The 52,845-nt window shown below is 36.7% G+C and overlaps 3 protein-coding genes across 3 annotated transcripts; 1 reads left to right on the top strand and 2 right to left on the bottom strand.

The window, feature by feature from the left end:
- Nucleotides 1–287: 287 nt before the first annotated feature.
- Nucleotides 288–9,349, top strand: LOC146729944 (uncharacterized). The gene is made up of 5 exons (XM_085494714.1): nucleotides 288–354; nucleotides 3,566–3,721; nucleotides 7,808–8,132; nucleotides 8,233–8,377; nucleotides 9,205–9,349. Exons 2-5 carry the CDS (start codon nucleotides 3,581–3,583, stop codon nucleotides 9,347–9,349), a joined length of 756 nt encoding a protein of 251 aa, XP_085350840.1. The 5' UTR covers nucleotides 288–354; nucleotides 3,566–3,580.
- Nucleotides 9,350–18,805: 9,456 nt separating this feature from the next.
- Nucleotides 18,806–25,972, bottom strand: LOC146729943 (uncharacterized). The gene is made up of 5 exons (XM_085494496.1): nucleotides 25,896–25,972; nucleotides 24,768–24,824; nucleotides 23,503–23,645; nucleotides 22,023–22,364; nucleotides 18,806–21,255 (listed from the first exon to the last, which is right to left on the bottom strand). Exons 2-4 carry the CDS (start codon nucleotides 24,786–24,788, stop codon nucleotides 22,067–22,069), a joined length of 462 nt encoding a protein of 153 aa, XP_085350622.1. The 5' UTR covers nucleotides 24,789–24,824; nucleotides 25,896–25,972; the 3' UTR covers nucleotides 18,806–21,255; nucleotides 22,023–22,066.
- Nucleotides 25,973–26,078: 106 nt separating this feature from the next.
- On the bottom strand, nucleotides 26,079–43,797 carry LOC144359654 (uncharacterized). The gene is made up of 9 exons (XM_085494713.1): nucleotides 43,780–43,797; nucleotides 43,537–43,608; nucleotides 42,628–42,756; nucleotides 39,665–39,861; nucleotides 38,807–38,892; nucleotides 37,707–37,807; nucleotides 36,000–36,066; nucleotides 26,998–27,052; nucleotides 26,079–26,215 (listed from the first exon to the last, which is right to left on the bottom strand). Exons 1-8 carry the CDS (start codon nucleotides 43,795–43,797, stop codon nucleotides 27,006–27,008), a joined length of 717 nt encoding a protein of 238 aa, XP_085350839.1. The 3' UTR covers nucleotides 26,079–26,215; nucleotides 26,998–27,005.
- Nucleotides 43,798–52,845: the final 9,048 nt, after the last annotated feature.

Raw genomic sequence — 52,845 nt, 5'->3', positions numbered from 1 at the left:
TTTCATCTGAAATCCATACCAACACATCGTGCTACAACATCGCTTTACTTCCGCACTGTAATTATTATGATCACTACCATTCGGAAAACTTCGGGTTCTGCCGGCATTACCATGCGGTATTCTGATTGGTTAATGGAGTTTTTGACCCATCGGGTCAAAAGACACATGCCGGTCAATTAATACGTTATTAATTAATTATCATGGCGGTCTTTGTTTTTCAGCCAAGCGATCGATTGATCAAAAATAATCGCTCAAATTTTACGTCTATTTCGTATAAAAAAAATAAGTAACATTTTTTCATGGCATGACTGAGTATGAGGAATTATTGGTATAACCGGTGTATAACATCGCGAAGTAAGTTAAGTCACGTCGTAACTTTGATGATCGTTTGGAAGTTTTATTTGTTCGTTCATTACTGTAAATGTAAACGTTGTAGAAGCTGACGGTACGAATAATGAACAATGTTTTGAAGGAGAATGTTTTTGTAGTAAATAAGATCATGGAAGTCGAGAACATATTCCTGGCTGAAACGTTTCAATCGCGTTTCATTTATCCTTTTACAATTTATTTGTTTGTTTGTTCTTAATAGTCTGCAGCATTTCCATTTCGATTTGACAATTTTTGACTCCCATGTGCGAAGCACATAATGGGAGTCTTTGCAGTTAGTGTGTCTGTATATGTGTGTGTGTGTGTGTGTATGTGTGTCCGTCTGTTCCACTGATATCTCAAGAACCATACATCAGTTTTTGATGAAACTTGGTGCATAGATGCTCTGGACCAATGCGCAGATTTGAGTAGGTTTTGGTAAAAATCCCATGCTTATTAATTACCTAATTTGCATGATAATTAGCTGATTTTTGGCTGTTTCATGACTGTTCCACTGATATCTAAAGAACCACTCATTGGATTTTGATGAAACTTGGCACACAGATGCTCCAAACTAATGCGCAGATTTGATTAGTTTTGGGTAAAAATCTGTGCAATATTAATTACCTAATTTGCATAATGATTAATCAATTTTCGGCTTTTCCACTGATATCTCAAGTACTAATCATCACATTTCAATAAAACTTGGTACATAGATGTCATAGGACACTGCACAAACCTGAAAGTTTTTAGGGTAATATCAGTAGATATTAATTACCTAATTAGCATAATTAATTAATTTTCAGCTTTTGATATTTCAAGTATTAATTGCCACATTTCAATGAAACTTGGTACATAGATGTCATAGGACACTGCACAGACCTGATAGTTTTTAGGGTAATATGAGTACATATTAATTACCTAATTTGCATAATTAATTAATTTTCAGCTTTTGATATTTCAAGTAGTAATCATCACATTTCAATGACACTTGGTACATAGATGTCATAGGACACTGCACAGACCTGATAGTTTTTAGGGTAATACGAGTACATCTTAATTACCTAATTAGCATAATTAATTATATTTCAGCTTTTGATATTTCAAGTAGTAATCATCACATTTCAATAAAATTTGGTACATAGATGTCATAGGTCATTGCACAGACCTGATAGTTTTTTGGGTAATATCAGTAGATATTAATTACCTAATTAGCATAATTAATTAATTTTCAGCTTTTGATATTTCAAATAGTAATTGTCACATTTCAATGAAACTTGGTACATAGATGTCATAGGACACTGCACAGACCTGATAGTTTTTAGGGTAATATGAGTACATATTAATTACCTAATTTGCATAATTAATTAATTTTCAGCTTTTGATATTTCAAGTAGTAATCATCACATTTCAATGACACTTGGTACATAGATGTCATAGGACACTGCACAGACCTGATAGTTTTTAGGGTAATACGAGTACATATTAATTACCTAATTTGCATAATTAATTATATCTCAGCTTTTGATATTTCAAGTAGTAATCATCACATTTCAATAAAATTTGGTACATAGATGTCATAGGACACTGCACAGACCTGATAGTTTTTAAGGTAATACGAGTACATATTAATTACCTAATTTGCATAATTAATTAATTTTCAGCTTCTGATATTTCAAGTAGTAATCATCACATTTCAATGAAATTTGGTACATAGACATCATAGGACACTGCACAGACCTGATAGTTTTAGGCTAATATCAGTATATATTAATTACTAGTAGCTAATTTGCATAATTAATTAATTTTCAGCTTTTGATATTTCAACTAGTAATCATTACATTTCAATGACACTTGGTACATAGATGTCATAGGACACTGCACAAACCTGATAGTTTTTAGGGTAATACGAGTACATATTAATTATCTAATTTGCATAATTAATTAATTTTCAGCTTTTGATATATCAAGTAGTAATCATCATATTTCAATGAGACTTGCTACATAGATCTTCTCGGATTATGCAGAGACCTAATTAGTTTTAATTGGATATTAATTACCTAATTTGCATAATGTTCCACTGATATATAAAGAACCACAAATTGGATTTTAATGAAACTTTTAAAGAGAACTATGCAGAAACCCAATTAGTTTTTGGTAAATATTTATGCTTATTAATCTCCTAATTAACATAATTAATTAACACTGATATCTCAATTACTGATCATCACATTTGAATAAAATTTGGTACATAAATGCTCTAGGACAATAGACAGGCCTGATTAATTTTGGGTTAAAATTTGTTCATATTAATTCTCTAATGAGCATAATAATTCATAATTTTTTTGTTCTGTTCTGTTCATATTAGTTACCTGATGTACATAATTAGTTTTCAGCTTTTCTATCAATATCTCATGTACAAGTAATTTTTAGTTAATTTTTAATGTGTCTTCAATACTCTCAGCACATGGGAGTTCTTTCTAAGCTTTCTTTGATTTATCATTAAAGCCAGGGAGTCGTCACCTCCTCATGCGTCAGATGGCCATAGCGTGTCATTGTTTACAAACAAGCGTCTACCATGAGCCTTTGCGTTTTTAGCGTGTGTTGTTATCATTGCTTGCGACTCAATTCTTGCGTGTGCGCAGGTGATGACCCTCTCGGTTTATGAATTTCAGGTTTGCGTTGTGATAACTTTAACTTGGTTATATTATCAAGCAATGTACAATTGTGGTGCAGTTTAATGCTAGTGCATCTTCACCAGCCAAGGTTCATTTATTCGGCCATTGCCACATGGAGAGCATGTTTTCATTTACCAAACCTAACCGCACGATTCGGATGATGATGCTAGTGTGTCCGCTATATACATCCAAAACTCGTCTCATTTGCACATGTTAATGTGTGTCCTCATGGTAATGCTACGTCACTACTATATTTTCCCAATATTACAAAAAAACAAAAAAACCAATATATATACAAAAAGAAAATACAACTCGTTGGATAAAAGTACCAAAAACAAATTACAGTAACATCATAAAAAAAAATCCAGTTCAAAACAAAGTGAAAGAAACACATTTTGCATAGTAAATCTACCTACTCCCTCCTCTTCATCCTCAATGTTTCTGATGGGCAACTTCTGACTCCAAAAAGTACTATGAAAGAAGAATGTGCACGATTTTACATGGAATAATTTTATTTTCAGAGTGAGAAGACAAATATGGAAAAAACAGAAATGAAAGTCTTGGAATTGGATGGAAAATACCAAGATTCGGTGAAGCGATTTGCAGATGCTGAGAAGGAATTGAATGAACTGAAAAAGAAAATTAAGGAGGCTAAGAGACAAAATGAAGCACAGGAGGTAAGACACAAGTATTCAACCGGGTTGGGGTTCTTATAGTGCATTCTCTATAGGACTGATTTTGTTAGGACATTGGTCAAAATGGAATCCCCAAAGTCAAGTTGGGTTACCTCGGTGACTGCTGAAGGGAGAAGTACTGTAAAATACTTTATTTTCGCTTGGAATTTTTTTGCAATTTTCAGCGAAAGTAAATTCCAGCGAATATACCTCTTTTCCATTCAGCTCATCAAAAATCAGTGAAAATAAATTCCATACAAAACACCCAAAAAGTCTTTTCAGCGAAAAATAATTCCAGCTAAAATAAAGTATTATCCAGTATTCAAGACAAATTCAAGATTCTATGTGGCTGTGACCTCTGAAATCACAAACTGAACTGTTGTAGCACCTGATTTCTTATTTTGAGGCTTTCTTTGTTTATAAAGTGAATTTCATTTTATCAAATTTCATTTTCAAAACCTTTAGTAAGATCACCTGTTGCATCATGGAAATTAGCATAATTAGTTGCATCGCACACCACTCTGGACGCAGAGGACACACCACTCTGGACCCAGAGGACACACCACTCTGGACCCAGAGGACACACCACTCTGGACGCAGAGGACACACCACTCTGGACGCAGAGGACACACCACTCTGGACCCAGAGGACACACCACTCTGGACCCAGAGGACACACCACTCTGGACCCAGAGGACACACCACTCTGGACCCAGAGGACACACCACTCTGGACCCAGACGACACACCACTCTGGACCCAGAGGACACACCACTCTGGACCCAGAGGACACACCACTCTGGACCCATAGGACACACCACTCTGGACCCAGAGGACACACCACTCTGGACCCAGAGGACACACCACTCTGGACCCAGAGGACACACCACTCTGGACCCATAGGACACACCACTCTGGACCCAGAGGACACACCACTCTGGACCCAGAGGACACACCACTCTGGACCCAGAGGACACACCACTCTGGACCCAGAGGACACACCACTCTGGACCCATAGGACACACCACTCTGGACCCAGAGGACACACCACTCTGGACCCAGAGGACACACCACTCTGGACCCAGAGGACACACCACTCTGGATCCAGAGGACACACCACTCTGGACCCAGAGGACACACCACTCTGGACCCAGAGGACACACCACTCTGGACCCAGAGGACACACCACTCTGGACCCAGAGGACACACCACTCTGGACCCAGAGGACACACCACTCTGCACCCAGAGGACACACCACTCTGCACCCAGAGGACACACTACTCTGGACCCAGAGGACACACCACTCTGGACCCAGAGGACACAACACTCTGGACCCAGAGGACACACCACTCTGGACCCAGAGGACACACCACTCTGGACTCAGAGGACACACCACTCTGGACCCAGAGGACACACCACTCTGGACCCAGAGGACACGCCACTCTGGACCCAGAGGACACGCCACTCTGGACCCAGAGGACACACCACTCTGGACCCAGAGGACACACCACTCTGGACACAGAGGACACACCACTCTGGACCCAGAGGACACACCACTCTGGACCCAGAGGACACACCACTCTGGACCCAGAGGACACACCACTCTGGACCCAGAGGACACACCACTCTGGACCCAGAGGACACACCACTCTGGACCCAGAGGACACACCACTCTGGACCCAGAGGACACACCACTCTGGACCCAGAGGACACACCACCCTGCACCAGAGGACACACCACTCTGCACCCAGAAGACACACCACTCTGGACCCAGAGGACACACCACTCTGGACCCAGAGGACACACCACTCTGGACCCAGAGGACACACCACTGCACCCAGAGGACACACCACTCTGGACCCAGAGGACACACCACTCTGGACCCAGAGATCACACCACTCTGGACCCAGAGGACACACCACTCTGGACCCAGAGGACACACCACTCTGGACCCAGAGGACACACCACTCTGGACCCAGAGGACACACCACTCTGGACCCAGAAGACACCACTCTGGACCCAGAGGACACACCACTCTGGACCCAGAGGACACACCACTCTGGACCCAGAGGACACACCACTCTGGACCCAGAGGACACACCACTCTGGACCCAGATGACACACCACTCTGGACCCATAGGACACACCACTCTGGACCCAGAGGACACACCACTCTGGACCCAGAGAACACACCACTCTGCACCCAGAGGACACACAACTCTGCACCCATAGGACACACCACTCTGGACCCAGAGGACACACCACTCTGGACCCAGAGGACACACCACTCTGGACCCAGAGGACACACCACTCTGGACCCAGAGGACACACCACTCTGGACCCAGAGGACACACCACTCTGGACCCAGAGGACACACCACTCTGGACCCAGAGGACACACCACTCTGGACCCAGAGAACACACCACTCTGGACCCAGAGGACACACCACTCTGGACCCATAGGACACACCACTCTGGACCCAGAGGACACACCACTCTGGACCCAGAGGACACACCACTCTGCACCCAGAGGACACACAACTCTGCACCCATAGGACACACCACTCTGGACCCAGAGGACACACCACTCTGGACCCAGAGGACACACCACTCTGGACCCAGAGGACACACCACTCTGGACCCAGAGGACACACCACTCTGGACCCAGAGGACACACCACTCTGGACCAGAGGACACACCACTCTGGACCCAGAGGACACACCACTCTGGACCCAGAGGACACACCACTCTGGACCCAGAGGACACACCACTCTGGACCCAGAGGACACACCACTCTGGACCCAGAGGACACACCACTCTGGACCCAGAGGACACACCACTCTGGACCCAGAAGACACACCACTCTGGACCCAGAGGACACACCACTCTGGACCCATAGGACACACCACTCTGGACCCAGAGGACACACCACTCTGGACCCAGAGGACACACCACTCTGCACCCAGAGGACACACAACTCTGCACCCATAGGACACACCACTCTGGACCCAGAGGACACACCACTCTGGACCCAGAGGACACATCACTCTGGACCCAGAGGACACACCACTCCGCACCCATAGGACACACCACTCTGGACCCAGAGGACACACCACTCTGGACCCAGAGGACACACCACTCTGGACCCAGAGGACACACCACTCCGGACCCAGAGGACACACAACTCTGGACCCATAGGACACACCACTCTGGACCCAGAGGACACACCACTCTGGACCCAGAGGACACACAACTCTGCACCCATAGGACACACCACTCTGGACCCAGAGGACACACCACTCTAGACCCAGAGGACACACCACTCTGGACCCAGAGGACACACCACTCTGGACCCAGAGGACACACAACTCTGCACCCATAGGACACACCACTCTGGACCCAGAGGACACACCACTCTGGACCCAGAGGACACACAACTCTGCACCCATAGGACACACCACTCTGGACCCAGAGGACACACCACTCTGGACCCAGAGGACACACCACTCTGGACCCAGAGGACATATACCACTCTGGACCCAGAGGACACACCAATCTGGACCCAGAAGACACACCAATCTGGACCAAAAAGCAATATACATCTTGGGCTTCTCTATTTAAGCCTAAGCTCACACCAAATTTGCTTTCTGGATTAAAATTACAATGGATAACAAAAGATAGATTAACATAGTAAACAACATAAACAATAGTGTCCCATAATTCATTGGTACAATCCGTGGGTTTTCCAGGTTCCCCTTGAAATATCACCAGACAGCAATGTGTGGCATTAGTTAATGACATCATCTATATGGAAGGGTTAATACTATGTGACTCCAACCGATGCTCATATACAGCACCTAATCACCTAGCTTCACGTCACAGCATGTCTCCCCCTCGGCCACCTGACATGTATGCTTAATAACCAAACTTATTATGTACAGAGAGCATAAAGCCTGTTCAAGCTGATCCACACCACACAGCTAAGTCATAAGGGCAATGACCCCTCAGATCTGACTGGTGAGACTGAATGGTGCAGCTTAATTATTTTGTTGTTAATTAATACATTTTTGTTAATTTCTTATATTTCATCAGGAAGAGACAATGCTTCTGAGAGAAGAATTGAAGAGAGAAATTAAAGAAAAACAAGACAAAGATGAAGCATATGTGAGTCTGCTAAAACAGGTTGAGAATTCTAACATGTCACTGAGAATGCCAGAAAGCATCAATAACAACAACGCCCCAGCAGCCAATCCTTTTGAAAACATGTTTATAAACCCGTATGTTGACGAAGCAAGAGAGTTAGGTAGACAACACGAAGTAGTAACTAGGGGAATCCACTACAATATGCACAGTCCCCGATCGATCCCACCACCAATCCCACCAACCGCGCCCACGCCCTGGTTACGTGATGCCAATGGTGCCACCAACAACATCAGACCTGCTACCAGAGTGCTTTGGAGCTGCAGCGACATCCGCTCCCTTACTGCCACCAATGCGTCCGACTGTATTACCACAAGCCAAACTAGCTGCTGTCAAGAACGAAACACGTACCGCTGCTGATGCAGCTGATCAGAGTGACAGTGATGTGTATGATGAACCCGACGCTGTGACTCCACATGAAACGGTCACAATACAAGTTGACGGGCACGTTCCAGAAGAAAGGTACAAATTTCTAACTCATCAGTAAGATGCATTAGTAATCCTTGGAGATTTAAAACTTACTTGTAACTTACTTCGTAAATAAGAAAAGTGGTTATCAAACTTTTACATATTACTGCCATAGACCCAAACACAAAAGTGGTGGAGTCAAAAAATTGGTAAATCTGAAACAGTTCTAAACTTCTAATTTTATAAAAAAGTATTTCTGACCTCTTTTATTTTGTTTGGCTTCAGTTTATAATGAGGATATCCGAGAATTCACAGTCAATTTTTCCCAATTTATATTCATCCAAACACATTCGTCCCAATTTATTTTCATCCTAATTCTCATTCGTTTTAAAAAGGTTTCGTCCCATTGCCCTTGTACAGCCTTAACATGTGCAAGGGGTTGTCGATTTCTACGTTAGCGTGCAATGAGTTGTCAATTTCAACGTACATGTACATGTGTGCTTTTACCATGTTTACCATTGTTTGGCACATTAATTATACTATAATCATGAAATTATATTGACAGGTTTCTATTTTTGTCATGCTCTGTAGTGCTTCTGCAGCCAAGAAAAACATTGAAAAGTTTTCACATGTAACGTCCAAACCTTGAACATGGCAATGTTGGTGACATAGCTTACCACGTTTAGGGGAAAATTTGGCTTTTGAACATTTGAATGAGTGTTGATAAGTTTCGGCAAATTTTATTGTTGTTAGTGCTATTTGTATAATATTGTGAAGTTTCAAATTTCAAAAAAATCAGATGAACTTGAGAAATCTAGTTGCCAACAAGATGTCTTGAAAACCTGACTGATCCATTAATTATTGTCTTTATTATCTTTTAGAGATGACGTTGCTACTGAATTCCACGATGCGCAAGAATTTTCCGCTGACAGGGCTGCTAGATGGTGCCCAAAATGCAATCTTCTCTTTCCTCCTTCGTGTCCTTCTGATACATTTGAGCAGCACGTACAGGGTCACTTTGGATGAGTATGTCCGATGTGTCGCAAACAGTTCCCAAAAGACTCGTGTGATCAGAACGCGTTTGAAGACCACGTGCAGACTCATTTTGAACGAGAATAAATCAAAGTGAAGAAAATTTAAATTTAATTTTTTTTAAATTTAAGTTTTCTTCACTTTGGAAACGTTTCCAACTCGTATATAATTTGATGACTCGTGAAAAAAAATTTCGTTTTCGCAGCTTACTCTAGATTTTTGCTTTTTTTTTATTTTTTTTTTTTCGTGCAGACTTTAAAAAAATGTGATTTCTAGTGAAATGTTCACCTCAACATAAATTATTTCTTTTGCTATTCTCCTTCACAGTCTGTTATCACTAAGCTAGTTAGTCACCATGCTTTTGCCGTTCTCCTTCACAGTCTTTTATCACTAAGCTAGGTAGTCGCCATGGAGCGCCCCCACTAGTTTGACCAGGGAGAGTGTGCTTTTGCCTGCCAATTGTTATTTTCCACTAAATTTATCTCATTATTGATGGGACAACCAATGGAATTGAATTGTAATCCAAAACATGTCTGAATTCTATTATATCTTTATTTGAATTTGCTTTTATTCATGACTTAACATTTGCGAATCAGTTAATCATTTCAACATCCAGAAAAATTATTATAATCAATTTTAATCAATTTTGTGCCTATATCAAGAAAATATAGCAACTGAATTTATGGTTTTTTGTTTTTCTTTTAATTCAGCATTGAACTAAATTCATATTTTCTTTCTTTTGGTGGCCATATACAGTTATAAACCTACAATAAATGTCAAAAATTATGAAAAAGTAATATTCAGTCAATGTTTATCTTCAGCTTTTGCATGTTCCAATATCTATTTTCAATTTATCACTTTTTTGAAAATGGTGAAACATTAATTACAGTTTTTCAGAAGTAAAAATTAAAATTTGATAAGGCTCTTTAAACCATTTAATCAAAGGAATGGATTACGAATATATTATCCACAGTTTCCTCCTGTTATGGGTCTTCTAAAAATTGTTACAAATTAAAATGATTTGGTTTTTACAAAATTTACAAATAGTAAAACTAACCACATATATGAAGAAATCAACTTTATTAATCAAAACGTTTTGTTTTTATTGGTTTATTCTTTAGTTGTTTTGCTTATGTCATATTACTTCATATTTACATATTTTATTAATTTTGCCAATATTGACTGTTAATTAAGTGTTATATTTGAGTGAATAGAGTTTGGTTTGATTATAGTTTAACATTTAGCAAGCTTGGCTTGAACTAACTTAGATTGCTGTGCAGAGTAATCGTCTAAATCTATCCTATATTAATAACATTGGTAAATACTACTAAAAATAAGTTGACAATTATACCTGCTTTAAGACTGCTTTAAGTTTTTATGCAAAGGCAATGTCAGCTTGGATGTTAATTAATTTACGCATAAATTGTAATGTACTGACCTTTAATATCAGGCTTATCCCCTAATCGTTTGATAATGCCTCATGGTGTGGTAGTGCTGTATTCTCGAACAGAGAAGCATCAAATGCTACATAATATGTATAATAATTTACATAGTGTTTATGATATTCAATAACCTACAAAATATCAGGTTTCAGATATTGACAACTGTCAACAAATGTCACAAGTGGTAATATGTATAATTTATATGCATAACAATATTTTTCAAAAACTTTCGTTGTATTCTCGGGAGCGAACATCCGGGCATTTTCACCGTCTGGCAACCATCTTGAGAGGCCGAAAAACTCAGAAAACTGGATTTGAGATAACCCCTATGTGTGCAACATATATCTATATATTTTGTTGTTCGCGTTTAAATTGAACTTCAGTTTGTTCTGTTTTTACCGGCTCTTTGACCGGCGTTCCACAGCAGCTCGTGCAGAGCCCATAGAAATACATGTACATGGTACAGTGGTGCATGTGATAGCAACGTAGAACATTCTATGATGTAGCTCCGCCCCCGAGAATACGTTGTTGTCTACATACTTTGTTTTATGCATAATTTTTGGGAATGCGTTGAATCGCAAAATTTGCATATCCTTTTAGATTTTTATTAAATTATCTATAACTAATAAATATTATTTTTTCTGTTTTCCAGTAATGTTCATAAATACTTGGATTATGGTTTTACAATTATGTTTATTTTTCTTGCACCTCACCTCACCCCACTCCACCTCACCTCTCCCCAAATGAATTGACCAGTTATTTCTTCAGACATGATTATACTATTTACAAGTGAGTAGTGGAGTAACATCGTCAGGGTGAGTTATTTTATATATTTTAATTTTAGTGATTTGAAGTGAGAATTGATGTTTGGATCCAATGGCACATGACTCAGTGTTTCCCTGTAAAATGTTATTCCTTTTCGTTATTGATGACGTTCTGTGGCATTCTGGGAAGACCTGTGTCGAATAATATTGTAAACTATTTTGCTGATATAAATTTACCTATATGAGTTTTGGGCTTTCATAAGAATGAAATTAGATCAAAGTCATTTTGACTTTGTTGTTTTAAAGTTGCACTTATTGGGTTCTTTGGACTATTATGTGAAGTATGGGATAGTCTGAATTTGTGAGCATTGCCAGAGAAAAGAAAAGAAGGATTTGAATTACTGCTGGTGAAAGTAATTCAAATCAGAATCAAATCTTTGTGAACTCGTATGTAGAAAAGAGAAAACAAATATCTGAATTACTGTTGATGGCAGTAATTCAAATCAGAATCAAATCTTTGTGAATTCACATGTAGAAAAAAACAAGGATTTGACTTACTGTTGATGGCAGTAATTCAAATCAAATCTTTGTAAATTCACATGTAGAAAAAAACAAGGATTTGAATTACTGTTGATGGCAGTAAATCAAATCTTTGTAAATTCACATGTAGAAAAAAAACAAGGATTTGAATTACTGTTGATAGTAATTCAGATCAGAATCAAATCTTTGTGAATTCACATGTAGAAAAAAACAAGGATTTGAATTACTGTTGATGGTAGTAATTCAGATCAGAATCAAATCTTTGTGAATTCACATGTAGAAAAAAACAAGGATTTGAATTACTGTTGATGGTAGTAATTCAAATCAGAATCAAATCTTTGTGAATTCACATGTAGAAAAAACAAATATCTGAATTACTGTTGATGGTAGTAATTCAGATCAGAATCAAATCTTTGTGAATTCACATGTAGAAAAAAACAAGGATTTGAATTACTGTTGATGGTAGTAATTCAGATCAGAATCAAATCTTTGTGAATTCACATGTATTGTGTCTCTTAGAATACAAAAATGGGTAGCCTAATTGATGGCTAGCATTTAGACATGCTGACAATTGAGGGCGATATTTCTTAGGATTTATACAAATTCAGACCGAATATAGTGATACTTAAATAGTGCCAAGACCCTAATAGCACTTTATGAATAATTACAGTGTGTAACTTTGAATACACAGTCAGCTGGCGTACAAGTGATAATAAAATAAATGCAATCAATTTACCAATATTACTATATGGGGCAGCCATCTTGAGTATGTCTTGAAACTAAAGAAAGCACAACAAGGTTTTTCAGATTCCTACAAATCAGGGAAAAAAATACCAAGCATTCACAATCAAATGATCTGTTGGGGTAATTAATATTAAGCCAACAAATTCATCTGAATTCATTGTTTTTGTTTGAAAAATTCTTTTGTATATGAACACAAAATGACATAAAAACCTGGAACACTTTCCTGGGTTATTTGAAACCAAAATTATCTGTCAATGGTAAGAAGCTAATTAGTGACAAAATAATTAGTCTTAAATGATAATTTTGGTTTCAAATACCCCAGGAAAGTGTTCTTCGTGTAATCTGGTGTTCATATGCATGGGATTTTACACGCCAAAAAAACAAAAATATGGGCTTAAAATTATATATGATCATTTGGGTGTGAAAGTTTTGTATTTTTTCTCTGTAGGAATCTGACAAATCTGTTATTTGACTTAATTGGTTTTTAAACCATATTCAAGATGGCTGCCCCCATATAGTAAATATCTACCGAGGGATTAGTCACATTTATTTGATTATCACTTGCATGCCAGCTGACTGTGTTTGAATTGACTTGCTTTATAAAAAATTATTCTTGTGCGAAAAATAGTTTCGTATGAGTTTGCATTTCTTTGAAGTGTCCGAAAGTCATATGGGTATAATTTGTTAAAGAGACGCAAGTAACACTTTTAACATATTTTTCTTTAGTGCGTGTAATATCAAGCCAAACTGACCTTTGTTTTAATACCAGATGAGTAAACCTTTCCGCCATTTTGGTATGTTCGTGAGTCATAACACAACTTTCGCAAATGACGAAACGTTTGGTCAAAAATTGTATGAAGCGCTCACAAAATGTGTCTTCATTGAACGCACATTTGGTATCAGGTCACATAGATTATAGTTGTAATAATGGCATGCCAATAACTTGAAATGTTTTTGTTTTTTTTGAATTCATTTTCATGCTTTTAAACTATGTTCACAATGTATGTACTTGATAACACAAAGGTCATTTTACCTCGTAATTACATGGATTGAAAAAAATGATGAAAAATACACTTTTAAGTCACTGTAAAGCCATTGGTTCCAACACTGTGTACTGTAAACTGCTTATGTTTCACTGCTTGTAATTTTGACCCTTACCAGATATTTTGTCTTTTGTGACAACGAAATGATGCGAAAGTCATAGCACTCAGGTCACAGGACCCAAAAGAAATTGTCATTGCTACAAATTTCATGATTTTCACGTACTCTGAATTCATGAAAATTTTTCGCTCGTGAAAATAAAGCAGTTTACAGTAGGATGATATATATTCATTTGCGTTTATTTTTTTTTTCTTCGATACTAGTATTTTATTTTATCCTAATGTTATGTAAACTTATATGATTGTTCTGACTTCCAAATCTATTTGGTTTGAGATTTCCAGATTATTAGTGAGTGTATTATCTGTAACGTGTGAAGTACGATTTGTAAATAAACAGAATATATAAACGGGATTATATTGTCTGTGTATTGATTTAACATTTTCACCACTAGACTTTCTTGCCCAAATTATTCTGCACTTTTTTCTAAAATTCTGTAATACTTCTGGAAATGAGCCCTAATTCTGGAGCCAGGAGACAAAATTTGAATCAATTTTTATTTTTTTCTCAAAAGATTTGGTATTTTTGTCCAAATCTTTTGAAAGATAGTGCAGACAAACGGGACTATTTTGTCAATTTGTGAGATAAAGAGAGAACTGGTGGTGAAAAGGTTGTAGCATGTAAGGCTGTACAGTGATCTGTGTTAAGGAGTTTATTCCATAATTGGAACCTGCTCTGATCAATGGCGTCACACACAACTTGTAAAAGTTTGATTGGGTAAACATAAACGCACTCGCACAGTACGCCACTGTATCGACCTCTGCTGCGCGTCGGTGGATACTCTCACTGTACTGTCTTCGTGCATAATTTTCGGTATCCTCGTAATAACCTTATATTCATATAAGATAATACGTGAAAATTATCCTATTTATTTCATTTTTATAGTCCACTTTCATGACCCCCTAAAGGTCACACATCCTGGTGCTTTTGTTAGTATGACATCATCACAAACTTGGACAATTACTGTAAAATACTTTATTTTCGCTTGGAATTAATTTTCGCTGAAGGAATGATTCAGTGAAAATAAAATCCAGCCATTATACCTTTTTTCCTATACTTTATATTCAACTTGTCAAAAATCAGTGAAAATAAATTCCATACAAAACACCCATAAAGTCTTTACAGGGAAAATTAATTCCAGCCAAAATAAAGTATTTCACAGTAGGTCATTTTAATGTTTTTTTTTGCTCCTAACAGAAGTATTTTACTCAAGTAGACAAAAAAGAAATCAAGTCCATGAAATTTTGCTGAAATATCAATAAAAAAAATCATTTTTGATTTTGATACTAATGAATGTACTAGGGTGTGACATTCAAAGGTCAAGAAAGTGACCTGAGGTACTGTGAAATACATTATTTTAGCTGGAATTAATTTTCGCTGAAAAGTGTTTTGGGGTGTTTTGTATGGAATTTATTTTCACTGATTTTCAATGAGTGGAATGTAAAATATATAAGTTATACTTGCTGGATTTTATTTTCACTGAATCATTCCTTCAGAGAAAATAGCGAAAATTAATTCAAAGAGAAAATAAAGTATTTTACAGTATTACAATTTATATTCATAAAAAGTTTGCACATTCCAGGATGTACTCTAAACTAATCAATCAGTTTCTACTGTAATCTCGTTAAATTGTTCATTTAATAGTCAAAATGGTTTCTCCTGTTTATCAATTAAGGGCTGGTGTAGGACATTCGTTGATTTTACTTTTACAAGACCTGGACTCCACCTCCCACCACCACCAAAACCTGACACTACCCTAAAGTCACTTCTTACTTCTCTGTGTCCAAATAACATGAATCCACTGAGCATCGATGTCAACTGTTGTCTTCATTCACAAAACAAAACCTGCATAAATTGTTTTCACATTTATTCTAAAATATATATCAAGAGCTGTAGCCAAGAGGAAAGTATGTCAAAAAAATGTCCAAAATTTTACAAAAAAATACCATATTTGAACCATTAGCATAAACTTATGGAAATGACAGAAGTATATCTTTGGTCAAAATAAGTCATACTTTAATCTTTTCGCCACCAGTTTCTTTTTTTCATCACAAATTCACAAAAATAATCCTGTTTGTAGTCTGCACTTTCCTTCAGAAGATTGGGACAAAAAATAGCCAAATTTGTTTTAGTAAAAACTGAAAATTTACTCAAATTTTGTCTGTTGGATCCAAAATTAGGATTCATTTCGAGGAAAATTTAAAGAATATAAAAAAAAAGGCAGAATAATTGGGACGAGAAAGTCTGGTGGTGAAAAGGTTATTTATCCAAGTGCAAAATGCGCTTCTAATGGAACAAATACGGTATAGGCAAAATGTTGGGCCGTCATTTCGTTTGAAAGAAATATGACACAAAACTTTTAAATTGAAAGATGCAACAACCGCATTCTCCTAACATAGGTCAGTGACCAGGAAATGAACTGACATTTTAAATTTTATTATCTAATTATGCGTGCTCAATTAAAAGAATTGAAATGTAGGTATTTGTTAAGCAGAAAGCACTGCATTCCACCGTCGTCTCCTAGGGCTGTGTCTACTTACTATGAATCACCCATTGTCAACAATCCCTCCCCCCCACTGGAAAAATAGCAAAACACTGGAAAAGGTAGAAGCCAACTCTTAATTTTTGAGAAAGTTGGTCATAAATCACATGACAATGTGAATTGGTTTATTATGTAATATTATGCACTCGAGTTATTGTTCCTTGCTCCTATGAAATAGCATTATTTGTGTGTTACTGTTATGTATTTTGAGAAACTTTTCCTAATATTTTATAATAATTGCTATTTTAGAACGACTCCATAAAACTCAATGTTGAAGGAAACATGCTTTTTTTGACACCCAGATTTAAAACCCAGATTTTCGAAATAATTTAGGTCAACAAAATGGCCCATCATTCACAATATATGATTTCTACTGGCCTACAATTTGAGATATGGCATAACATCTCTGCCATAGGAACCTTTGGTAAAAGGCAAAATACTGACAACATGGCCAGCACTAAAATACAACCATCATTTTCTTGTAAATTAGGCTTGTCACGAACATTAATATTGTTATTAATTTTGGGTTTTTATCGCTATATTCAACATTACAGTAATACAGCTGTTATCCAAATGTAATGCATAAATTATGTTAATTAGGGTCGATCTACGTTCGCACATGGTTGTTATTGACCAATCAGTGTTTTTTTAACTTCTGCTCGTGTGCAATTAAATTTCTGTTTTTTACCGCTGTATTTTTACTGGAGTAGTTTTTGAAATAAATGGTATACAGGTTGTGATTGTATTATCAGAAACCTAACCTGTATTTCTGTGATGCTATAAGGCTGATGACTTCTCAATGTTGAAGAAAACAGGTTTTTTTGACACCTAGATTTAATTTAGATCAACAAAGTGGCCAATCATTAACAATATATGATTTCTACTGGCCTACAATCTGAGATATGGCATAATATCTCTGCCATAGGAAACCATAGCAAAAACATTATACATTGTAATACAAATGTACTGACAATATGGCCGCAATATTTTCTGGTAGGAACACTATATTGCAAAAAGAATAAATTATGGGTATTTGCGTTTATAAGTTTATAGGCTTCTACTTTAAACTGATTTAAGTGTTCAACCTTAATGTGACTGTTTCAAGCACAGAATGAGAGTTTACTCAGTGACTTGAGTGCAGTCACATGAGTGTATAAGTGTACATTCTATGTTTGTTCAACTGAAATGTCAACAAAATGCATCATGTGTTTAAAGTCATGCCATGGTAATTACACCCATAAGGTACCCCGGTATATAATAAAATTTTTATTGACTGGATACAGCTTTTGCTGTCCTCAGCCTTGGTTGTATTGCTTACACGACCTTGCAAGCTTGGGCGCCTCCAGCCCCCCCATTAAACCATTAAAAATCATGGGGGGGGGGGGGTATTTAAAATCAATTCAAGCTAGACACCAAGGAAAAAATATGCTTGCACGGTGTTGTAGGGAACACAATTTGGCACATTCCAATATCACATATTAAGTTAGTTTGATCAGAGTGAACTCAACCCACATTTTCAATTTTGCGATCGAACTAACCGTTTCTAATTCTATCTAACTGTGGCAAATTTGCAACCAGCATTTTCAACTTTCCAATTAACTTTTGCAACTTTCCAAGACAATTTTCTGTCCTATTTTCTACTTTCAGCAAACCTTTGTAATTTGACATTCAATTTTTGTTGACTTTTTACCTTACTTCTGTAACTTTGTAAACCAACATTTTCAACATCCCAGCTTTCAAGCTGACTTTCTTGTTGGATTTTGCAAATTTTTTGACTTTCCACTTTCTTGATTTCCTGGCTTATATTTTCAACTTTGCAACCAACTGTTCTGAATTTTCGCAATTCAACCAACATCTCTGACTCTCTAGCAAATTTTTGCAACTTTGGAAACGAACGTTTTCGATCCTTCACCAAAATTTTGTCGCCAGCTAAATTTCTTTGCCTATGCATGCAGCAAATACAGAGTTCAACTGAAAGGACTCTCCCACATGAAACTGTGAGGGCGCCAGACTTATGAAAAAAGGTCTGCAGTCTACTGCACTCATTTATATCTCGCACCCAAAGATAATTTAAGAGAGTTGAATACATTACCCGGTTAATATTACAACTTGTTTTCAACGTTGTAACTGCGGATTGCAAGTTAGCGATGATTACTGAGTGTCATTTTTTTCAGACACATCAGGAGTGAGAGTATATAATAAATTACATTTTAAAAAACATTTTTTTTTTCCATTGAAAAAGAAAATGCAACAATGAAGATTGATAGAAAGGATTTTTATTTATAGAGTGCCATGATATTAAAATTAATTAAAAAAAAACAATACAAAAAGTTTCACATGACAAAGTTTCAATAATACCATTAAATAACACTTAAAAACAAAAGGTAAATAAATTCCACTACTAGGTGGTGCTGCGACATTGGACGGACTTAAAAATGATCAAATTTACATTCAAAACTATACAAATTAAAATCTATTTTTATTCTGTAGGTTTTTGCAGAGGAAATTGGTTATTCAAAATCAAAATTGTTAAAAGCATAATTAATTATCCTAGCTTCCTCTGTCTGTTTCTCCGCTTGGCTCTCCGAAGTGGAGTGACAGACTGATGAAGAACGCGATATAGTGAAAGTATAATTCATGTTAAAAAGAAATCGGCATATTTTCGAAGCGCAACTAATAATTTAGCGAGTAAAAAAAATGACAATATTATTATATAAACAATATATACATTACTGTTTCCACCTTTAGTGTATATTTTAACTTTAATAGCATTGTTTGAACGGAATGAACAGAATTTGCTACAATTTACATGATTTGTGCAAAATTTTAGAGAAAACTGCAATAACAGGTTTAGCAAAAAATTATGAGTGTCACTATTGAGGTCAAAGGTTATCAGAGTAATGATTTTTGTTGAGTTGAGAATATATACAAGGCTGAATTTGATACAATAAAAAAAAAACCTGTCGAAAAACAAGCTGCTCTCTGATTGATCTGACTGTAAGGTGTTGGGGCTGGGTAGCCAATCAGACACAGTCTTGTAAGTAGCATATAGATAAGGCAGAATTTTGATACATTGATAAAAACATGTAGAAAAACAAGCAGCTCTATGATTGGTCTGAATGTTAGGTGCCAGAGTGGTAGGCAGCCAATTATATTGACACACTTTAGTGGTGAGAAGGCTGGAACCATACTACTATCACTGCCATCACAGGCAACAATTGGAAAACTTGTTTGCACACTGTCATCAGACTCACCAGAAGGTGAAGTCAAAATTGGTTAGAATTCTCCAGAAATCCAATGCCAAATATATCAATCTTTGCAGTATTCAGTGTCACAACCTTGATTGGTCCCCCCCTGGTTTATCCATAGGACTGCTTCATTTGTATCTATAGAAACAAACCAACTTTTAGCAAGGGACGAACCAACTAATTAATTGGAGGTTAATGAAAAACAAGAAAATACTTACTTAAAAAAAAAGAAATTGTCACTGTAATTCACACATTTCTTACACAATGAAACAAAAATAAAGCAACTCAAGAAGAGGGAAGAAAAATACTTTGACTTTCGATGATTTGACTTTCGATGGTAATTCCAATACCAACAGATGCACGCAAATGTTTATATTTCCTTCATTGTTTTGCTTGGATGGCCCAATAGTGATATTCTCTGTTAACACTCATGGCAGTCACTAACTTTCTTTAAGATTTAAACTGAATTTACTTGCTAGAAACAAAATTTAATGAGAAAGTGAATATTTTATGGAGGGGAATTAAGACTCCCTAACCCACAGTGAACATTTTACTGAAGGGCTTTAGACCCCTTAAGTTGCCATCAAAAAAGTGAGAAACTTAAGACCCCCTAATTCACAATGAATATTTGACTGTAGGGACTTAAGACCCCCTAAGTCATAGTGACTTTCAGTAATTTTTTTTCTCACAATCATCCAGGGATCATCGATGCAAACAATTTCTAGAGGTAAAAAATTATCTAGTTTAACCTTCCCTGGTTTTATTTCAGCACATTCAGATTTTTGCAAAAAAGAAATTGAAATGCTGGAAATAAAAATTAAGCATTTTAGGTCAAAAATCTGTGATCTCGTTTTAATTAAAGTGTCTGTTCTGGTGAACACTGAAAAAGTTAACAAAATGTTCGCACGTTAATAAAATAAAGTGCTACATACATAACTCAAGTTTGAATGTTGTATAAAACAAACCACATATTTGTCATGTGACCCATTCCAGACATGACACAGTATGGCACTTCAACTGCATTGTTAACAGCTTAAAGCGAGAGGATCGTCACCTGCGCTTGTGCGGGAATCGAGTTCCAAGCAACGATGGGAAAATGCAAAGGCTCATGGGAAGATGCTTGTTGTAAACAACAACACGCTATGGCCGTTTGCCGCATGCGCAGGTGACAACTCCACGGCTTTAATTTTCACATCTACGAAATTTGTAAATTTTCAGTAATTCTCGAAATTTTTCTTGTGTGAAATTAAAGCAGTTCACAGTATTTAAGAGAAATTGCTGACGTTTTATGATTCGGCTTCCACCACTGTAAAACTGTGAGTAGTTGACTGCGATGGTGACCTTGCAACGACCTTTGTGATGTGACCTATTGGTGTATCCGTTGGCAACGGTGTCGGTTCTACGGAAGATCCAGGAGGAGTGTTCGGTGACGATGCTTGATGTACCGGTGTAATTGGGGTTTCTGATGAGAAAGAACAAAGATGAGAAAATTTATCCATTGACCGTCAAAATTGATTGCAACATTTTGCATTTTATGTACTTTTTCACATTAATTTGGGACCAAACGGACATTAGTCCCCATTGATGACAGGTATTGATTTAAATTTTTGAAAAAATATGCAGGTTTTATTTTGTGAATGATAACGAAATTGACACTGCATGAAAGGCATATTCACCATTTTGACATCACAGAACAGAACACTAGAGGGCGCAATTTGCAGGAACTGTATTTTCATGTATTTTAACAAAAATTTCTTAATGAGCATAATTTCCAATCATCCACTGATCCTGATCAAAATATTTTTTTTCTTTTCAATTATGATAAATTATTATAAATTATGATAAACATTATGCGGGTTATTTTTATGAATTGTGACTTTGGTAAATTCAACATTTTATTTAGGTCTTCGTCTTAACACACACTTGAGGTGTTAAATTATGAACATTTCTAGCAACGAATTTTTTAATAACTGTTTATAGTATAATTCATTCTTTGAAGAACAACAATGTCAGCCTCCTTCTCATTTCACAAAATCAAAATGCATAATTTTATTCAGAATTTTTCAAAATTTTTGAATCAAGATGTACTTTTTTTGAAAATTCTGACCGAGAACTATAGCCAATTAAATAAAATTTGTAGAGTCACAACACCAGCGGAGGAAAGGAGGAAGAATTATGATGTTAAAAATTATTCTGAGTATTCAAATAGTTATTATTCATTGTACTTACCGATAAGGGAAGGAGCAATGGAGACTGACTTACTCCGTCCGCTGCTAGCACTTGACTTGGCATGGGGCCGTCGAAGACCGCCCTCTTGTGATGGAACTTTTATCGTTTTTTAAAAAATAATTTACCATAATATCATAAAAGTTTGCAAAAATTAAAGAAAAACATCTTCGTACCTGAGTGGATGGTCTCTGAGTAGACTTGCTAGCATGGATGGACGCTGGCGTTGGTGCTGGTACCGTATTCATAGGTGTGCCCTCACGTAGTGGGGTCATTGTCCTACTAATCATTTTAGGGGGTCTGTAATTGTTACTTATTTTACCAGTATACTTGGAAAGATAACCCCTGAAAATAAAACAAAAATGAAAATTACGTAAGTCTTTCAAATTTTAACTTGCAGTGACAACGATCAAAGCGAGCACTGTAAATATTGAACGACAGAATATATCAATTCAAAACAGTGACGATAGATCTGATTCTTTTTTTCCACTCATTAAATTTTCAACAAGGCATCTAGATATGTCATTTTTTGCTGTTCTTTTAAATTTGTGGAAAAAAATCAGTGAAAACAAACTCCATACATAACACCCAAAAAGTCTTTTCAGCAAAAATTGAATTGAAATTGAATCTTTCATACGCTAAACAGCCCTTTATGATTACTATAAAATATTTTAGCTGGAATTAATTTTTGCTAAAATATTTTTATGGGTGTTTTGTATGAAAATTAATTTCACTGATTTTTGATGAGTTGAATGTAAAATATAGAAAAAAGGTATATTCTCTGATTTTATTTTTACTGAATAACTCATTCACCAAAAAGAGCGAAAATAAAGTATTTTACAGTTTATCCAAGAATATTGTGAAACAGCAAATTATGTAACTCTAGAGGGCACTAGACACAGCAATACGACAAATGCTCCTAAACGCTATGATCACTGTTTACATAATAATAACAAGCAGCCAGTCAGCTGAGATAGCTCTGCTGTTAGCAATGCACATTTCAATTAAAGAACATTAGAAAATGAACAATATGTATAGTATCAAAGCAACCAGCTTGCTGTTTTCAACAAGAATTCAAAAATATCACTTTTTACCAAAAATTACAAAAATAATAATTGAAGATATCACCACAAAATTAACAAATCTGAAAGAAGCCCACATGTAGTACTTATATATGTAATATACATGTAAAATCAATCAGACTTGTGTTTTTTTAAAAGAAGTTGAAAATATCACTTTTTACCAAAAATATTCACCAAAATTAGAAAATTGAAGATATCATCATGAAACGAACAAATCTGAGAGAGGTCTACCCAAGGTACATATACACCAAGTATCAAAGCATTCAGGCTTGTAGTTTTCAATAAGAAGTTGAAAAAGTAAAACATTGTCATGGACAACGAGGGACAATCACTCATATGATAAGCTCCGCTCGACAAAGTCAACAGTGGAGCTAAAATAAAGTGAGGAAAAGTCAACTTACTTTCCTTTCCATGAATAAATAGGTTTGATTAGAAATATTCCGGATTCTTCCTCTATCATTGAGAGCGTATCCATAAGTATGTGCGCTAGTCGTAATCTTTCTTCTCCCATTTCATCCATTCTGTCGTTCCATCGCTGTGCTCTCTGGTGAAAACAAAATGGCGGTCAGATTAAGAAAAGGCAATATTTATGCAACAAAAATTTTTATCATATTTTCAGGGACATATAATTTTGTTATTGTTATTTCATTTTCATTTTTTAAATCAACAATATATCTAGCAGTGAGAATAATGGACATTGAAAGGCCTGTGTAAAAAAATATTGTTTCTTTTCAAGTGTTGCTGTCAACGGCTCTCAACAAGTTCTGGTACAGTTGTTTTTATTGGTTTTTACGTTCCAAATTAGATAGCAGGACTACAAATATTACAGCAGATATTGCATGCCACAGTTACAAATATACGTTGTATATGTGTAGATTTTAACAACAAAAAGTTAAATAGACAAATCGAAAATATGTAATGCAGTACCAATAGATAGGGATTAAAGACATTTTCAATTATTTTTGTATTTTTTTGTAAGGTTGAGAAAAAAAAAATATCTCTGTTTCTCGTTTCCGTGCACATCATTTTGAACTATGCGCCTCAGACGTTTTTTTTCCTTCTAAAACATTCCAAAATGCGCTTGTACTCGCACTTGACACAAATTTCCCCATTTTAGCTCAGTAATCAAAAAGAAAAAAGAAAACGTCTTGCCACCTCATTTTAAAATTTCCATGAAACAAGAAACAGAGGATTTTTTTTCCCTGCCTTAATTTATGTTTTAATTTTGAGCTATTTGCACATATTATTTCCCATCGTCTGCCGATTTTGATCCATTCTATGACAAAAGTTGACCAATGCTTTTAAAAGGTTAAAGCGCGGTGGTCGTCGCCCAGCGCACGTTCGAATTTCATGTAAACATACAATGTATTTTACACGCGTTGTATACGTCGCTTTGAGTCCCATATCGAACAGGACGTGGCACGACGACCACCGGCTTTTTCGACATTCAGCAAAACATGTCGCCCTTTAAATGTGTTGTTGTTCAATTCAGATTACGATAGTTTTCAGTAACAGTGAATAAATTTAAACTGTAATGACCTTCATTTCATAGTAAATACATCTAATGAATTAATGAACTTTGAACTTGGATTCCCATAATTCCATGCTGCAATCCCAGGGATTGAGGAATGTCAGTTTAATATGTTTTACAACTTTTACCACTTACTGTGTTTTGTAATGCCTCCATTTTGTCCAATAAATTAAACACATCGTCATCTAAGTTCTGACTCTGACGTACGCCCTCTGGAAGAAAAAAAAAACAGAACAAAAATATTGACGATTACTGATGTTACAAAGTTAAAACAAGCATGACATCTTGGGAATGACATTCCTGGGAAATATGACATACCAGGGCAAGGTGTCCATGAGGTATATGGCATCATAGAGTATGCCGTCCGAGGGCCATGGTGTTTTGTTTCTAGGACATGGTGTTCGGGGGGTAAGGTGTCATAAAGGAATGACACTCAATTCACATTTCCAATGACTTATGATTGATAAATTTCTACTGTACCATCAAAATGACGTAGATTGGATGAAATAAGTTGTTTATCATTTAGAATTTAGAAAATGTCTAAAAAGTAAATATTTTTATTTATCACTGATTGAAACAATATTGATGCACAGTGAACGGTGTTTGTAAATACACCAATAAGTTACAGAAGCCCTCTGTTGCTAAACGGTGTGGTGTGTTGGATACATTAGTGATATATGCTAATACACAACATGGTAGGCCACAAGCTAACTTTTTCAACACCAATTCCCTCTTTTCATCAAAATTCATAAAATAGTTGTATTTATAAGTCTGCACTTTCCTTCAGAAGATTGGGACAAAAATAGAAAATTTTTTGAGTAAGAACTGAAAATTGAATCAAATTTTGTCTGTCGGCTCCAAAATCCAAGTTCATTTCAAGAAATGTTGAAGAATATAAGAAAAAGTGCCGAAAAATTCGGGCGAGAAAGTCTGGAGGTGAAATAGGCAATTTTTTTGAGTAATAACTGAAAATTTAAAAAAAAATTTGTCTGTCGGCTCCAAAATTCAAGTTCATTTCAAGAAATGTTGAAGAATATAAGAAAAAGTCCAGAAAAATTCGAGCGAGAAAGTCTGGAGGTAAAAAGGTTAAGGACAACGTCACACATGATACCCTACGGCCGTTTAACTTCTCCGGTATGATAAGCAAAAATTAAACATGTTATAATATTTTTACGACATGTATTGGTCAAATGAATCCTAAACTAGATTTGTGATGTCACTGAAAGCCCAAATATGGGCAATAATAATCTCATTTATGCATACCTTCTATTTGTTTCATCTGTACATGGTGCGTATATTTTTTAACGAGATGAACTAATCGTTGTGACGGCAAATCAACATACTGCTCCATCGCATCCACTGCATTGTTGTAAACCTCACTCTGTACCTTCTCAGATGCCACGCCTTTCTTAAGAGCACGCTGGTTACGTTCCCAGTCCAACCGTGTGAACATAATGGCCGAATCCTGCTCATGACTTGGTAAGTTTGAACCATAACGTCCGGAGGTTGCGGCAGCTGCATTCAATTCACGTTGCAGTTCAGTTATCATATCCTGCATCTCCATCATAACAACAGCATTATGACTAAAAAAAAACAATTAAAAAACATTTCAAACATGGCTATAATTATAATATTATTATACATCTGTCACCGTAACGCCATAAGTTACAGCGTGCCGTAATTTTGCGATATTTTACGGGGTATTTTCATCCTATCATATTAGGAAATGCGAATTCCAAATATGGAATGATTATGCGTGTAAGTGTCCTCTAATAATAAAAACAAACATGGCTGCCACCAGGGTTTGACTGGACTCCATACAAAGAAGTTCGCTGATTCTGTTCTAAACTTTTTAGATTTCAGCATTCCCATGATGTATCCTTGATAGGAAAAGATGTATAATAATAAGGTTATTATGAAGATACCTCAAAGTATGCACTCAGACAGTACTCTGCCGCATCAACCTCTGTCTTCGTGCATACTTTGAGGTAACCTCGTAATAACCTTATATTATTTTTATATTGTGCATATATTCATAGCATATTTACACATGTAACTTTCAAAAGTATTTTTATGGAGGGTTTGAAAGATTGCAGGATGACATTTTGAGTTTTTCAGAGCATGATTTTTCCAGTTTTTTTTATATCAGATCAGTTCTTTCCTAGATTCACTAATTTGCAATCAAATTTCTAGAAATGTGGGTTTCTCTTGGGATTTCGTGATCATCTCACAATTCATGTGATTTCATCAATTCTCGCGAGATCTTCATCTTATATCACACCCCTTGCTTACCCTTATCTCATAAACCCTTGGTTTACAATATGTTAATTAGTGTCAATTATTCAAGATTTGGAGAAACACTTACCCGGTACTTCAACTGTTCTTCATATTTCTTTTTGTCTCGTTTCTTCTCATCTTTACTGTAATGACAAACATAAACACAAGATGCATTAATATAAATACAAAATACTTTTCTAAAAAAAAGGTAAATGTATTTTACATGAATAATCATAATATGGAATCCTTAACCAACTCCACACAAGAGGGCGCCATTTTTCTAAGAAAAAAATGACGGAATTTATTTTGATCAAAATTTGAAAGGGAAAACTGATTCGCTAATTCAAGATGTCGCTAATGACTTTATTATAAATTCAAAATGGCCGCCAAACGTCTTCTTTTCTCCACCGTACTGACATGATGGATACACATTATTGAAAAGTAAATTAACACAAAAAAATAAACGTACTCATTGTGGTCATTATTTCAATGAAAATAAATAAATAAAAGTGATACTAATATATTATTACGGAAATTAGTAGTAATTAGTAATTTTTGAGTCCCAATATAAAAGGTCAATATTCTGGATGTAACGCAGCAACGATACCGGCTTTTTAAATCGCTGTTGAATCAGTTTTTTTATGATTGCAAACAAAATCAAATTACACTTGACAGTTTTTCTTTGTTTTTATGGAGATGAGAGGAGATTACCATTAGTTTACTGTGATAGGGACAATAAGGGACAGACCAATAAATAATTGGGGGAGAGATCACCATTAGTTTAATGTGATATTGCACAATGAGGGACAGACCAATAAATAATAGGGGGGAGAGATTACCATTAGTTTAATGTGATATTGCACAATGAGGGACAGATCTATAAATAATTGGGAGGGGAGATTACCATTAGTTTAACGTACCGGTAATATGGGACAATAAGGGGCAGACCAAATAATTATGGGGAGGGGAGGTCACCATAAGTTTTATGTGATATGGGACAAAAAGAAATAAGAACAATTAGTTTTAAAATTATTACTAGATACAATGCACTGAAGAAGAAGAAATATTTGCTATGTTTTGGGGTTCAATTATCAGTGTTCAATAATACCTAACAAAATGAGGCCATTTCACTCCTTGAACATTTTTGCCTATTTTAATAATACCTAACAAAATGAAGCCCTTTAACTCCTTGAACATTTTTGCCTATTTTAATATTACCTATTAAAATGAAGCCCTTTAACTCCTTGAACATTTTTGCCTATTTTAATAATACCTAACAAAATGAAGCCCTTTAACTCCTTGAACATTTTTGCCTATTTTAATAATACCTAACAAAATGAGGCCCTTTAACTCCTTGAACATTTTTGCCTATTTTAATAATACCTAATAAAATGAAGCCCTTTAACTCCATGAAAATTTTTGCTTATTTTAATAATACATAAAATGAAGCCCTTTAACTCCTTGAACATTTTTGCCTATTTTAATAATACCTAATAAAATGAAGCCCTTTAACTCCTTGAACATTTTTGCCTATTTTAATAATACCTAAAATGAAGCCCTTTAACTCCTTGAACATTTTTTACTATTTTAATAATATCCAACAAAATGAGGCCCTTTAACTCCTTGAAAATGTTTGCCTATTTTAAAAATACCAAACAATATGAAGCCCTTTAACTCCTTGAACATTTTTGCCTATTTTAATAATACCTAACAAAATCAAAGAAAGCTTAGAAAGAACTCCCATGTGTTGAGAGTATTGGAGACACATTAAAAATTAATTCAAAATTACTTGAACTTGAGATGTTGATGGAAACGCAGACAATTTATTATGCAAATAAGGTAACGAACAGATTTAAGTGTAAAACTAATAAGGTCTGCACAATGTACCAAGTATCATTGAAATGTGATTAGAACCAAAAAAATATTAATTATTATGCTAATTAGAGAATTAATATGAACAGATTTTAACCCAAAATTAATCAGGCTGTCTATTGTCCTAGACCATTTATGTACCAAGTTTTATTCAAATGTGATGATCAATACTTGAGATATACAGTATTAATTAATTATGTTAATTAGGTGATTAAGAAGCATAAATATTTACCAAAAACTAATATGGTGTATAGTCCTAGGTTCATTGAAATGTGACAGGTACTCTTGACAAGTTTCGTTAAAATCCAATGAGTGGTTTTTAGACATCAGTGCAACAGCCATAGAACAGCAAAAAATTAACTAACTATGCAAATTAGGTAATTAATAGGCACAATTATTTATCCCAAAATTAATCAGGTCTCTGCGTAGTCCTAGAATATCTATGTCGCAAGTCTCATTGAAATGTGATGATTAGTACTTGAGATATCAGGTGAAAAGCTGAAAATTAACTAATTATGCTAATAAGATGATTAATATGCACAAATATTTACCCAAAACTAATTAGGTTTCTGCACAGTCCTCAAGTAACTATGTACCAAGTTTCATTGAAACGTGATCATTATTACTTGAAATACCAACCCCTGAAAATTAATTAATTATGCAAATCAGGTAATTATGTACTGATATTACCCTAAAAACTATCAGGTCTGTGCAGTGTCATATGACATTTATGTACCAAGTTTTATTGAAATGTTATGATTAGTACTTGAGATATCAGTGGAAAAGCCGAAAATTGATTAATCATTATGTAAATTAGGTAATTAATAATATTAACAAATTTTTACCCCAAACTAATCAAATCTGCGCATTAGTTCAGAGCATCCATGTGCCAAGTTTCATTGAAATCCAATGAGTGGTTCTTCAAAAATCAGTGGAACAGTCATAAAACAGCTTAAAATCAGTTAATTATCATGCAAATTAGGTAATATTCATAGATTTTTACCCAAAACTAATCAAACCTGCATATTGGTTCAGAACATTCATGTGCCAAGTTTCATCAAAATCCAATGAGTGGTTCTTCAAATATCAGTGGACCAGTCATGGAACAGCTTGAAATCAGTTAATTATCATTCAAATTAGGTAATTAATATTCATAGATTGTTACCCAAAACTAATCAAATCTGCGCACTAATTCAGAGCATCCATGTGCCAAGTTTCATTGAAATCCAATGAGTGGTTCTTCAAAAATCAGTGGAACAGTCATAAAACAGCTTAAAATCAGTTAATTATCATGCAAATTAGGTAATATTCATAGATTTTTACCCAAAACTAATCAAACCTGCATATTGGTTCAGAACATTCATGTGCCAAGTTTCATCAAAATCCAATGAGTGGTTCTTCAAATATCAGTGGACCAGTCATGGAACAGCTTGAAATCAGTTAATTATCATTCAAATTAGGTAATTAATATTCATAGATTGTTACCCAAAACTAATCAAATCTGCGCACTAATTCAGAGCATCCATGTGCCAAGTTTCATCAAAATCCAATGAGTGGTTCTTCATACATCAGTGGAACAGTCTTGGAACAGCTAAAAATCAGCTAATTATCATGCAAATTAGGTAATTAATATTCATAGATTTTTACCAAAACCTAATCAGCTCTGCGCATTATCCCAGAGCATCTATCTACCAAGTTTCACCAAAATTTGATTAGTGGTTCTTGAGATAACGGTGGAACAAAAAAAGTGACATACATACATACAGACAGACATACATACAGACATACATACAGACATACAGACAAGGTAACTGCAAAGACTCCCTTTTGTACTTCGGACACGGGAGTCAATGAAGCCTTTTAACTTCTTGAACATGTTTGCCTATTTTAATGTATTTTTCTATTTTTAATCATTTTTGACCATTTTTGCCTATTTTTGCTTAGCTGATTAGGACAGTCTATTTCCCGATCTGTTCAGTGGAAAAGCACTTTGTTTCAACACCTGCAGTGGTTTTTAAACCAATTACTATTTTAAAAGATTGCCTTTATTATACTGCTGGTAAAACACTTTACTCTGTGTTAGTGTCACCAATCAATGAGTGCAGCTTAAAGGTATGGTTCACATGACATGGAGATATTGTTAATGTTATGACCCCTATTAGACGGTAACATTACTTGACCTATGACCTTACCCTCTGGCAGTCCCAAACCAACCTGGCAAGTAACTATCTCTTTTATGCATGTGCGATTTATTTCAATAGAATGTTTGTAGGGTTCAATTTTATGAGGTTATCTTGAGAATATGCATAAAGTATGCACAAAGTTGTTTGTATCAGGTGGAATTTGATGCAATTCTGTTCTGCCTGCATGCATACTTTCTCGTGTTCCTATGATAACCTTATTATACATATTTTGTCTGATTGTAAACAGGGAAAACAATATTTAAACTTCATTTGTTATTTCACGTGCTTCCATGGATTTGATTTAATGGATTTTACGATTCAGCGAAAAATAACGAAATTAAAAACCAGTGAATAACAAATGCATTTACAGTACCATGTTTATTCTATGGGAAGGGCACCTCCAATAGAAGTGCATATATCGCAAAAGTCGCATTGGCTGTATACTAGTATACTAAACCATTAAAGAGTGGTAGTCATTACGCTGCACATTTGTGTTGATAAATATTGATTTCCCCACAAGTATGAGGTTTGATCAGGGCGTGACTTGCACTAATGACCACCAGTGACTCCTTTGATACCTTCCAATCACCTAAAAAATACCTAATTAAAGCTTGGTAAAGTCTCAGTTTGTACTCGTTGATCTGCGCAACAGCCAAAGTCACCATCTTTGTTTATATGAGACCCATCTTGCGCATGCGTGGCGTAACAACTACCACCCTTAAAAATATTTTTTGACCACTAAAAAATTTGTGATTTACGTGAGCGTATGCACTACTAATAGAGCAAATACGATGCATTTTTTGTGGATTTCATTCATCATCGAAAAAAAGATTTATATTTAACATTGAAAATATCAAAATCAAAACACAGTCAATAATTAATGTTTCTGCAGTACTATGAAATACTTTATTTTCGCTGGAATTAATTTTTGCTGAAAAAACTTTTTGGGGTGTTTTGTATGGATTTTATTTTCACTGAACCATTCTTTCATCAAAAATAGCGAAAATTAATTCCAAGCGAAAATAAAGTATTTTACAGTACTTGGGTATACAAACTACACTGCATGACTAGTGACCTTTGACGTTTACAGTCATAAAACACCATTATAGCATCATTAGTATAGGTTGGACATTCCAATAAAACTGTTAACAATGTGTAATGGGTTTTTGTAACACATAATACTTTATTTAGTACAAGCCTGTAAAGTTTTAAACACCAGTAATAAAATTTAAAAAAAGTTAAACATAAGTTTTAAAAAAGAGTAATGTACTACGCACTACTGTGTGATGATAGGGCAAGGACGGGGATTGGCAATAAATAATGCAAGATAGTGAAGTCTGTGTTCAGCATACAATCTGTACAATTATAATGACCATATTTGCTTTATTGAAAGCACATCTGTAATAAAAGTGTACAGAAATTCATTCACTATGTGCTGGATCATTAAAATATGACTTATTTTGACCATAGGCACGCCTCTGTCATTTACGCAAGTACATGCACTACTAATAGAGTAAATACAGTATCGTATACTGAATCATTAAAATATGACTTATTTTGACCAAAGACACACCTCTGTCATTTACATAAGTACATGCACTACTAATAGAGTAAATACAGTATCGTATACTGAATCATTAAAATATGACTTATTTTGACCATAGACACACCTCTGTCATTTACATAAGTACATGCACTACTAATAGAGTAAATACAGTATCGTATACTGAATCATTAAAATATGACTTATTTTGACCATAGACACCTCTGTCATTTATGTAAGTACATGCACTACTAATAGAGCAAATACAGTATTGTATACTGAATCATTAAAATATGACTTATTTTGACCATAGACACCTCTGTCATTTACGTAAGTGTATGCACTACTAATAGAGCAAATACAGTATTGTATACTGAATCATTAAAATATGACTTATTTTGACCATAGACACCTCTGTCATTTACGTAAGTACATGCACTACTAATAGAGCAAATACAGTATTGTATACTGAATCATTAAAATATGACTTATTTTTACCATAGACACCTCTATCATTTATGTAAGTACATGCACTACTAATAGAGCAAATACAGTATTGTATACTGAATCATTAAAATATGACTTATTTTGACCATAGACACCTCTGTCATTTATGTAAGTACATGCACTACTAATAGAGCAAATACAGTATTGTATACTGAATCATTAAAATATGACTTATTTTGACCATAGACACCTCTGTCATTTACGTAAGTGCATGCACTACTAATAGAGCAAATACAGTATTGGATACTGAATCATTAAAATATGACTTATTTTGAACATAGACACCTCTGTCATTTACGTAAGTACATGCACTACTAATAGAGCAAATACAGTATTGTATACTGAATCATTAAAACATGACTTATTTTGACCATAGACACACACCTCTGTCATTTACGTAAGTGCATACCTTCAACTTTTGTTTAAACTAACAATGCATTTTTTTTCGCGGTGAAAACATCAAATGGGACTGATTGCCTTACAGGTTATAAACATGATTGGGGAACCAATTATGGGAACTATTGCATGTCACTTAATTTTTTCCCAATAAATATACTAAATGGTCCCTGATTGGGTATGGTGTCAGGAATGAGCAGCCAATCAGATTAATCATGTAAATAATAACCCATAATACCTCACTCCAAGTATGTCATACTAAGAGGGGTTTCTAGCATTCTAGTACATATGCGGGAGGTAGGGGGCTGTATACAGTGTAGCAGACAAATATTGACATTTGAATGCCAAAGTCAACTACAGTCGCCATCCACAAAATAGTTCCATTTATAGTCTGCTCTGATCAACAGAAAAGTTGATGAAAATTTTCCAAATTTTTCCATAACAAATTAGAAGCAATGCCATATGTTTTCTCCAAAATTAAGACTGAATTCAGTGAAAATTACAGAAAATCTCAAAATTAACTGAATTTCAGTCACCATCTACAAAATAGTTACATTTATAGTCTAGCTGCTCTGTTCAATCTAAAATGTTGAAAACAAATTTCAAATTTTTTGGTCATATTTATCTGTTTGGTTTAAGGGATTGGTCAGTTACTTCGGCCTGGAGGGGGGGTTGGCAGATTCCATTTTGCCAGCTCTAAATCTCAGTCGACCCACCCCCTATCAAATAAAAAAAAGTGGGTGACCCCCCCCCCCCCAACATTATATTATTATGTGCTTATGAAAACAGAGGAAACTTTGATTTTGCTCAAATTTGTGGATTTTGATATTTTACAGAGCAAAATATGCATATTTAAAAGTTAAAAAAACAAAAAAACTATTTATTTTTTCATCATTTATTTTAATTTATATATCAGCATTTTCACAAATTTAACTAATTTGATTTGCTGAACAAAAACTGTCACTGCTCTTTGTACTAATTGCTGTGTTGTCTTTCCCTCTCCTGTTATAATTGGATAAATCCAGTAAATATCTTATACAATGGTGACTTCAGACTTTAAATAAAATAATCTGATATCAGCAGCACATGGACTTGGGATGTGCTTAAAACTCAACTGTATAATTGGGGTTCTAGCCGCATTGCATAATCTGTTAGTTATTTGGCAACTTTAACCTCAAAATATTTAGCCTATAACATTTTTGATAATTTTTGCTTCAAATGAATATAATCTCTCATTGCATGCAGATTCTGATCAAATTCTCAGAAAGAAAAAAATTTAATTTTGTGAAAAAGAGTTCATTTTTGTTTTCGAATGATTAAAACATCAAAGTGCATCAACCTTCTAACCGAGAAATGACGAAAATATGTATAAGAAAGACACAAACACACATGTGGAAGCAAAGTTGGTTTTGAGGAATACAGGACAACACACAACAATGACAAATTCTGATGGACAGACAACTGTGGAAGTAAAAGAGAGAAAGACTATGCCTGATTGGATGATAGGGTAAAATAGCCACTTATTCAGCCAATCAGAAATAATCTTTCAAAGTTAAATCAGAACTATGAACGAATAGAAGAACAGACTGAAATTTGAAATCAAAGATCATAATTTGCTAACATCCGTGGAGAAAAGAGACAACAAACATCAAAATTCGAGAACATCAGTGGAGAAAAGAAATGAGTAACAGCAACAGGTAAGATGGAGCCTATAAATACAGTTTTCAATAGTTGAATAAATCAGACAATAATTATAAACACGTGGAATCAGAAGTCAGTTGACACAGCAGATAAAGTACTGGTACTGTAAAATATTTTTTTTAGGAATTTACTGTCACTGCAAAATTACTATAACCATCAAAAATTCTTGTGCTATTAGAATTTAGAATGTGAAATGAAATTATCCTTGTGTTTACACATGAGTATGTCACATCATACGGGATACATATCAAATACATCGCAGTGTGCTTAATTATATGCTTTAATTTTTAAGGATGTCTGTAAGCGTGATTGCATTAGGAAGATTCCAGTTGAGTTAAAGCAAATTTATAAGGCAGAATTTGATATGTCAAAAAAAAAAAATCAGCAAACAAGCTGCTCTCTGATTGGTCTGACTGTTAGGGTTGGGTAGCCAATCAGGTACAATGTTTTATGTAGTTTTTCACTGACTCGAAAGTTCTGGATTAGATTCCCAGAGCTAACTACAAATCAGTATAAATCTGAGTATTGTCTGCCATAACATCCAAACACGCAGTATTCGGTTTGGAAGACTGGTTTGCATGTGCGCTTGCAATTAACATCTAAGACAAAAAATGTCAGGAGAGACAACAGTGACTGTCACCTGGTGTGAAAAATATTACCTGGCACCAAAATATTCAAAAAAAAATGTTTGAAGTGAAATGTTCATTGTTAATACTAACATTTTACTAGACTCATACAAAAGAGTATTTTTTTAAATATTTTTTCCCATGTTTTGCATGATGTGTCTCACACACAACAATAAGTGAGTTCACAGTGATAATAAATTCCATGTAACATAAATTACTCTACAGTAGCAAGTTCATCTGAATGGGAAAATGGAAACAATACCTGTTTTGTTGTCTTCAATTGCTACCAGTGCTTGCGTCAACTTGAACTGCAGCTTCTCGATTGTATTCTAAAAAACAAACAAAAACAATATTAAATTATGAAAACATGAAATCTAAAATTTAAGAATTTAACGCAATAATGCAAAAAATGCACTAAAATGAAAAATATTTCAATATTTTTCAAAAATTCCTTTATTAAGGTAGAATGCTACTTCTAAGTTTTGTGCATGGGCAAATATTTTACCGTCACTAGCAGTAGTAAGAATATTTTGTGTCAAAATCTGTCTACAATGAATCATCTTAGTATTAGCACAGATCTTAAAAAATAGGTTTATGGTATTAATCAACATTATGTGAACTTTTTTGGTTCATTGTCAATCTATTTTTAGAGAAAAACTGTCAAATAATATGCATAAAATTTAAATTTAAGCAGCAGTTTCCATAGACCACAATGAAAACACATTTCCTCTTTAAAAACCATTAGAAATATTGTCAATTTTGTAAGTAATACTTCTAGACATCAAAATGTATCTTGTAAGACACTGTATATTTTTTTTTCACCATGTGACCGAAAATAATTAAGAGATATTGAGAATAGTGAAATGCTACAAAACAGACAAAACATACTATTCTCACTGAATTTTATTTGTGTATTTTCTCTGAACAGAATGTGGTGACCAAATATTTTTAACCTATTTTCTTAATCCCTGTAAGATGATCCATCAAATAAGTAAAAATAAGGAAAATGACAATATTTTTACTTTTGTGTAGCATTCTATCTTAATTTTTGAGTAAAATGGCTACAAAAAATATATCCATATTTATAGAAAAATATTCAATATATTACATATATTTGAATAAATATGGATATATTTTTTTGTGGATGTGAGGAAAGTTGACTTAGACATTCAAAGAGCTAACAATAGGACAGACTTTGTTCCGATTTAGTGAAAATCCCCCGAAAAATAAAATTGTCATGCAAAGAAGATAAGAACATTATAGCATATATGGTGTTTACACGTGGGGGGGGGGGGGGAGGCTAGCCTAAACTAGGTCAGTCAAAAATCCTTATCCGTGGTTTAAAACTCTGGAGCGTTTACACGTATTGCTGGTTTAGTTTAGATCGGCATGACGTCATCATTTTTTGCGCCCTCTTCAGTAGAAAAGCAGAGAATACTATCCTCGGGGGCGGAGCAACGTCACATTCCACGTTGCTAAGACGCGCACCACCGTACCACGTTGCTAAGACGCGCACCACCGTACCACGCATTTCTACGGGCTCTGTGTGTGCTGCTGGAGGAACGCAGAACGCTGAGCGAAGAGCCAGGAAAAATTCGAGAAAACAACAGGAACTCAACTTTGAAGTAATCCTGAACAACCAAATTTATATATGTTACACACGTAGAGGTAATCTTGTTACACTGTTCAGCAGAGTCTCAACAACAATCCCAAAGTACCTGTGTTCATATTCCCAATTTCTAAGCTTTTAGTTTCAAGAACCCCAAAACCTTCTTAACCCAAGCAGTGTTACACTTCCCATTTCCAGATCTTCAGTTTCAAGGACCCCAAACCCTACTAAACCTAGCTGTGTTCATATCCCCAATTTCTAAGCTTTTAGTTTCAAGAACCCCAAAACCTCCTTAAGCCAATCAATGTTCATAATCCCATTTTCAAATCTTCAGTTTCAATGACCCCAAACCCTACTAACCCTAGCTGCTTCTGTTTGTGCTTTCTGTTTCTGGATCTCCAGATTCTTGATATCAATTTGTTTGTACAGTTTTGTCATCTGGTCTTCTTTGTCTTCAATTTCTAAAAAAAAGGAAAAAACTTTAAACATGTTTGTTGTTGTTTAAAAAATATGCCCTGATTTTTTATTATTTATTTATTAAATTCTTGAATACTATAATTTTTCCCGCCAAAATTGTGATAATGTTTACAAATTATTCAATGATTTTAATAATAATTTAATACAAAAGTGACATAACTTTCTATTGCGTGAAAAATGACAGCTTTTTTTGTGAAAGTTCAGTTTTTGAAACATTTTCAGTTCCAAGTTGATGCAACTTCTATGATTTTTTTTGTTTTGTATACAAACAACAATTTCATGACATGTTGTACCAGTAAGAATTATTTTCACCAACATTTTGGTGACCTCTGACTAAAAGTAACTAACACTGAGTGATTTTCCGGTCACTGCGAGATCTTGCATAATGCATGAAAGGCGCAGACCAAATGTTTGCCGATTGAATTTCATTTTTTTGTAGTTCAATGTCGAAACTTGCAGAGGGGAATATGATGTTAACGACCTCTTACTTCATCAAAATTGACCACTATCATCTCCTTGTAGTGCCCTGCCTTGTAATGCTATGGGAAGTGCGCCCTCATTTCAGGGAAATCATTTCCTGTATCACACCGGGCCCAGTGCGTCCAGCTTTCATCAATCAAAACAAAACGTGTCATTCTAAATTATGTCTCGTATTTGAGGTAAAACAATCGTAATTACACATATAAGGCTAGGTGTACGATAAAACCTTTATGGACTGGATGCTGCCCTCAGTCGTACGGCATCCTCGCAAGCTTTGGTGCACAACATTGGGTCAAAAAAGTTGTATCCAATCCATAAAGAATATCATCAAATATGTCTAGCACCTTATTAGGCACGGAAACACCTCAAAAAGTAATTTCTCATTTATCCAATCCCATGTGATGTTTTGACGTCACCATGAACTTTGTTTGTCCTGTTTTTACGTTCAATTTCAAGCATTCTACGTGATCTTGCAGTTTACCATCATAACTCGCCATACTAACCTGTTTGTGCACCAAGTAATTTCTCTGTTAAACTCTGAATGTCTTCCTTGGCCTGTGATAAAGCCTTCTCTAATTTCTTCTTGCTCCTAGTATACAGACAATAGGCTGTTATAATAGTTTGTTCACAAATGATGTAATTAAACATTAAGTAATGTAATAGAAACAAGGGAAAAAAAGTTAAAAAATCAATCTGTTATTCAGATATTCTCCAAAATTACTACGCTATGACAACCTATATATCATCTGAATGCTTGGATATGGAAATGCAATTATAGTGTATACGTCGTATTAATGTTAGTCTGAGTGCCATTCAACAACCATGGACATATGACTCAGATCTTCTATGATCATAACCAGAGACATTTACTGTGACCTCTCAAACCAGAACAGGTCATCTTGTAATTATACGGAAAATAACCATTAGTGTTTTGAAGAAAATCAGTTAGCACTAAAACACTAACTACATGGGAAAAATATACATGTATAACCATCATGGTGCAGCCAGACATAATATATTTTAACCATATGGTCTATAAAAGATAGCCATGACCATGGAAGATCTGACACTACAACTCAACTATCATGGAAGTTCTGACCATGTTCTGCCAATGGTCAACCATGATCATGGAAGTTATGGTTGAGCATAGTCATCGATGTTCAACCATGATTGAGCATTATCATGTACCACTGCAATTAGTTATTGGCTATGATTGACCATCAAATACCATGGTATACCAAGTTTGCCCATTTGCTTGGGTAATAGAACAAATACAGTATCTTTTTTTCCACAGCGACACATGAATATCAAAACTGGAACCTCCCTGACTGATACATGTGAACTATTACAATGTAACTTACTTTGTTGCAGCTTTTCCACCAGTTAACGTGTGCACGTATGTCACCATTTCATGGTTCAGTTCTTGTAGTTTCTGTGAAGCACTCGCCGCTGTATTCAGCGCATCCTGTATACTGTCAGACACTTCCTCTAAATCGATATCGTTTCCTTTCGGCATCAACTCGTCTTCATCGTATGTATTGATGGAGCTTACAAAAAACTATAGAAAAAACAACAACAAACTTTAAGATGGTATCAGGGGAGGGATTGGCACAAGAGGGTGCCATCTGATTTGAATGGAACATTTCGAAGTCAGTCAGTCGTAGCCCATCATTAACGCAACAACGTCCCTTCTATGAATTTCAGCAATTTTTTTACAGAATAATCCTAAACATAACTTAGAAACATCTCGTAGAAAAAAAAGGCTCTAAAATGATATCTAGTACAATACAATTCAACCGACAGCCAGTTTGACGCCACAATTTCTTGCTGGAGCACGAGTTCTACGCGTGATTTTATTGCGTTCAAAATTGTTCCATTCCAAACTGCGCATGTACACACACTGTGGTTTCTCAAAATGCATACTAATTAGGTAACTTGTCACTGACAAAAGTTACTAAAAACATTTTGAGCAATAGTACTAGAGTGAAATATAAACGTGCCTCCACATTATACATGAATTTTGTAACTTGCTATGATCAGGGTAAAGAAAAAACATGTAGTTACTTTCAACAGTTTGCTAGAGCCTGATCAAAAACATGTCTCAAAAAACACCTTTACATCAGTATTTTGATATATTTTTTTGGCTCGTAAATATAGAATCTGTCAATTTAGAACTATCATGTATTCTATCGAAAAGCATTTTGGCACAATGTTACTGAAAAGATGATTTTTTCATTGCTCATGAATATTAATTTATGCAAATTAAACAATTATTTCCACCAATCATGTCATGCAACTCCCTCCTGGATGGTATGTTAGTATTCAAATTAAAGGGCAATGGTCACCATACCATGCCCTGTTCGCAGGCATTATTAAAGGTCAGTGGTTGCAACAGTAAGTTGCATTTGTGATTTTAACCTTTTCACCGCCAGTTCTCTCTTTTTATCATAAATTCACAAAATACTCCTGTTTATAGTCTGCACTTACCTTCAGAAGCCTTAGACAAAAATAGCCAAATTTTTTGAGTAAAAACTGAAAATTGACTCAAATTTTGTCTGTTGGCTCCAAAATTAGAGTTCATTCCCAAAACTATTCAAGAATATAAAAACAAGCAGCCTATCGGCTGAGATAGCTCCGCTGTTAGCAATGCACATTTCAATTAAAGAACTGAAGACATCATTAGAAAATGAACACTATGAATAGTATCAAAGCAATCGGACTTACAGTTTTTAACAAGAAGTCGAAAATATCACTTTTTACCAAAAATTACAAAAATATTCACCAAAATAAATTAATTAGAGAATTGAAGATATCATCACAAAACGAACAAATCTGAGAAAGGTTTACATGTAGTATATATATATGTAATATCAAAGCAATTGAATTTTTGGTTTTTAACAAGAAGTCGAAAATATCACTTTTTACCAAAAATTATAAAAATATTCACCAAAATTAGAGAATTGAAGATATCATCACAAAATGAACAAATCTGAGAGAAGTCCACATGTAGTACCTATATATGTAATATCAAAGCAATCGGACTTGCGATTTTTAACAAGAAGTTGAAAATATCACTTTTTACCAAAAATGACAAAAATATTCACCAAAAATAGAGAATTGAAGATATCAACATGAAACGAACAAACCTAAGAGAGGTCTACCCAAGGTACATATACACCAAGTATCAAAGCATTCAGGCTTGTAGTTTTCAACAAGAAGTCTAAAATATCACTTTTTACCAAAAATGACAAAAATATTCACCAAAATTAGAGAACTGAAGATATCATCACAAAATAAACAAATCTGAGAAAGGTCTACATGTAGTATCTATATATGTAATATCAAAGCAATTGAACTATTGTTTTTTAACAAAAAGTCGAAAATATCACTTTTTACCAAAAATTACAAAAATAATCCCCAAAATTAGAGAATTGAAGATATCACCACAAAATGAACAAATCTGAGAGAGGTCCACATGTAGTACCTATATATGTAATATCAAAGCAATCGGACTTGTGGTTTTTAACAAGAAGTCGAAAATATCACTTTTTACCAAAAATGACAAAAATATTCACCAAAATTAGAGAATTGAAGATATCATCACAAAATGAACAAATCTGAGAAAGGTCTACATGTAGTATCTATATACGTAATATCAAAGCAATCGAACTTACAGTTTTTAACAAGAAGTCGAAAATATCACTTTTTAGCAAAAATGACAAAAATATTCACCAAAATTAGAGAATTGAAGATATCATCACAAAATGAACAAATCTGAGAAAGGTCTACATGTAGTATATATATATGTAATATCAAAGCAATTGAATTTTTGGTTTTTAACAAGAAGTCGAAAATATCACTTTTTACCAAAAATTACAAAAATATTCACCAAAATTAGAGAATTGAAGATATCATCACAAAATGAACAAATCTGAGAGAAGTCCACATGTAGTACCTATATATGTAATATCAAAGCAATCGGACTTGCGGTTTTTAACAAGAAGTTGAAAATATCACTTTTTACCAAAAATGACAAAAATATTCACCAAAAATAGAGAATTGAAGATATCAACATGAAACGAACAAACCTAAGAGAGGTCTACCCAAGGTACATATACACCAAGTATCAAAAAATTCAGGCTTGTAGTTTTCAAGAAGAAGTCAAAAAAGTAAAACATTGACACGAACGACGACGACGGACGGTGACGGACAATCACTCATATGATAAGCTCCGCTCGACAAAGTCGACAGCGGAGCTAAAAAAGTGCAGAAAAATTTGGACGAGAAAGTTTTGTGGTGAAAAGGTTAAGTCAGTTTTTTTTACCTCATTGAGTTGTCCTAAAAGTTTAGCTCTCTGCGTGCAGGTATCTTGATACCCTACGATAAATACTACAACTTCCTGTTGGTATTTCTTCTTCAGTATTGCATCACCAATGATTCTTTCAAGTTCAATCTGAAAATAACATCAAAGAATTTAACTATATACCAAATTATTTTACATTTAGCATCGAAAACAACAGAATTTGTATCTGCATTTGTTCAAAAATGTATCTTCAAGCATTCTAATGTTCAAATTTTCCCTTATTTGGGATACTGTAAAATAAACACTATACAGAACACCCAAAAAGTATTTTAAGTGAAAATTAATTTCAGCTAAAATAAAGTATTTTACAGTATACATATACTTTATTTCAGGGGGCAAACCACTAAGATGCAAACTGTGGTTAGACTAGAGTTCAAGGGGCAGACTATATGTTGTTTACCACATAGGTAATAGGTTATTGTTTTATCCAGCATTTTAGTCTCAAGTTTTCTTTATAATTCCTTAATGATTTGTTTTCATCTATATTTTGATTTTAACCCCTCCCCCTCATCGAAAATTACATTTTACCCCTAATATTGAGTAACCTTGAATACTGACATTAAAATAAATTTAGATACCATACCAGGTTGCCATGGCAGCAATCTCTAAATACCACGGTAACCTATATCAACACCGTTGATGGCAGGCTAAATTGCTGTTTCCAATCACTTAGGATACATGCAATGGGTCACATGAACAAATTGTAAAAATGAATTATCAAATAAAAAAAATTAGACAGAAAAATATTTACAATTATTAAACTGCAGACTGAAAATAATTGTCAGAAACTGTGGAATAATGTGCAAACTTAAATTGGGAAACGATTCAAGCAAACTCATGTGTGTGTTTGTTTGTTAATTGGTTACTCACCAGGTCTGGTACCAGTATTGCAGACTTGTTGTTGTTTACATATTGTTCATTTAATTCAAACTCATTGATTGTCTGAAATAAATGAAAAATTAAAAAAAATTGCAAAATACAGCCCTGATAGGAGGAATCTACTAATAGTTCCAGTAAAAATGCCTCATAATTTTGGAAACTAGTAGCCAGGTCTGTAATAGAAGATGGATAAATAAAAAAAAATTGAATAATACAGCCCGGGTAGGAATATACTAGTTGTTCCAATTCCATAGTTTCATGGCTCAAAGTTTCGGAAACTTTGGTTGCTAGGTTACCATGCACTTTAGTTACATACACCAATAGAGTTCACAAACAAATTTCCAGTGAACATATGCTGAGATTCGTAAGCTATTTTATTTTCACTATTACAAATTATTATGATTTGATAATTTAAGGGCATTCGTAAAGATAAAATTTGACAAAGATCATTCATTATTCCGTGTCAAAAGACATGAGAGAAATTTCAACTGCTACAAAATGTCGTAATTTTCCCTGAATCAAAGAATCTTGAGAACTCGTCTCTCATAAAGTTAGAACAGTTAATTATATTTCAGCTTCAGTTTTTTACAGAACATGTCAGACATAGAAAATAAATATGCAAATTTTGTGTGTCATAGTTTTTAGTTCTAAATTTTACTTTCATTTATTATCTGAATTCATATTTTCCCCCCAAAAACAAAAAAAAAACAATTTTAATGACAGAAAATTTGAAAAAAAATTGAAAATACGTCACTTTTTGGAAAATATATTTACCATTTTACTTAATTTGTTAAGTCATACTACCAATGGGTTATCAATGCATTTGTGTCATTTAATTGCTATGCCCTTTCTGACATTACTAAATGCAGTACCGGTAAATTAAAATATTTTTCAAAATTACTAAAAATCTTAAAATGAATTATTGATAGCTAAATTTGTATTACTATATTAATATATGTATCACAAATGGAAAATGTTTGTTTGTTTCCTTTTTCTTTTCTCAATTATGAATTTTACTAATTATTTTTACTTTTAATAAAAGTGGGAGGCAGTGTTTGTAAAACATGAGGAAGGTGATTTTATTTACACAGACTGATTAACAGCAACAGATGGCCTAAGCAACTGGTTGAGTCACAAATTTAGACTTCCTTCCTACCACAAACCAACGACAAGCAGCTACAGAGCAATTACTAGATTTGAAGTTTATTAGTATGGGTCTATTCTCTGGGATGGAGCTACATCACAGAATGTTCTATGTTGCTAAGACGTGTACCACTGTACCATGTATTTCGATGGCCTCTAATCGAGCTGGTGTGGAACGCCGGTCAAATAGCCAGGGAAAACAGCTGAAGTCAAAGAAACAGCACAAATTATGAGACAATCTTGAGCAACAATGTTCAAGAGTTTCTCCACAACTATCCCAAAGTACAGTTTTCGATCGTTGTTTTCACCGGTTACCGATGGTTGCCAGGCAGTGAAAATGCTAGGATGTTCGCTTGCGAGCATATATGGCAATGTGACGGCTGATTCAAACTTAAAATTATTCTTAAATGTATAAAATAATAATCTGAATTTATTTTAAGAAAGTTAAAGAGGAGCAGAGGTGTGGCTTTTGACACTCTGTACATGAAATTTGAGATCTATGAATGGATTCTGTCGATAAAAACAACTTGTATGTGCTGCGAAATGCCCTAAATATCGGGTATAAAACGGGCTGTGAAGCAGACGACAAACGTCCATTTTTCCTGGCGTCATTTCGCCTCTAGAGGGCCAGTCAAATGACGTCATCAGTGAACGCTGATAATTGAACCCATTCTCATAGAGTCAATCCCATAGAAATGCTACTATGAAAGACCTTGTTAACTGACTACTTAAAAGTTGAAACATGGCGAGGTGTTGTATTATGAATGCCATAACGATTCATGTTATGTTTCCCGAAATCCCAGATAAAAAATCACGTTGTTGGTTGCGAGAAAACGGCAGAAGAACTAACCTGAAAATGAAGACACGTACAGCGCTCTAGCTATAGTAAACAGTGAGTAAATAAATATTGTTTGAGTTAAAAACTAAATTAGAAATATGCTAATATCATTTGAACCACAGTATTCATTTTGTCACTGTGCAACTTGGTGATGTCAATGAAACTTAGCGATGTCACTGTGCAACTTGGTGATGTCACAGTGCAACTTCGTGACATCACCTGTGCAACTGGGTGATGCCACTGTGCAACTTGGTGATGTCACTGTGCTACTGGGTGATGCCACTTTGCAGCTTGGTGTTGTCACTGTGCAACTTGATGATGTCACTGTGCAACTGAGTGATGCCACTATGCAACTTGGTGATGTCACTATGCAACTTGGTGATGTCACTGTGCAACTGGATGATGTTACTGTGCAATTTAGTGATGTCACTGTGCAATTTAGTGATGTCACGGTGCAACTTGGTGATGTCACTGCAACTTAGTGATGCCACTGTGCAACTTAGTGATGTCACTGTGCAACTGGGTGATGTCACTGTGCAGCTTGGTGATGTTACTGTGCAACTTAGTGATGTCACTGTGCAATTGTGTGATGCCACTGTGCAACTGGGTGATGCCACTGTGCAACTGGGTGATGCCACTGTGCAACTTGGTGATGTCACTGTGCAACTGGGTGATGCCACTTTGCAGCTTGGTGATGTCACTGTGCAACTTGGTGATGTCACTATGCAACTTGATGATGTCACTGTGCAACTGGATGATGTTACTGTGCAATTTAGTGATGTCACTGTGCAACTTGGTGATGTCATTGTGCAACTGGGTGATGTCACTATGCAACTTGATGATGTCACTGTGCAACTGGATGATGTTACTGTGCAATTTAGTGATGTCACTGTGCAACTTGGTGATGTCATTGTGCAACTTGGTGATGTCACTGTGCAACTTGGTGATGTCACTGTGCAACTTAGTGATGCCACTGTGCAACTTAGTGATGTCACTGTGCAACTGGGTGATGTCACTGTGCAGCTGGGTGATGTCATTGTGCAACTGGGTGATGTAACTGTGCAACTTGTTGATGTCACTGTGCAACTGGGTGATGTCACTGTGCAGCTGGGTGATGCCACTGTGCAACTTGGTGCAACTGGGTAATGTAACTGTGCAACTGGGTGATGTCACTGTGCAACTGTGGGATGTCACTGTGCAACTGGGTGATGTCACTGTGCAGCTGGGTGATGCCACTGTGCAACTTGGTGCAACTGGGTGATGTCACTGTGCAACTGGGTTATGTAACTGTGCAAGTTAGTGATGCCACTGTGCAACTGGGTGATGTCACTGTGCAACTGGGTGATGTCACTGTGCAACTGGATGATGTCACTGTGCAACCGGGTGATGCCACTGTGCAACTGGGTGATGCCACTGTGCAACTTGGTGATGTCACTGTGCAACTGGGTGATGCCACTTTGCAGCTTGTTGATGTAACTGTGCAACTGCGTGATGTAACTGTGCAACTGGGTGATGTGACTGTGCAACTTAGTGATGTCACTGTGCAACTTGGTGATGTCACTGTGCAACTTGGTGATGTCACTGTGCAACTTAGTGATGCCACTGTGCAACTTAGTGATGTCACTGTGCAACTGGGTGATGTCACTCTGCAACTTGGTGATGTCACTGTGCATCTGGATGATGTTACTATGCAATTTAGTGATGTCACTGTGCAACTTGGTGATGTCACTGTGCAACTTGGTGATGTCACTGTGCAACTTGGTGATGTCACTGTGCAACTTAGTGATGCCACTGTGCAACTTAGTGATGTCACTGTGCAACTGGGTGATGTCACTGTGCAGCTGGGTGATGTCACTGTGCAACTGGGTGATGTAACTGTGCAGTTGGGTGATGTCACTGTGCAACTGGGTGATGTAACTGTGCAACTTGGTGATGTCACTGTGCAACTGGGTGATGTCACTGTGCAGCTGGGTGATGCCACTGTGCAACTTGGTGCAACTGGGTAATGTAACTGTGCAACTGGGTGATGTCACTGTGCAACTTAGTGATGTCACTGTGCAACTGTGGGATGTCACTGTGCAGCTGGGTGATGTCACTGTGCAACTGGGTGATGCCACTGTGCAACTTGGTGATGTCACTGTGAAACTGGGTGATGCCACTTTGCAGCTTGGTGATGTCACTGTGCAACTGGGTGATGTAACTGTGCAACTGGGTGATGTGACTGTGCAACTTAGTGATGTCACTGTGCAACTTGGTGATGTCACTGTGCAACTTGGTGATGTCACTGTGCAACTTAGTGATGCCACTGTGCAACTTAGTGATGTCACTGTGCAACTGGGTGATGTCACTATGCAACTTGGTGATGTCACTGTGCAACTGGATGATGTTACTGTGCAATTTAGTGATGTCACTGTGCAACTTGGTGATGTCACTGTGCAACTTGGTGATGTCACTGTGCAACTTGGTGATGTCACTGTGCAACTTAGTGATGCCACTGTGCAACTTAGTGATGCCACTGTGCAACTTAGTGATATCACTGTGCAACTGGGTGATGTCACTGTGCAACTTAGTGATGTCACTGTGCAACTTAGTGATATCACTGTGCAACTTGGTGATGCCACTGTGCAACTGGGTGATGTCACTGTGCAACTTAGTGATGTCACTGTGCAACTTAGTGATATCACTGTGCAACTGGGTGATGTCACTGTGCAGCTGGGTGATGCCACTGTGCAACTTGGTGATGTCACTGTGCAACTTAGTGAAGCCACTGTGCAACTTGGTGATGTCACTGTGCAACTGGGTGATGTAACTGTGCAACTTGGTGATGCCACTATGCAACTTGGTGATGTCACTGTGCAACTGGGTGATGCCACTGTGCAACTTGGTGATGCCACTGTGCAACTTGGTGATGCCACTGTGCAACTGGGTGATGTCACTGTGCAACTTAGTGATGTCACTGTGCAACTTAGTGATATCACTGTGCAACTTGGTGATGCCACTGTGCAACTTAGTGATGTCACTGTGCAACTGGGTGATGTCACTATGCAACTTGGTGATGTCACTGTGCAACTGGATGATGTTACTGTGCAATTTAGTGATGTCACTGTGCAACTTGGTGATGTCACTGTGCAACTTGGTGATGTCACTGTGCAACTTGGTGATGTCACTGTGCAACTTAGTGATGCCACTGTGCAACTTAGTGATGCCACTGTGCAACTTAGTGATATCACTGTGCAACTGGGTGATGTCACTGTGCAACTTAGTGATGTCACTGTGCAACTTAGTGATATCACTGTGCAACTTGGTGATGCCACTGTGCAACTGGGTGATGTCACTGTGCAACTTAGTGATGTCACTGTGCAACTTAGTGATATCACTGTGCAACTGGGTGATGTCACTGTGCAGCTGGGTGATGCCACTGTGCAACTTGGTGATGTCACTGTGCAACTTAGTGAAGCCACTGTGCAACTTGGTGATGTCACTGTGCAACTGGGTGATGTAACTGTGCAACTTGGTGATGCCACTATGCAACTTGGTGATGTCACTGTGCAACTGGGTGATGCCACTGTGCAACTTGGTGATGCCACTGTGCAACTTGGTGATGCCACTGTGCAACTGGGTGATGTCACTGTGCAACTTAGTGATGTCACTGTGCAACTTAGTGATATCACTGTGCAACTTGGTGATGCCACTGTGCAACTTGGTGATGTCACTGTGCAACTTGGTGATGCCACTGTGCAACTTGGTGATGCCACTGTGCAACTGGGTGATGTCACTGTGCAACTTAGTGATGTCACTGTGCAACTTAGTGATATCACTGTGCAACTTGGTGATGCCACTGTGCAACTGGGTGATGCCACTGTGCAACTTGGTGATGCCACTGTGCAACTGGGTGATGTCACTGTGCAACTTAGTGATGTCACTGTGCAACTTAGTGATATCACTGTGCAACTTGGTGATGCCACTGTGCAACTTGGTGATGCCACTGTGCAACTTAGTGATATCACTGTGCAACTTGGTGATGCCACTGTGCAACTTAGTGATGTCACTGTGCAACTTAGTGAAGCCACTGTGCAACTTGGTGATGTCACTGTGCAACTTAGTGATGCCACTGTGCAAATTAGTGATGTCATTGTGCAACTGGGTGATGTCACTATGCAACTTGGTGATGTCACTGTGCAACTGGATGATGTTACTGTGCAATTTAGTGATGTCACTGTGCAACTTGGTGATGTCACTGTGCAACTTGGTGATGTCACTGTGCAACTTGGTGATGTCACTGTGCAACTTAGTGATGCCACTGTGCAACTTAGTGATGTCACTGTGCAACTGGGTGATGTCACTGTGCAGCTGGGTGATGTCACTGTGCAACTGGGTGATGTAACTGTGCAGTTGGGTGATGTCACTGTGCAACTGGGTGATGTAACTGTGCAACTTGGTGATGTCACTGTGCAACTGGGTGATGTCACTGTGCAGCTGGGTGATGCCACTGTGCAACTTGGTGCAACTGGGTAATGTAACTGTGCAACTGGGTGATGTCACTGTGCAACTTAGTGATGTCACTGTGCAACTGTGGGATGTCACTGTGCAGCTGGGTGATGTCACTGTGCAACTGGGTGATGCCACTGTGCAACTTGGTGATGTCACTGTGAAACTGGGTGATGCCACTTTGCAGCTTGGTGATGTCACTGTGCAACTGGGTGATGTAACTGTGCAACTGGGTGATGTGACTGTGCAACTTAGTGATGTCACTGTGCAACTTGGTGATGTCACTGTGCAACTTGGTGATGTCACTGTGCAACTTAGTGATGCCACTGTGCAACTTAGTGATGTCACTGTGCAACTGGGTGATGTCACTATGCAACTTGGTGATGTCACTGTGCAACTGGATGATGTTACTGTGCAATTTAGTGATGTCACTGTGCAACTTGGTGATGTCACTGTGCAACTTGGTGATGTCACTGTGCAACTTGGTGATGTCACTGTGCAACTTAGTGATGCCACTGTGCAACTTAGTGATGCCACTGTGCAACTTAGTGATATCACTGTGCAACTGGGTGATGTCACTGTGCAACTTAGTGATGTCACTGTGCAACTTAGTGATATCACTGTGCAACTTGGTGATGCCACTGTGCAACTGGGTGATGTCACTGTGCAACTTAGTGATGTCACTGTGCAACTTAGTGATATCACTGTGCAACTGGGTGATGTCACTGTGCAGCTGGGTGATGCCACTGTGCAACTTGGTGATGTCACTGTGCAACTTAGTGAAGCCACTGTGCAACTTGGTGATGTCACTGTGCAACTGGGTGATGTAACTGTGCAACTTGGTGATGCCACTATGCAACTTGGTGATGTCACTGTGCAACTGGGTGATGCCACTGTGCAACTTGGTGATGCCACTGTGCAACTTGGTGATGCCACTGTGCAACTGGGTGATGTCACTGTGCAACTTAGTGATGTCACTGTGCAACTTAGTGATATCACTGTGCAACTTGGTGATGCCACTGTGCAACTTAGTGATGTCACTGTGCAACTGGGTGATGTCACTATGCAACTTGGTGATGTCACTGTGCAACTGGATGATGTTACTGTGCAATTTAGTGATGTCACTGTGCAACTTGGTGATGTCACTGTGCAACTTGGTGATGTCACTGTGCAACTTGGTGATGTCACTGTGCAACTTAGTGATGCCACTGTGCAACTTAGTGATGCCACTGTGCAACTTAGTGATATCACTGTGCAACTGGGTGATGTCACTGTGCAACTTAGTGATGTCACTGTGCAACTTAGTGATATCACTGTGCAACTTGGTGATGCCACTGTGCAACTGGGTGATGTCACTGTGCAACTTAGTGATGTCACTGTGCAACTTAGTGATATCACTGTGCAACTGGGTGATGTCACTGTGCAGCTGGGTGATGCCACTGTGCAACTTGGTGATGTCACTGTGCAACTTAGTGAAGCCACTGTGCAACTTGGTGATGTCACTGTGCAACTGGGTGATGTAACTGTGCAACTTGGTGATGCCACTATGCAACTTGGTGATGTCACTGTGCAACTGGGTGATGCCACTGTGCAACTTGGTGATGCCACTGTGCAACTTGGTGATGCCACTGTGCAACTGGGTGATGTCACTGTGCAACTTAGTGATGTCACTGTGCAACTTAGTGATATCACTGTGCAACTTGGTGATGCCACTGTGCAACTTGGTGATGTCACTGTGCAACTTGGTGATGCCACTGTGCAACTTGGTGATGCCACTGTGCAACTGGGTGATGTCACTGTGCAACTTAGTGATGTCACTGTGCAACTTAGTGATATCACTGTGCAACTTGGTGATGCCACTGTGCAACTGGGTGATGCCACTGTGCAACTTGGTGATGCCACTGTGCAACTGGGTGATGTCACTGTGCAACTTAGTGATGTCACTGTGCAACTTAGTGATATCACTGTGCAACTTGGTGATGCCACTGTGCAACTTGGTGATGCCACTGTGCAACTTAGTGATATCACTGTGCAACTTGGTGATGCCACTGTGCAACTTAGTGATGTCACTGTGCAACTTAGTGAAGCCACTGTGCAACTTGGTGATGTCACTGTGCAACTTAGTGATGCCACTGTGCAAATTAGTGATGTCATTGTGCAACTGGGTGATGTCACTATGCAACTTGGTGATGTCACTGTGCAACTGGATGATGTTACTGTGCAATTTAGTGATGTCACTGTGCAACTTGGTGATGTCACTGTGCAACTTGGTGATGTCACTGTGCAACTTGGTGATGTCACTGTGCAACTTAGTGATGCCACTGTGCAACTTAGTGATGCCACTGTGCAACTTAGTGATGTCACTGTGCAACTGGGTGATGTCACTGTGCAGCTGGGTGATGTCACTGTGCAACTGGGTGATGTAACTGTGCAACTTGGTGATGTCACTGTGCAACTGGGTGATGTCACTGTGCAGCTGGGTGATGCCACTGTGCAACTTGGTGCAACTGGGTAATGTAACTGTGCAACTGGGTGATGTCACTGTGCAACTTAGTGATGTCACTGTGCAACTTAGTGAAGCCACTGTGCAACTTAGTGATGTCACTGTGCTACTTAGTGATGTCACTGTGCAACTTAGTGATGCCACTGTGCAACTTAGTGATGCCACTGTGCAACTTAGTGATGACACTGTGCAACTGGGTGATGTCACTGTGCAGCTGGGTGATGTCACTGTGCAACTGGGTGATGTCACTGTGCAGCTGGGTGATGTCACTGTGCAACTGGGTGATGTAACTGTGCAACTTGGTGATGTCACTGTGCAACTGGGTGAT

The sequence above is a fragment of the Saccoglossus kowalevskii genome, chromosome 20 (assembly GCF_978046115.1).
Source record: "Saccoglossus kowalevskii chromosome 20, keSacKowa6.1, whole genome shotgun sequence".
Taxonomy (NCBI): domain Eukaryota; kingdom Metazoa; phylum Hemichordata; class Enteropneusta; family Harrimaniidae; genus Saccoglossus; species Saccoglossus kowalevskii.
Note: the sequence above shows the minus strand (reverse complement) of the source record. Positions and strands in the feature narration are given on the sequence as shown.

Bases quoted from the DNA above. Each gene is read 5' to 3' on its own strand.
- LOC146729944 (XM_085494714.1), top strand. From the start codon at position 3,581: ATGGAAAAAACAGAAATGAAAGTCTTGGAATTGGATGGAAAATACCAA. The intron at 3,722-7,807 runs GTAAGACACAAG...ATATTTCATCAG, and splicing joins GACAAAATGAAGCACAGGAG to GAAGAGACAATGCTTCTGAG. The intron at 8,378-9,204 runs GTACAAATTTCT...ATTATCTTTTAG, and splicing joins GGGCACGTTCCAGAAGAAAG to AGATGACGTTGCTACTGAAT.
- LOC144359654 (XM_085494713.1), bottom strand. The intron at 37,808-38,806 runs GTTAGTATGGCG...CCTTTTTTTTAG, and splicing joins ATTACTTGGTGCACAAACAG to AAATTGAAGACAAAGAAGAC. The intron at 27,053-35,999 runs GTATTGTTTCCA...TTGTCATTACAG, and splicing joins AATTGAAGACAACAAAACAG to TAAAGATGAGAAGAAACGAG.
- LOC146729943 (XM_085494496.1), bottom strand. From the start codon at position 24,788: ATGGAGGCATTACAAAACACA. The intron at 23,646-24,767 runs GTAAGTGGTAAA...TGTTTTCACCAG, and splicing joins TGGAGGCATTACAAAACACA to AGAGCACAGCGATGGAACGA. The intron at 22,365-23,502 runs GTAAGTTGACTT...TTTTATTTTCAG, and splicing joins ATTTATTCATGGAAAGGAAA to GGGTTATCTTTCCAAGTATA.